The 51,702-nt window shown below is 36.4% G+C and overlaps 3 long non-coding RNA genes across 6 annotated transcripts; all 3 read left to right on the forward strand.

The window, feature by feature from the left end:
* The first annotated feature begins 14 nt into the window (after nt 1-14).
* On the forward strand, nt 15-13,946 carry LOC123528275 (uncharacterized). 2 transcript variants are annotated; one of them, XR_008369322.1, is made up of 6 exons: nt 15-112; nt 3,854-4,026; nt 8,195-8,342; nt 9,702-9,797; nt 11,460-11,571; nt 12,044-13,946. It is a non-coding gene; the product is annotated as an uncharacterized LOC123528275 (long non-coding RNA). The 2 variants fall into 2 exon arrangements; XR_008369323.1 differs by having other exon boundaries at nt 3,854-4,022.
* Nucleotides 13,947-25,308: 11,362 nt separating this feature from the next.
* LOC128553352 (uncharacterized) lies at nt 25,309-36,065 on the forward strand. Of its 3 annotated transcripts, none has more exons than XR_008369325.1 (6): nt 25,309-25,527; nt 28,117-28,255; nt 29,417-29,476; nt 34,273-34,347; nt 34,770-34,883; nt 35,984-36,065. It is a non-coding gene; the product is annotated as an uncharacterized LOC128553352 (long non-coding RNA). The 3 variants fall into 3 exon arrangements; XR_008369327.1 differs by having other exon boundaries at nt 34,777-34,883; XR_008369326.1 differs by lacking the exon at nt 34,770-34,883.
* A 595-nt stretch (nt 36,066-36,660) lies between these two features.
* On the forward strand, nt 36,661-47,237 carry LOC123544799 (uncharacterized). The gene is made up of 4 exons (XR_008369324.1): nt 36,661-36,774; nt 40,646-40,783; nt 45,348-45,533; nt 45,638-47,237. It is a non-coding gene; the product is annotated as an uncharacterized LOC123544799 (long non-coding RNA).
* Nucleotides 47,238-51,702: the final 4,465 nt, after the last annotated feature.

Here is a 51,702-nt window from a genome sequence, read left to right on the forward strand (position 1 = left end):
TTTGTTCATGAGATATTTCTATCCAGGAATCTTCAGAAGCACATAATGGTATGGTCGACATTATGGAAGTTCATGGAGTATGCCCGTATCCAGACAGATCTTCATCTCTTAGGTATATATGAAATTTTGATGTTCTTCAGTGTTAATTAGCAACAGACAAATAAGTATTTCTTTTTTTAGTAGGGCTGGGATGATTTAAAAATTTTGAAACCGGTTAATCATTTGTTTGAAATCGTATTAAACTGGTTAATCAGCCGCTTTATTAAAAGTACTGTTTCCTTTCCTGACAACCGTATCAAGGTACTTCCAGCAGCTGACTTCATAAGAAACTTTATTGCTTGCTAGCAGTCTGACGATAAATGAGTCACATTTTGGTGTATCTTATTTTAAATAATTCACAACATTTAAATCCGAGAGTATTGATTATGTTAAGTTGATGTGTTTAGTGGAAATATACTGTGGATCTATGTGCTGGTCAAAGAAATGTATAAAATACAACTCCTGTTTTCTATTGTTTGTTCATTCACAGTTGGAGTCATTAAACACTCCAGTGACAGCTCTAGTTTTCTCAGATGTGCCCAGTTCATTATCCAGCATCGAAATAGTCGAGCGCGCTGTCTCCTGTGACAGCTCTTGTTCATATATTCTGTTAGAGATTTATTTTAGTAATAAAAAGACCTATTACCTAGACATAGATCCCTATTGGAAATGTATATTTTATTGTACCCCCCCGACAACAAAGTTGTAAGGGGGGTATACTGGTTTCAGGTTGTCTGTCTGTCTGTCTGTCCGTCTGTCTGTCTGTCTGTCCGTCTGTCCGTAGACGCAATCTTGTGCGCACCATCTCTCCTTATCCCCTTGACAGAATTTAATGAAACTTCACACAAGTGATCAGTACCAACAGTAGTTGTGCATGGGGCATGTTAGGTTTTTTTTAGAAAAACAATTTGCAGAGTTATGGGACTTTGTTTTTTTGTTACTATACTATATACATAGACACAATCTTGTTCGCACCATCTCTCCTCATTCCCTGGACACAATTTAATGAAACTTCACACAAGTGATCTGTACCAACAGTAGTTGTGCATGGGGCATGTTAGGTTCTTTTAGAAAAAATTTTTGCAGAGTTATGGGACTTTGTTTTTTGTTACTATACTATATACATAGACACAATCTTGTTCGCACCATCTCTCCTCATTCCCTGGACACAATTTAATGAAACTTCACACAAGTGATCTGTACCAACAGTAGTTGTGCATGGGGCATGTTAGGTTCTTTTAGAAAAATTTTTTGCAGAGTTATGGGACTTTGTTTTTTGTTACTATACTATATACATAGACACAATCTTGTGCGCACCATCTCTCCTCATCCCCTTGACACAATTTAATGAAACTTCACACAAGTGATCAGTAACAACAGTAGTTGTGCATGGGGCATGTTAGGTTCTTTCAGAAATTTTTTTTCCAGAGTTATGGGACTTTGTTTTTTTGTTACTATACTATATACATGTACATAGACACAATCTTGTGCACACCATCTCTCCTCATCCCCTTGACACAATTTAATGAAACTTCACACAAGTGATCAGTAACAACAGTAGTTGTGCATGGGGCATGTTAGGTTCTTTCAGAAAAATAATTTGCAGAGTTATGGGACTTTGTTTTTTTGTTACTATACTATATACATAGACACAATCTTGTGCGCACCATCTCTCCTCATCCCCTTGACACAATTTAATGAAACTTCACACAAGTGATCAGTAACAACAGTAGTTGTGCATGGGGCATGTTAGGTTCTTTCAGCGACAAAAATTACAGAGTTATGGGACTTTGTTTCTTGTTAACATACTATGTACATACAGTCTGCATATGCAATCTTGTGCGTGCCTAATCTACCAAACCCTTACACACAATTTAATGAAACTTCACACAAGTGATCAGTACCAGCCCTAGTTGTGCATGGTGCATGTTACATTCTTTAAGATAAATATTCTGCATAGTTATGGGACTTTGTTTTTTGTTACAATACTGTATACATACAGTCCACATAATTATGCAATCTTGTGTGCGTCAAATTGCAATGTACTGTGTCAGTGCATGCGGGGGGTACATTCATCACCTTTAGTGATAGCTCTAGTTGTACCCCCCGACAACAAAGTTGTAAGGGGGGGTATACTGGTTTCAGGTTGTCTGTCTGTCTGTCTGTCCGTCTGTCTGTCTGTCCGTCTGGTCGTCTGTCCGTCTGTCCGTAGACGCAATCTTGTGCGCACCATCTCTCCTTATCCCCTTGACAGAATTTAATGAAACTTCACACAAGTGATCAGTACCAACAGTAGTTGTGCATGGGGCATGTTAGGTTTTTTTTAGAAAAACAATTTGCAGAGTTATGGGACTTTGTTTTTTTGTTACTATACTATATACATAGACACAATCTTGTTCGCACCATCTCTCCTCATTCCCTGGACACAATTTAATGAAACTTCCCACAAGTGATCTGTACCAACAGTAGTTGTGCATGGGGCATGTTAGGTTCTTTTAGAAAAAATTTTTGCAGAGTTATGGGACTTTGTTTTTTGTTACTATACTATATACATAGACACAATCTTGTTCGCACCATCTCTCCTCATTCCCTGGACACAATTTAATGAAACTTCACACAAGTGATCTGTACCAACAGTAGTTGTGCATGGGGCATGTTAGGTTCTTTTAGAAAAATTTTTTGCAGAGTTATGGGACTTTGTTTTTTGTTACTATACTATATACATAGACACAATCTTGTGCGCACCATCTCTCCTCATCCCCTTGACACAATTTAATGAAACTTCACACAAGTGATCAGTAACAACAGTAGTTGTGCATGGGGCATGTTAGGTTCTTTCAGAAATTTTTTTTCCAGAGTTATGGGACTTTGTTTTTTTGTTACTATACTATAGACATAGACACAATCTTGTGGGCACCATCTCTCCTCATCCCCTTGACACAATTTAATGAAACTTCACACAACTGATCAGTAACAACAGTAGTTGTGCATGGGACATGTTAGGTTCTTTCAGCGACAAAAATTGCAGAGTTATGGGACTTTCTTTCTTGTTAACATACTATGTACATACAGTCTGCATATGCAATCTTGTGCGTGCCTGATCTACCAAACGCTTGCACACAATTTAATGAAACTTCACACAAGTGATCAGTACCAACCCTAGTTGTGCATGGGGCATGTTACATTCTTTTAGATAAATATTCTGCATAGTTATGGGACTTTGTTTTTTTGTTACTATACTGTATACATACAGTCTATATACATACAGTCCACATAATTATGCAGTCTTGTGTGTGTCAAATTGCAATGTACTGTGTCAGTGCATGCGGGGGGTACATTCATCACCTTTTGTGATAGCTCTAGTTACTTTTTGTGAAAATTTGTAATTACCTCCCTTTTATATAAAAGTTTTTAAAAAGTTATTTCTTTTGATTTCAACATAATTTCTAGTCTTGCGCAACCGAGATAGACAAATTGTGGTAGTAATTGTGCTTATATTCATATGATTCCTTAGGAAAAAATGTTTATTTAATTTATACTTACACTAAAATAATGCTGTCTTGGTTTGGCAACCAGGATAAGGAAATCAAATTTTACGAATACTTCCAGTGAAAAGGTGATGTGTATTAAGAACTGGCTGAACAGAAATAAGTATAAATGATCACCTGATAAAGTTTTGAATGAATTCATTAATTGACCAAATTTGATTAACCACCAGTGATCTTTAAGTGTAACAAATGGCCATTGTAGAGCTGAAACACAAATGGAAAAGTTCTACAACACTAATTAACAACAGATTAATTTATGTTTACAGCCAACAAGAAGCAATACCAGGAAATATGTGGCATTCATCAGCCAGGTAGTCATTTACCCCAAGTGGCAAAGTTAGATACAGCCTGACAGCAAAATACCCATTCTTGGAAAAGGAGTGAATTGTTTTGTGCTGCGGACACTGCAGAATTGTGGATTTGACAGTTTAACTTGTAGGTATCATGTTTCAACAATTTGTATTGTTACCTATTAAATTACTATATATGTTAGCAAGTGCACTTATTAGCTTAGCTATTCAAAGAAATGGTAGAGCTTTTGGACACAGCCGTTTGACTGCATTGGCGTCCCAGTTTAGTTGTTTTTGTATGCAAGCTTGTACCTCAGTAACTAATTGTGGGAATAATTGAAACTTTACACACTATTTCACTTTGATAAACTGACTTACATTGCACAGGTTTCATAACACTATCTTACTTTTTACAAAATTATGCTCCTTTTTTGACTTAAGAAAAATTTTGCTGAAGGTTTTGTATGTAAGCTGTTTATCTCAGTACCCACTAATTGATTTAAACATCATACACTTCCCTTCTTTCATGAGTTGATATGCATTGTATGGGTTCTATAACCCTGTTTTGCATTTTGACGAGGCTGTTGAACAGTCAAGCATTGCTGTCCTCTGATACCGGTAGCTCTGGTTTTTTGTATTGAAGATTTTAGATGTGATATGGATTTTATCTTAAAATAAATTGTTTCAGGAACCAAGAGACAGGTCCTTGATGCACTCTGTTATAGTAATTATGTTGCAACAAACAATTTAATATACTTTGTTCTTAAGAAAGTAACTTGAATTCAGAATTACTATGTAGTAGATTATAGCAGTTAAACAGGACTGGATAAGGTGTAAAAAAAAATTGTTTCTGGTATAACAATTGACCCTAAATGTTTGGCCTGACCCTAAATGAATTTATCGCCTTGGAGAATATTTATGTCTCCCCCAGGAGACATATTGTTTTTGCCCTGTCCGTCCGTCCTTCCGTCCGTACGTCACACTTCATTTCCGAGCAATAACTGGAGAACCATTTGACCTAGAACCTTCAAACTTCATAGGGTTGTAGGGCTGCTGGAGTAGACGACCCCTATTGTTTTTGGGGTCACTCCGTCAAAGGTCAAGGTCACAGGGGCCTGAACATTGAAAACCATTTCCGATCAATAACTAGAGAACCACTTGACCCAGAATGTTGAAACTTCATAGGATGATTGGTCATGAAGAGTAGATGACCCCTATTGATTTTGGGGTCACTCCATCAAAGGTCAAGGTCACAGGGGCCTGAACATTGAAAACCATTTCCGATCAATAACTAGAGAACCACTTGACCCAGAATGTTGAAACTTCATAGGATGATTGGTCATGAAGAGTAGGTGACCCCTATTGATTTTGGGGTCACTCCATCAAAGGTCAAGGTCTCAGGGGCCTGAAAATGGAAAACCATTTCCGATCAATAACTAGAGAACCACTTGACCCAGAATGTTGAAACTTCATAGGATGATTGGTCATGAAGAGTAAATGACCCCTATTGATTTTGGGGTCACTCCGTCAAAGGTCAAGGTCACAGGGGCCTGAACATTGAAAACCATTTCCGATCAATAACTAGAGAACCACTTGACCCAGAATGTTGAAACTTCATAGGATGATTGGTCATGAAGAGTAGATGACCCCTATTGATTTTGGGGTCACTCCATCAAAGGTCAAGGTCACAGGGGCCTGAACATGGAAAATCATTTCCGATCAATAACTAGAGAACCTCTTGACCCAGAATGTTGAAACTTCATAGGATGATTGTGCATGCAAAGTAGAATGTTGAAACTAAATAGGATGGTTGGTCATGCAGAGAAGATGACCCCTTACGATTTTGGGGTCACTCTGTGAAAGGTCAAGGTCACAGGGGCCTGAACATGGAAAACCATTTCCGATCAATAACTTGAGACCCTCTCAACCCAGAATGTTGAAACTTCATAGGATGATTGGACATGCAGAGTAGATGACCCCTATTGTTTTTGGGGTCACTCCGTCAAAGGTCAAGGTCACATGGGCCTGAACATTGAAAACCATTTCCGATCAATAACTAGAGAACCACTTGACCCAGAATGTTGAAACTTCATAGGATGATTGGTCATGAAGAGTAGATGACCCCTATTGATTTTGGGGTCACTCCGTCAAAGGTCAAGGTCACAGTGGCCTGTTCATGTAAAATCATTTTTTGGAAATAACTTAAGAACCACTTGACCTACAATGTTGAAACTTAACAGGATGATTGGACATGCAGAGTAGATGACCCCTCTTTATTTTGAGGTCACTTGATCAAAGGTCAAGGTCACAGGAGCCTGAACAGTGACTTGAGAACCACTAGGCCAAGAGTGTTGAAATTTAGCGGGATGACTGGACATGCCAAGTGGATGATCCCGATTGCAGCCAACCATCAGTGTCTCTTCGACTTTCGCTCCTGACCCCTATTGACTTCTTGCCTATAGGACTTTCCATTGGGGGAGACATGCGCTTTTTTACAAAAGCATTTTCTAGTTTTTTCAACTTTTTGACAAAAAGTTGCAAAATGGTACATTTTATGCTTTAAACATGGTCAGTGATGTTAAAAATCACCTTACTGATGCTCTAAAGGCATAACCCTTTTATTAGCTCACCTGAGCACAAAGTGCTCGGGGTGAGCTATTGTGATTGCTCACCGTCCGGCGTCCATCCGTCCACACTTTCCTTTAAACAACATCTCCTCCTAAACAACAGGCCAATTTTGGCCAGGTTTTCTTTAAAAATTGTTCAAAGAATTGAATTCCATGCAGAACTCTGGTTGCCATGGCAACCGAAAGGAAAAACTTTAAAAATCTTCTTCTCAAAAACCAGAATCCCTAGAGCTTAGATATATTTGGTGTGAAGCATTGCCTAGTGGTCCTCTACCAAGTTTGTTCAAGTCATGACCCCGGGGTCAAAATTGACCCCACCCCAGGGTCACTTGATTTTTCATAGGAAAATGTAAAAAAATCTTCTTCTGAGAAACCAGAAGCTCCAGAGCTTAGTTATTTGACATGTAGCATTGTCTAGTGGACCTCTACTAAAGTTGTTCAAATCATAACGCCGGGGTCAAAATTGACCCCGCCCCAGGGGTCACTTGATTTTACATAGATTTCTATAGGAAAATCTTCCAAAAAATTAAAAAATAAACCAGAAGGCCTAGAGCTTAGATATTTGACATGTAGCATTGCCTATTGGACCTCTACAAAATTTGTTCAAATCATGACCCCCGGCTCAAAATTGACCCTGTCCCAGGGGTCACTTGATTTTATATAGGAAAATCTTCAAAAAATTTCTAAAAATAAATCAGAAGGCCTAAATCTTAGTTATTTGACATGTAGCATTGCCTAGTAGACTTCTACAAAATTTCAAATCATGACCCCCGGGGTCAAATTGACCCTGCCCCTTTGGGTTACTTGATTGTACATAGAAAAATCTTCAAAATGTTCTAAAATAAACCAGAAGGCATAGAGCTTAGATATTTGACATGTAGCATTGCCTAAAGGACCTCTACAAAATTTGTTCAAATCTTGACCCCCCCCCCCCCCCCCCCCCCCGGGAAATCTTCATAAATTTGCTAAAAATAAACCAGAAGGGTTAGATCTTAGATATTTGATATGTAACATTGCCTAGTAGACTTCTACAAACTTTGTTCAAATCATGACCCCTGGGGTAAAATTGGCCCAGCCCCAGGGGTTACTTGATTGTACATCTGAAAATCTTCCAAAAAATTTCTAAAAATTATCAGTTTGACATTTGAAACATGTAGCTCATATTACTCAGGTGAGCGATCCAGGGTCATCATGACCCTCTTGTTTGTATTCATTTTTATTTTTTTTTAACACAAAAATGATTTCCGAAAAGTCTCCCTTAATAAAAAATAATTCCCAAAAAAAATTTTATGCCCCCCAAAGGGAGGCATATTAGTTTTCAACTGTCCGTCTGTTCATTCGTTCGTTCGTTAGTTCATTCGTCATAACGTTAACTTTTTGCATGAAGGCACTTTACTCGTGAACCACTGCACCCAGGACCTTCAAACTTCACATGCTGATAGTACTTATTGAGTACACGACCCCTACTGACTTTGGGGTCACCAGGTCATAGGTCAAGGTCACCAGGTCAAAGGTCAAGGTGCTGCGGGGGCATTTGTCACCATTAGTGACAGCTCTTGTTTCAGACCTACATTCCCTAATTTTTTTTTAGCATGTTACCGAAAACAAAGATTTTTTTTACGGCCTAACTATATAATAAGGTGTGGTAAGATTTTCTTATATGGCTATCAAATTTTCAAACTTTTTACAGCTCACACACAGTAGGAAAGTTGTCAAGAGTGTAATTAGCCATTGGACATGTGGTACATACATTTAGTGGTGGAGAAATGGACCTGGTCAGACAATTGGACAATAAATGTGTATGAAACGATCACCATGGTGCTTTTCTAATGGAAAGGGTGAGTGATGTAAAGCTTATTCAGCAGACACAAATATATACCCCTGTAGAATGTATTGTGGGGGATGGGACAACTCAGTGTACCCCTGTAGAATATATTGTTGGGGATGGGACAACTCAGTGTACCCCTGTAGAATGTATTGTGGGGGATGGGACAACTCAGTGTACCCCTGTAGAATATATTGTGGGGGGTGGGGACAACTCTATGTACTCCTGTAGAATATATTGTGGGGGATGGGGACAACACAATGTTCCCCTGTAGAATATATTGTGGGGGATGGGACAACTCAGTGTACCCCTGTAGAATATGTTGTGGGGGATGGGACAACTCCAGGTACTCCTGTAGAATATATTGTGGGGGGATGGGGACAACACAATGTATCCCTGTAGAATATATTGTGGGGGATGGGACAACTTGATGTACTTCTGTAGAATATATATTGTTGGGGATGGGGACAACTCAGTGTACTCCTGTAGAATATATTGTGGGGGATGGGGACAACTCTGTTTACTCCTGTAGAATATATTGTGGGGATGGGGACAACTCAATGTACCCCTGTAAAATATATTGTTGGGGTTGTGGACAACGCAATGTACCTCTGTAGAATATGAAATGTTTTCACATGTTATTGTTAGTCTCAGTTTGGTTACTTTATTTTTGTTGTTGACTTGTTATGTCTCCCACCACACAGTGGTGTGGGAGACATTATATGATTGATTTACTCCAGTCTGTGTGTGTGTGTGTCTGTCACAAAGCCAAATCCGCCCAGGCATTTTGGAGTTACGGCCCTTGAATTATCGAAAAATTGGCCTTTTTACTCATGTCCGCACTCTTAAACATTTCTCATCCGGTCTTCACCAAACTTGAACAAAATGTGTTTGACCATGAGACCTCGGCCAAGTTCGATAAATAGCCAAATCGGTCCAGGCGTCTTGGAGTTACGGCCCTTGAATTATCGAAAAATCGGCCTTTTTACTCTTGTCCGCACTCTTAATCAAACATTTCTCATCCGATCTTCACCAAACTTGAACAAAATGTGTTTGACCTTGAGACCTCGGCCAAGTTTGATAACTAGCCAAATTGGTCCAGGCATTTTAGAGTTCCCGATTCTTCGTAGAAGTAAGTATATCTTTAAAAAGCTAGAACAGAACTATAACTATTGTGTATGGAAGCATTTAGTGGTATAACCATCAAAAGATATTATCATGCAGACTGGATGTTTCTTCAGCATTCATAATAGGAAGAAAGTAAAAACAAGTAATATTAAATTTTATGCATAATAGTTTTATATTTTAATTTAGATAAGTAACAGTATTCAACTTTTAAGGTTTTGTTGACATTTACCCATTTGTCTGTTAGGTTAACTTAAAGCAGGACTTGCACTGTCATGCGAGGGGAAAAACACGAAATGGAGACGATCACTTACCAGTGCACACAGTTGACTATAGAAGTCAGGTGATTTTTTAAACATTACTTTCTTACATCATTGTGCAAATGTTGAGTATAAATCAAGCCTAGAAATTTAGATGGGAATATTCTACATATGAATTTGACTGAAAGAAATATGTCTCAAGTCATTTCTTACCCATATAGCATCATATGAGAAAATTGTTGTCTGTTGACAGAGGATAGGTCAGTAACAGGAGAAATACTGGACAGCTGAATATACAATATACACTAGTTTAACCCTTACCCTGCTAATTTTCTATAATAAACTGTTAAAAAGGGGTGCTAACCAAAAAGTTTCTGACTGAATGGCAAACAGTTCAGATCTTGATCAGACTGCACAGATATACAGGTTGATCATTATCTACACTGGTAGCTAAAGCAGATTTGTGTCCAGCAGGATAAGGGTTAATGGCCAGCTGGTTAATAGTCAAGTATGAAAGACCAAGGGCAACAGTTTTGACTATTTATTGCCTAGCCACTCGTTAAATGTGTTTTATCATATTAATTCAGAAATTAGTTTTTATAATTTTTTCTACAAACTGTTGACCAGTGAATAATATGATGGGAATAATAGTCTGTACTTAATTAATGGCTTACCAGTCAATAATCAGATTCAGCTCAGTCTGAATGTGGCTATGGCATTGAAGATGCTGAGCATTTCTTTTTTAAATGCAATCGTTTCCGAGATCAAAGACACCAATTATTTACATCCACAAGCCCTTATTATCCCCTAAGTACTAACGCATTATTATTTGGTAAAGAAGATTTAACAATGGAGGAAAATTCAGAGATATTCAACTAAGTGCAAAAGTTCATAAAACATGCAGAAAGGTTTAAATAATACATAATATTAACAACAGACCAAACAACATCTTACTAATATCTGACTAAATTAATCCACCATTGTTCAAAATTATATAAACGTTTAACATCTCGTGACAGTCGCAGACAGACAGAGAAACTCATGTCATCACATCGAAAGTGTTTTTTTCTTTCTTTGTATTATTCTTCTGTGTTCATTTTTCTTTTTTTTTCATCATGAATAAGTGCTCTCATCTTCATTACTTTTTACTCTTATAAACATTTGTACATCCGCCATCTGTAGTATATTATTGCTCGAGTGTATATGTTTTTTTTTTTTTGTGTGTTCGTTTTTTCTAACTACAGCTTATGGGAAGGACAGTCTGTCTAATGTTGTCAGAACTTGTTGTCCGACCCTTTTGCCCTTTGATTATGTATGTTTGAATTGTAATTGTAATAATATATCAAAGAGCAATAAAATATGATTAAATCAGTCAAAACTATTGCCAGAAATAAAATTTCACACTTTAATTCCTAATGTTTTGACTTATTTGCCCAGTATGTAGTGAATACAGACTGGTCATACAACATTAATACAGACTGGTCATACAATATTAAACTGATGACCTGCACTTTATATAAGGACTTGTGTTATAGTATTATCAGTGTTAACAACATCCATGTAGAGAAAACTGATCTCTGCAAGGGCAAATTTTTCTGAAGTAGATCTGTATCATCTTTTCTTAGGCCTTTTTTACAAAATAAAGATTGCAACTAACTAAAGATATAGCTGGTAAATTTTCTGAAGTGGAGCATACAGAAATTAATTATTGCAACATAATAGATTTTCTTCAATTTCCTTTACAGGAATTGGCTGAAAAGGATGTTGATTTTGATGCACTTCCTCGTAGCAACTTCAGTCCTACAGAACTAGGGGAGGCAACAATTATCACTGTTGACCTAGAAACCATTGACCTAAGTAAGTTGCTTCTGATGCTTTTTAGCTCACCTGAGCCAAAGGCTCAGGGTGAGCTATTGTGATCGCTAACTGTCCGGCGTCCATCTGTCCACACTTTCCTTCAAACAACATCTCAACCACCAAACCAGTTTTGATGAAACTTCACAGGGATGATCCTTTGAAGGTCTTCTTTAAAAATTATCCAGAGAATTGATTCCATACAGAACTATTTTAGTAGTATTGTGTTTTGGTGAAGATAACATTTAATATTTTGTTTCATAGCTTTATATACATGAAATTGATTTTCAATTAATGGAAATTCATTGGTTTTCAACCAATTAAAGAAATAAAACTTGTTCCTGCTTCTTTAATATCAATTTGATAAAGATTTGTCTGTTTTGAGTTTTATACATTTTGTCTAAGTGCTTGTCGGTTTTACACATAGTTTTTTTTAGAGTGATATACAGTTAATTGAGATATTTCTTTTATATAGTTCAATATGGGAAGATGCCACAGCCGCATACCACAACAAATCGCTGTAGCACAGAATATCTTTGTCACACCTAAAAAGGAAATTTCACCAGAGGCACAAAGGATCACCAGGATTGCATGGAATATTCAGACATGATGATGATAAAAAGCACAATAGTCCAACACATCTGTACCTGGAATTAAGTCGACTTTAGAGAAATTGTGTACTTGGCTTGAAAAGATCCTAAAGTGATTTTGGTTGCCCGTTATGGAAGACAAGTTGATTTTCCAGTTCTTGTCTCGGCTCTACTGTGCACAAAAATAACTAGGACATTATTCAGCTGAGTTTCTTCTAAAAAGTATTCTTTTACCAGTGTTCAAGAAACTGTACCCTAAACAGTCATACTTGCTATGACACTACTTGGAAAAACTGGGAAGGCCTGCCAAGGGTTTTCATATGTTAAAGAAAAATTTCAAGCAGTGACCTATACTCATGATAAATTTGGTACTATAATGTTCATTATCTTAAGTAAAAAATGACAGTTGTAATTGGAAATTCGAATTGTGTTATTTTACTCTATATTTAAGAAAATTAATATATTCAAACTTGTAAATTTTTTCATTTGTTAAAATGTTATATTATAGCTTTAAGCCTTAATGCCCTCTTTTTACAGTCTGCCTAAAGAAACACTTTAGTTGTTCTTGTTTATTATTTAGCCATTTCCTTGATTAAAAATACACAACAGACTTCTAGCTCAAGACTTTCCAAGGTTGACAAGTTTTTACTTTCTTTGATTTTGTTTAAGTTTGTTACTATTTGTTAAATACTTTTGTTCAAAATTTATTAAGGGGTATAATGTTACCTTTTAATAGTAAAGTAAGGAGAAGACAACCTTTACTGTAAGCTAATATAGCTTTCTGTCCAATGCCTGGAACATTTTTTGTAAATATTTCATGACTTTCAGAATAAAAATGTTTAATTTAAAACTATAAGTAATGTATATAAACCCCAAACTTTTAAGGAGCAAGAAGACAAAATTCCATTTCAACTCTTGTATAAAATTAACTTTGTGATATTTTTCTTAGTGATAAGTTTCTCAGTGATAACTAGACATTTAATTTTATATCTGTTTAGATTTTTGTACAGTTAATTCAGGTGTATACAAGATAATATTTATAAAGATTTTTTTTATGTTTTAAGCTACCTAATTATTTATATTAAAGAAAACTGTTAAATTTTAATTACTAAAAATATAATAGTGCATGTAAATTCTACTTCACTATACTTACATATTATTGAAAGCTAAGGGACTCCATTGGAAATAAGTGAAATTGTTACTTTATGGTTAATCCCAGGCAGAAAGATCGTCTTTTTTCCCTGATATTTATATATTAGCTTGATTACAATTGTAAAGTACAAACATATAAGGGTTTACTGCATATTTATTAATTCAAATATTTTTGATTTCTGTACCACTTTGTATTTCTGTTATAACTGGATCTTATATGCCTTAATAAAATTGAATTGAATTGAACTGAATTGGATTTTTAAACTGAAACTGAACTGAGTTGAATTTTAAACTGGAACCAAACTGAACTGAACTGAATTTGAAACAGAAACTGAACTGAATTTGAAACTGGAACCAAACTGAACTGAACTGAATTTTACACTGAAACTGAACTGAATAAACTACAGTACAGCTTGCATAAAGAGACCACCAAATTGAAGGAAAAGACATGTTCTCTTTATTCAAAATAATTTCTTCTTTGATAACATAAAAGGGATCTGAAAAACTGGTCTCTTAATGCAAGAAGCCTCTAAATCAAATGTACTTTATGAAACTTATTATGCCTTTGTGTTGCAAATTTTGTAATGTAGTTTTGTTGTGTCTATGATGATTTCTCTAAATAAACTTTAAACATTATTTCTCTTATTTATTACAATATTTACCATTGACAGATGCATATTAGCTCAAATAAAATGACGAGATTTGTGTGCCATTAACCAGTCCAATTATTTTTGCTAATACTATGTCATCATTTTCATCAAAATTTCCAGTAATCACCTCCTTTTTGAAGAGTATACTCACAATTTGATTAAGGTAGTGTTCTTGCGTGGCTGTAATGGACAAAAAATTATGTCTCCCACATCACTGATTTACTGCTGTCTGTCCGTCTGTCACAAATCTTGTCCGCAATCTTAAATCAAACATTTCTCATGCAGTCTGCACCAGATTTGAACAAAATGTGTCTGCATGACCATAAGTCCATAATGAAGTTTTATTGCTAGCCAAACCACTTTGGAATTACGGCCCTTGAAAATCAGCCTTTTTAGCTCGACTTTTCGAAGAAAAAGTAGAGCTATTGTACTGGCCCCGGCGTCGGCTTAAAGTTTTTGATAAAGTCAAATATTTCTGTTATACTATTAAAGCAATTGACTCGAAACTATCAAAGTCTACACCAGGAGAAACAATCCCCATAACTCTGATTTGAATTTTGACTTTTTAACTTAGAATTTTTGGTTAAAGTTTTTGATAAAGTCAGATATCTCTGTTACTATCAAAGCTATTGACTTGAAACTTAAAATACTTGTTTACCATCAAAGTCTACACCAGGACAAACAATCCCCATAAATCTGATTTCAATTTTGACAGAATTATTTGTTAAAATTTTTGATAAAGTCAAATATCTCTTTCGACTTGAAACTCAAAAGCAGTTATTTACTATGAAAATCTACACCAGGAGACACAATCCCATAACTCTGATTCGAATTTGGACAGAATTATGCCCCTTTTTAACTTAGAATTTTTGGCTAAAGTTTTTGATAAAGTCTATCTGTTACTATCAAAGCTTTTGACTTGAAACTTAAAATACTTGTTTACTGTCAAAGTCTACACCAGGTGAAACAATCCCCATAACTCTGATTCAAATTTTGACAGAATTATGTCCCTTTTTATACTTAAGATTTTTTTTGTTAAAAGTTTTGATAAAGTCAAATATCTCTGTTACTATTAAAGCTTTTGACTTGAAACTTAAAATACTTGTTTACTGTCAACGTCTACACCAGGAGACACAATCCCATAACTCTGATTTGAATTTTGACAGAATTATGCCCCTTTTTAACTTAGAATTTTTGGCTAAAGTTTTTGATAAAGTCAAATATCTCTGTTACTATTAAAGCTTTGGACTTGAAACTCAAAATAGTTATGTACTATCACTAAGTTGAACATTTCTCATCTGATCTTCACCAAACTTGAAAAATTTGTATTTGCGAATAAGTCCTCTGCCAAGTTTGATTACTAGCCGAATCCCCCTAGGCACTTAATAATTATGGCTCTTGAACTACCCAAAACTGGCCTTTTTACTCTTCAAAAGTGTATTTGTAGTGAGTAAACAGTACATTTGTTTATGAAAACTGACTTACTATTCAGATGATTAGGCAGTTGTGGAAGACATGTGCTTTTCTCAAAAGCAGCTCTGGTTTTTGTCGAGCCAGCTTGCAGAAGGGAAGACATAGTTGTCCAAATGGCTGTTTGGTGTATGTGCGTGTGTTCGTCCGGATTTGTTTGTCCGGACCATAACTTTGACATGCATGGAGCAGTCTTGTTTATATTTGGCATGAATGTTAACTTTAGTGAGACGGAGTGTCTTGCGCAAACCTCAGGTTCCTATCTCAAAGGTCAAGGTCACACTTAGAGGTCAAAGGTCAAATTCAATAACGACTGTCCGGAGCATTTCTTTTTCATGCATAGAGGGATTTTGATGTAACTTGGCACAATTGTTCACTATCATGAGACGGAGTGTCATGCGCAAGAACCTAGAATTACTTCCCTTTGTTGTTACTATAAATAGCTTATATTGTAACTTTATTACTGGTCGTAGGGAAAAATCAGGACCACTTTTCTGTAGTACAACATGCAAGTTACATCCAATTTTGAAGTGTATTTTGACCTACTAGTATCTCAACTAGTAAGGATTTTTGTGTGGATTGTTTTTTTTTTTTAATTTACAAATAACTTATATTGTAACTTTTTGCAATTTTTTTTTTATTTGGCATTAATGTTTGCCTCAATGCGACAGAGTGTCGTGTGCAGCTCCCTGTCGTTTTGACAGCTGACGGGCTCGACATGTTGCCCGTGGGCATCTAGTTAATTAATCTAAAAAGTCTCATTTTTAGCTCAACTATACAAAGTATATGGAGGACTATCCTACTCGCCTTTGGGTCGCTTTTTATATACACTATCTCTTTTTTTCTCTATCTCTGTAATTACCTAATGGATTTGCTTTAAACTTAAAATAGTTTTTCCTCATTATCACCCACATCATCTGGCATAAGGGCCATAACACTCACACCAATATTTTATTAATTATCTCCCCTTTTTACTTAGAATTTCAGGTTAAAGTTTTCATGCACTTTCACTCATATCTCAGTTATTACTAAATGGATTTGATTCAAACTTTAAATGGTCATTTAACATCATCACTCACATCATATAACTCAAAAGCCATAACTTTTTCACTAATATTTCAAGAATAATCTCCCCTTTATACTTAGAATTTCAGGTTAAAGTTTAGATGTACTTTCACTCTTATCTCAGTTATTACTAAATTGATTTGATTCAAACTTAAAATAGTTGTTCCACCCACATCATATGACACAAGGTCCATAACTCTGGTACCAGTATTTCACGATTGATGGCTCCTCACTTTTGCCTCGACTTTCAGGATAATTTTGATGCATTATCACTTTATCTGTTATTACTGAATGAATTTGCTTCTAACAAAACCAAAGGGCCTAGGGCTTTGATATTGTGTATGAAACATCATCTAATAGTCCTCTATCAAGATTGTTCAGATTACCCCCTAGGATAAAGTATGGCCTCGTCCTTGGAGTCACATGGTTTATGTAGACTTACATAGGGAAAACTATGAAAATCATCTTGTATAAAACCACATGGCCTAGGACTTCGATATTTGATGTGTATCATCGTGTAGTAGTCCTTTACCAAGATTGTTCAAATTATCTCCTTGGAGTTAAAACTGGCGCCGCCCCTCGGGGCACATGGTTTAAATAGACCTGTATAGGGAAAAAACTTTCAAGGCCAGGAGCTTAGTCTTAATACACGGCTACTAAACGCTAGCGCCACCACCAAATTGTGGTGATAACGAAAAGAGCTATCGACATTTCCGTGGTGCAGCTATCACCTGTTTCTACTTGTAAACACGTGAGTAAAATTTATATTTTATCTTATATTTTTATTGATAGATTTTTTTCGAAAATCGGAGAATGTAGTTCCGTGTAAGAACAGTTTTACTACAGGTTGGCTGTGATTTCATTAAAATAATATGCAAGTTGTGGTGTCAGGAGCTTTTCTCCCGAATCCGACAGTGGCACATTTTCATATCGGCCAGTATTCGAACACCATTCTGATGAATAGACACACTGTAAGAACATACCTGCGCATGCAAATGGTGTAGAAATGATAAATAACTATATACGCACACACCATGAATAATAGAATCTCAGGTTAGAAAAAATATACCAGGATTTTTAAAAGTGGTGGCGCTATAACTCTAGTGATGGCGCTATACAGTAGTGGTGGCGCTGTTACGGTATTCAATAATACGAACTGCTGACGCATCCGGAACAAAACAAACACCAACATTCTTTAACTGATAATTTTCCTGCAAGGAATTATGTTATTAAAGAAAGAAAAACACGATCATAGTTTATTCACCTTGATGAAACATTATCTAAGAAAAAAAAAGAACAAAATACTCACAGACCCTTGGGACTCTTGTAGTCAAAGTAAATATTTTCCTTTGTTTAAAACGTTAGTGTAGAATTATTTCTAACCTTTAAATATTCTACTTAAATACAAACGTAAGTGTACTTTAAATTCAGGTCAAGAAAAATAGTAGCAATACTTTTATTTCAAACAAAGATTTGTGCCCAGGAAATAATTTGAAGATAGTGTAGAATTTATTTGTTATATTAAGATTCTGAACGTTACTTCCCTTTGTTTTTATATGTCGTTTGCATGCCATTGTAAACAAAAGACCTTACTGACACAATTCTTTCTTGAAAGTGAGTACAATGCATTTTCAGTTCCAATCGATTGAATATGATTAATCAATAGAGCTTAGATCTACAATCTGAATCCATATACATGTAGATTATTTTGCGATCATGTAGAGGTTACTACATGTATTTTGTTGAGTAACGTAATTTTGTTATAGTGTGGGATAGATTGATAATATCAATTATTGTAGAAATTTCCGTGGCTTGCAGACAGACATTTTCATATATTAAAATTGAATATATCAGCCACTAACCATATACAACAGCGCCACCACTACTGTATAGCGCCACCACTTGAATGATAGAGCCACCACTTTCAAAAATAATCGTGTTTTAACTTTTTACTGTGTTTTTCGTAATTCTTTGGTGTATGGGAATACGTGTAAGTCATTTCTACACAATTTGCATGCGAGGTATGTTCTTACAGTGTGTCTAATCATCGGAATGGTGTTCGAATACTGGCCGATATGAAAATATGCCACTGTCAAATTCGGGAGAAAAGCTCCTGGCACCACAATTTGCATAATATTTTAATGAAATTACGGCCAACCTGTTGTAAAAGTGTTGTTACACGGAACTACATTCTCCGATTTTCGAAAAAAGTTCTATCAATGAAAATATAAGATAAATTATAAATTTTACTCACTTGTTTACAAGTAGAAACGGGCGATAGCTGCACCACGGAAATGTTGATAGCTCTTTTCCTTATCACCACAATTTGGTGGTGGCGCTAGCGTTTAGTAGCCGTGTAATATGTGGCAAGCTTTAGTGGTTCTCTACCAAGATTGTTCAAATCATGACCTTGGGGTCAATATATGCCACGCCCAGGGTGTCCCTTGTGTCACATTGACTTACATAGAAAAATCTCATCCAGAGCCATAAGACCCAGACCTTTGATATTTGGTATTTAGTATTGCCAAGTGGTCAACTAACTGGGGGTTATAGGAATGGTCTCTATCCGTCCTTCCATCTTCCATCCTTCCCGAACATTTTGTCCGCTCTGTATCTCCTAAACACTTTGAAGGATTTTCATGAAACAACGTGACATTCGTAACAGAATAAGGCTCACCAAATCTGTCCTACTTTGTATCTTTAATCTTTAGCCTGCTGGTCTCGACTGATTCTGCCTTTGTGATCAGTGTAGATCATACGTGCAGTCTGATCATGATCTGCACTGTTCGCCAGTTAGTCAGTATGTTTTTTTTTTTTTGTAAGCACCCCTTTAAACAGTTACTGGTACTGTCCAAACTGAGGGATGGACAAGTTCATTATAGAAATGTAGCAGGGTTATGGTTAAGCGCCAGGCCACGCAGATCTGTCGAACTCTTTTGAAACACTACAACCAGCACCAGAGGCTGGCAATGATAGCAACAACAGTTAAATATAACAGCTGCAGTGTGGTCAGCGAAGAAAAATCCAGTGCCTTGCATTGTTGTCAGCGCCTTTCACTGTTGTATGGACGAATAGATGATTCTCCACCTGCCGAAACAGGGCTACCAAACAGCCTTCCTTGGGGCTATCTACAATACCTACTCAACGTCTCATGGGTTGCGCATTAGAGATCTACTTCAGCTTCTAAATTCTGACTGGCTGTTTGACTCGCACTACATGAAAATAACATTGAAATCCATCAAATTTATGCGTCAAAAATGTTATCTTACAAGGGTTTACCTGGTGATTCTCGGTCCGATTATGAAATTTATTTTGTGAAAATCTTCAAAGGTTTTTTTTCTATTATGTTACAATAACCTATATTGACATTCGCCCTATTCTTTTCAATTGAAAATTATGACGTTCATTTCGTATGAACAGCAAAACGAAAGGTGCGAACGGTTACGTCAATGCTACCTAGTGATAACATACCGCTGTTTTGACGACGTCCGCGTTTAGTCAGGGAGAACGTTCTTGATCCCTAATTTGCTATGAGAATGATCATATAGCAAATAAAAGCTTTCGTCCTACATCTGTTTTCGTAGAATCACAAGCGATCGGATACCTTGAAAGGTGCGCAGTTATAATCAAACTGAAAATGAATACTTCCAAAACTGAATTTATTATGTTTGGTAGCAGACCTCAATGGAACAAATGTTTTACAAATTTCTGATGATGTCAAACGTGAAAGCACACTTATACCGTGTTCAGACTACGTTTTTAATGCTACATTAACTTGGATTTATTTTTTAAACTCGTTTGCGTCCACACTATATGTGGTGCTAAACGTGAATTTTGTAAAGGTCAAGTGGTTTCTGTAATGTAGCATTAAGGTGAAGAAGGTATAATTCAGCGACGTCTGGCGGAACGCCAAACGTTACGCTTCGCAACGTCGCGTCATTACGTTCTATTAAGAAACAAAATGGCGCCGAGCGATGCGGGAGGGCGATACACCGGACGTACATTACAGTAGCCGTGCAAAATTCGTTTGAAGTCAAAACATGTGCAGAAAAATGATTATTTTTTATATATTCTTTGGCTGACATGGGTGGTTTTTGTCCTACTTTCGTGTTTATCGCTTTTCCGTAATCGGGGATCACGTGATTTTAAAATTCATTCAAACGAATATCCCGTTTAAAGACGAACCACTTGCACAAAATAACTGTATTTTTTGTATTTCCTTGATGGTAGTTATACTATATTTGCATGAAAAATATGAGATATACAAGATTTTTAGTTCCAAATTGACAGTGTCATATATAAGGTCTATATTCTTAATACAATGCTGAAAAAAAGATTGACTGAATACATTTGCGTATGAAGTTTTGAAAACATTTATTTCGGCAGGGCCTAAATTGTCCCCCCAAAAACTTGTAGTATAGCTATTTATTACCTGTATTATAAGAATGATTTTCATGAAGTTTTTGTGAGTTAAAAAAAAATGTTGAATTCCCTATGTTTGTAAACATTATCGTTGGTGTTTGCATCTACTAATAAACTTTGATAATGTGGCAGTTGACCTCAATACAATCGACACTGTTTATTTTCCAATACAGGTAAATCCAATATTTGCTTTACAATAGATCTGTGATGGATTATCTTTGAACACCCCTGGACTTATTAGACTCAACTGCCACATTATCAAAGCTTATTAGTATTCATAAATTATAGCCTTGTTTTGGAGCATTCTTCCGGGAAGAAAAAACGAAGATGCGCAACGGGCTCGCAAGCAGTCGGAAAACATACTTAAATGTCTTTTCTATATGATAATGGGTATAGGCTTGAGAATTATGAAAGGCATGTCAAAATTCTTATATATTTTGAAGACTGCTGATGTGTATAAATTTTATTTATCAATCAGACATTTTATATCATTGCTGTATAAGATACATAGCATAGCAGTTATCAAACGCATTGTCATAATAAAAATGAAAAATTATGAAAAACTTTAAAATTTGAGGTTTGTGTTTTGTTTCGTATTGTAGGTAGAAATGATTTACCGACAATTTAACTGTTATTGTTTCCAAACTTCCTAACGGTATCAACTTGCTCAACATTTATTACTGACAACATCTCTGTAGCAGGTTTGTAGATGCAGTAGTTCCAAAAGATAAATTATAGCAAAAGCAAGTAAACTGGCGGTCGCTCAGTCCCGAATATGTTGCAACTTTGCATGCTGCATATTATTCCTACATGGTTTCATGTCTCTATCATTTTTTAAAATAAATGTAACAAAATCTTGAAGCACTTAATGAGATACATGCGACACAATTTTATGTATATTTTCGACTACGTCAAGGGCCATAACACCGGTCTGACTATGTGAGGTCAAGTTAAAACATTATATACTCAAATGGTAATACTGATAACAATCTTGTGAGGTTTGATTACTCTGGGTCAATACTTTCTTAGATACGTCAGACACTATTTCGGACTGACGGACGGACGGGCGGGGGAACACTAATTGCCCCGACCAAACATAACTTGGATAGGACACATAAAAAGATATATTGCAAATTGTTACATTCTCTATGCAAAGAAATTTACCACCAGTTGCACCGTATATTATACTTAAAAAAAAAATCTTGAAATATGTCCTAACATTTCATGCGAAAAAAATGTACGGCTTTCTTTTCACCACGGTATACAATGTAAAATCAGATTATTTCCGACCGAATATTTGTATATGTACGTGTATATACACTGCGGCTTAATTGTGTTTTGTCTCGCAATTGTACAATCTAAGTAGGTAACTTGAAAATTACCACATATGTTTACGTGATAAAGACAACTATGAAATATAATGATTTGGAAATACAAGAATAAAAGTATGTTTTAGAAAATATTAGATTTTTTAAAACGGAATGGCTAAATATCTATTTGCAAACAGCATACACAGTTTTAGTAATAAGACGTTTGCGTAACGTCAGAAAAAAGCGGGAAAATGCGCAACGTTAAACGCCGCCCATAGCGCCATTCGAGATTATCATTTTTGCGACTTCATAGCTCGAAAACGAAGTCGGTAGTCAAGGACTTTTTTTTCGTTATTTTGCTGAGAAATGCCTTTAAAATAATTGTGTAAATTTTAAAAAAATTCTATGGACCAGTAAATGCATGCTCCCAATTTACACAAGAAACGTCATTTCCGTAGAGGTCAGATTTTGGAACAACACATGCTAAGATTTATGGTTACAACTTAATTAATCGGAAAGAGTCAGCCTCAAACTTATCACTTAACAAACTCGCGTGCAGTCAGTGTCGCTGTGGGCTAACATTTATCTGGTAGACGTGTATTTCATTGATTTATCAAATGATTTTCTTATGACATTTTATGTTTGAAAAATGCACAAGAAAATGGGGGTAGGGTAAAATTTATGACAATACTGCGAAAAGGAAGTCGGTGACCCCTGATTTTTATTTGCTCATTTTACAGTAAAATAAATTTATAAGATAATATTAGTTTTTAAAAAAATCCAATGGACCAGTTTTTGCACACTACTTAGTCATTCCGCACGAAAATAATAATCTCATAGAAAGATTTTGGCATGATTTTTGCATAAAATAAACATTCCTTCAGCGAATAGCGGGAGTATGTATTTGAAAATTACATCACCGTGTAGGTTTCGACTGGCATATTATATAAAATGGAACAAAATACTTTTTAAATAAAATGAATGCCCCGAGACTAAATTAACCGCCAGGAAAACGGCAACGTCACCACTATTTCCGACTAGGCTTAAAGGTGAATTTTCGACGTCATTTGCGTAAAATGTGTGCATCTGGTCTTTTCGATAATTGTACATCGGGTGAAGATCAACTTTTGCTGTAATCTATGTATGTTATCTAGGATGTAAATTGTTTTTGAAAATCCGGCTCATTACACCTTCTTCACCTTAAAACTACCTCGGGAGGTGGTTTTAATACTACATTAAAAAGTAATGCTACATTATTTTACAAATGTGAACGCAAATGTGGGTTATAACTGGTTTTACAATCCCAAATCTACAGATCTTACCTTTTGGAGGAAGAATACCATGTGTTTCTTTTTTGTATCAAACAATTGATGCTGTGGCTGGCAAAAGTAATTGGACTGTTGTTGAAACAAAAACATTAAATTGCGATATGGAGTCATGCTGACGCTCAAAAGGACAATAGATGGAATGAACAGAAATTCTTAGATGAAACACAGAAGTTAAATATGATGACCCCTTTTGTTTCTGTTAGCCTCAATTCTTTGTAACCTTTTTTGCTTATTGCAAGATATTTGTTAACTTCCAACATTGCATGTATATATTTAAACCACATTTCTTTGCCTAGTGTGGACGCAAACTAGATTATATTTTGATGGGTTTTGAATGTCAAATACCAATTATAGCCAATTAGTGCCTAATAAAAATAAAACCGTTCTGCTAGTGTGAACACGGTATTAGATATCTCGGTGCATTTCTTGACAAACCTTGAACTTTAAAGATCATATAAATCGCAAATGTCATACAGCCATGTTGAATTACCTACGAATTAAGAACATCCAAAAATACTTAACAAAAACAGCCATGGCATGGCCATAATGTTTCATCACTGAAAGTTTGCCATTATTAGCTTATAAATAGTATATGATAAAAGAAGAAAAAGAACAAACCATCCCTGAGAAGTAATTTTGTTTTCAGAGTGAAACCGGGAGTATATTTCAGTGGTAAGGCACTTGAAAATATTGTCGCTGTTGCCCTCAGATGAACAACAAACAATGATTTATTCAAGAACAAATCACTAAATGAGATATATTATTTCGATTCTAACACGTTACCAAGGATTTTTAAATACATCCTTGACGACATTCATTAAATATTTGCCCGTTTTCAATTGGTTTCTTTTCCAGCGCACCGCTATGCCATTTAACGCCATATTAATGGTGATGTCAGAACAGTGATTTGTTTTATATATTAATTCACTGTTTTCTACCTTCTTTGTTTAGGCCTAATAGGAAAATGAATCTGATCGTGTTAGAATTGAAGATATTTTGCAAGTTTGTATGGAATCAAACCATAAATGAAGTCTCTGTATTCTACAAAACCAATTCAATAGGCCCGATAGAAAATTTTGGTCATTAAGAGGGCATAAGTCTGGAACCCATGGTGGGATCTGGCCAGTTTTCAAAAGTAACCAAGATATTATGTCAATACAACTTGTGATTAAGTTGATTGCAAAGTGTGGTCTCCATCGTGTTCACGTGTGTAATTGAGGGCGGCGACGGACGACGGGCGATCACAAAAGCTCACCATAATATGTTATTATTATTATCCTAAGTTTATGCCAGTCATGTTGTTAGATCTAATGTTATATGTATTTTAAAGACCAATTCAAAATAAAATTTCTTGTATCTTGTCACCATTTTGTAAGCTAAAAATGGGTAGAACGCACCTCCACATGCGAGTTCATATTCTATGGCAACTGTCCGGTACAGTGACTTGAATGTTGGTAAATAAAGCTATTATGTCGGTAACTAATGTTTTCTCCAACTTTAAATGAGTCGCGCCATGGGAAAACAAACATAATGCGTAAACTTGCGACCATGGATCAAGACCAGCCTGTGCATCCGCGCAATTGGTCAGGACCCGTGTTGTTCGCTTTCAAAGCCTATAGGAATTAGAGAAACTAGTGAACAGCATGGATCCTCGCAGGCTGGTCTGGATAATACTCTGTTGGTTTTCACATGGCGCGGCTCAAATAAAATTTGCATGCAGTTTGCCGCACGTGAAAGCAGGTATGACGTCACGTCCGGATAAACAAATGCGTTGAGGTTCCACGCGTATATTTTGTAGCTTGATTTCTATGATAAACATGCTATATTGAAAGTTGAAAGCGATTGAAATGAATAAAATACAATCCATACTTACTAACCACACCGACGTTTCGGGTTGACAACGAGAAGTATGCGTAAAATAGCGATACAACTATAGCTGGAGTCAATCTGGGTCGCAAGACGCACATAAAAGGTATAGCAAGAAAACGTCTCAAAACTGCCAATCTTCAGCCTCAACAATTCGAAGCATATATGGCCCATAAACACAACACTTTCCACACCCTACGGTTTTTTTGTATCCTGGTTACGTAGGGATACAATGTGCAGATTTTTGGTTTTACGATATAGTATGAAGTAGATCAAATACTAGTGACCCATACACATAAAATGATGTTACAATAGTAATATTTTGATGTTATCAGTGTATTATTAGCCAATATAAATTTATAAAATGAATGTACATGTATGTATATAGATACAAGAATATATTCATGTGACCATTGTTCATCACGTGATGATCGGTTTTAAAATAAACTTATATGTCAGGCCTTTTTTTCATCAATTTGGGAATGCCACCGACACCGGTGGAATTGGGGAAAATGCTCTCAGAAATTGTCTTAATTGGGACAATTTGTGCAAATTACCAAAATCTACATAAATGTGTTTTTGTGTGAAATATTGATGAATTGCATTTCAGTAATTGTTCAACAGTATGGTAATTTACTAAATATACATACAAATCAGCAAAACTATCTTAAAACAGCAAAAACCCTAAAAGATATAATCATTTGGGAATTTTAAATTCAACTTTGGGAAAAAAACATACTTTTTTGCATTGGGATTACCTCCTTTTACAGGAGGTAGATTTATAGCAGAAAAAAGCCCTGTATGTTGATATAGTACAGAAATCTACCAAACTTTTGACAATTACATATCTTGGCCAGCAAGAAATAAAAAAGCCTCCATCCATTTCGGCTTGTGGTCAGTGACAGCATAATTATAGTGAATGGCGTGAAAGATTAACGTCGACATACTCGTTTGTTTACTTTCAGTTTCGTTTCAAGATACTTAGCAATCATGTAAATAATTACCCATTTTTATTCAGAATCATTATTCTTTTATCATGGAACATTCACCTGTGCTAAAAGAAGTGTAAACTTCGAAAACATTGGGAAAAATTAACTAAAAAATTACAAAATCAAAAGAAGTCCAGTTAGCTGAATTTTAGATAAAAACAATGTGTTTGCAGTGATCAATGACCGAAGTGGCAAGGGAGATCACTGCATTGGAGTTTGCTTAATTCTACGCACAAAAGAATGTCTAAATGTAACTTTTCTGAAATTTCAATATCTGCTTTAGAGTCAAACTCAGGTCAAATAAAGATAAAAGATCGCAGATTGTTTGTTCAAATTCATGTAGTGATTTTGTCCTATTAAAAACCTGGTGTTGAAGCTATGTTACTTTCAACATATCCACGAAGAAAGGTTAGAGCTATTGAAGTGTCTAGGGCTACGGATCCTAGTCCAGATAATAACACGTTTCGGGACAGCGTGATAACTTTTTACACCATGAGAAAACCAACATAGTGCATTTGCAACCAGCATGGATCCAGACCAGCCTGCTTATCCACGCACTGGTCTGGATTCAAGCTGGTCGCAAATGCAATGTGCTGGTTTTCTCGTGGTGCAGCACAGTTTAACCTAGGTTTATTGAGTACCATTCAATGCATGTGTATGGTCAATGTGGGATAATTAATGCCTATCGTGCTCTGTTACAGATAGCATCCAGACGATTCAGGTTTTGTTTACGCTAGTAAAAAAGTCATAGTGTGTTTCTATATTAATTTCATGTACATTTTTATATGCTTTAAAAATTATCAGACATGCGTATATGCATTATTTAAAAGCGTAATTTACGCTAATACGCATCTTATCTGGAGCCCTGTTTGGGGTCACTCTATTAAAGGTCAAGGTCACAGCAGCTAGAATATGGAAATCCATTCCTGTCAGTAACTAATTGAGAACCATTTGACCTAGAACCTTCAAACTTTATAGGGTGATACGACTTCAGAGTTAAAATGACCTCTATTGTTTTTGGGGTCACTCAGTCAAAGGTCAATATAACAGGGGCTATGTCTCTGTCACTGTTAATTTTGTTTTCAAGAACTGGAGAACTGTTTGACCCAGAATCTTAAAACTTCATAGGGTGATAGGGCCTGTAATATTTTTAGGGTAGTAGATCAAAGGTCAAGTTCACAGGGGCCTGAACATGGAAAACTGTTGCTGATAAAAAACTTGAGAACTACCTTATTGCCTGGGGCAGGTAATAGTAGAATGTGGGCAAGCAAAAATTATACTCGGTTGTCCATCATACAAGTGAAATATTTGAAATGTTTGAAAGATCCCCGAAAATTACCCTATGGGCAAGTGCTCAACAGAGTTAAGCCGATCCCTGAGGTAGAATTTTTTTACTATATAATTTTATGTTTACAAAATAATTTTCTTGAATTATGGAAAAAATACTATACAGAGATCAATATTTTCGAAACAGAGTAAATAATCTGCAGATTGAACTTATAATGAAATGTGACGAGTGCATGTCTTTAAATTCAGACAGGACATATTGTTATTTTGAGAAGGAAACTGTCTGACATTGTACCTAGGAGCAGTCAAGAAGAAAGATTTAAAAAAAAATATATACACACAGTGCGAACAGCTGCTTTGCTCTGCCTTATATACAGAAGAATTTCCATTATAGACTTCTCATTAGCATCCATTTACAGATACGTCAGTATTGATGAACACAGAACATCAGACCTGTACCACTGGCATCCTGTACCTTCACCAGAACAGACCAGATACCTCACAAGACAGAAAGTGTGTGTCCAGCCAAGCATTCAATGGTTGAAGCTCTAATATCAGGTAACTTGTAAAGCATTTTTATTAGATCTCCAGGACCTAATCAGGCAATCTAATATATGACTGCACTGCCAAAAAACTTAGCCACCTCTCCTTTCTGCATTATGCTGAATGGAAACATTCTGCTGCTGAAATGCCAAGCAAGAAGGTGGTTCTGGATCAGACTGCTGTGAAACCTCCAGAGCTTTTGTCAAAGTATGCAAATATACTGCACTGCACTGGTCGTAAATGCAGATTCACTTGCCCCCAGCAGACTAAAGGTTATAACACAAATGGAATTTAAGGGTCAGTAAGTGCTGAAGTGTCAAGTGTCATAATAGTACTTTCAGTAATAGCCAAATAAAACATCAATACTCTAATTAAACACCTGTGAATATTCTAGATATATTCTGAACTTTGAATGTAGGGGTCTCCGTGGCTGAGTGGTTAAGGTTGCTGACTTCAAATCACTTGCGTCACATCAATGTTGGTTCGAACCTCACATTGAATTCATGTGAGGAAGCCATCCAGCTGGATTGTGGGAAGTCAGTGGTTCTACCCAGGTGCCTGCTGTTGAAGAAATAATGCAGAGGGGATTTTCATCCACCATCAAAGCTGGAAAGTCACCATATGATCTGTAATTTTGTCAAAATCTAAACATCTAAATTTGAGTACGAGGTTAGGTCACAGGATAACAGTCTAGCTTTATAGGTGCCTATTTTGGACATACTTACATGTCCAGTCATCTATAAATAAATTGAAACCACCTTGATGGTTTTCTTGAATGAAAGACATTTGACTTCATGGAATGACTGCTGATTTTTATCATATATACTTGTCTGTGTCAGATGGACCATTCTAGGTGACAAAATTAATGTAAAATATATTTTTAATATTATACTAGACTACTCTTGGGAAAATAAAAATAAAATGAAACGAAAGGAAATTTGTTTGTTTCACGTGTTGAATCAAAATATCATTAACTCTTGGACACCAGAACTTAAGTTTTTGCTTGTGACTGCTTGTAAAACTGTTGTATCTGATGTTCTCTTAATGAAAGTTATTTTGAACTTACACTGAAACAACCAAATATCTTGTAAATACTTTTTCAAAACATTTGATAAATTATGTTGCTACTATAACCTAACGTGAAGAAAGTGGGGGTTTTATAAATTGTATTTTCAGGTTGTAGTGGTTTTAGTACAGACACAGAAGAGAGGAGGCGGCTAAAAAACTGCAGTTCAGGTGAGAGTTGTTACAGTTTGAAGGAAATATGATAGAAGAGTGATTGTATTTTGTTCTGTGTGAGTCTGTTACAGTTTTGTTAGTTCCCTACTTAAATTCCTAGACAGATTATCAGGATCACAGGCACTTTTCCATACATCCAGCATTCTGTCAGACTCCATATTTCATCTATATGTAACTTCCTAAGACAAAGGCCAATTCTCAAACAACTTGGAACAAATTTTGACCATATCAAGATGACTTTCATGTTCATAACTCAGAGCTGTGCCATGAAGTTCAAGGTTACAGTAAACTGACATACATCAGTGACTTATAATATATCTTGGCATAAATATAAGACACATTTTGTAAGAGAAGTTAGTTGATAAGCCAGTAGGGTCGGTCTTTACCGTCATGGAGGACTCATAGTTATTGGTGGCTGCTGCCACCAGTGTCAAAAAGAATACTCTGTTTGAGAAATCTTGTCAGTTCTTAAGACCATCCTAACAACACAACCGAAAATAGTTCCAAGCTTTCCAGGTAAACAATTATCTACACAACGTGCAGAATATGCAAAGCTACAATATACAGTCGACATCGTACTTGCGACCACCTCTATTAAGCGATTTTTGTATTAAACGACCAGTCAAAATCCCTCCCGAACGTTTTCAGTATATAAATTCATTCTATTAAACGACTTTTTTATTAAACGCCTAGCGACCACATTAATCATGTCCCGACAGGTAAAATATTCGACAAAAGTATCTATTAAGCGACCGGGTACCAAAATTCTAGCGGGCATTTCTTCATCTGTGTAATTAGCGAGTACGTTTTGCACGTGGCTGAATGCAATTAACCTTTGTATCAGTCAAACTGACAAATAATATTGTCATAATTTTCACAGTTTGTGGACTTGGAAAAGTGTTCAGGATGTTAAAACATATTTTGAAACCATACATGTATGTTCATAATAAATACAGTTACATTTAACTTTTCTTTTCATCTGAGTGAAATTCATTAAGTGACCATTCCATTAAGAGACCACTTCTTAGCAGTCCCTTGGGTGGTCTCTTAATACAATGTCGACTGTATGCCTTAATACCATTTTTAACGTAAATTCGGCGACTAAAATCAATACAAACTGAAGTCAACGTTATAATTAAAACAACCACGTGTATGAATACAAATATGCAAATTTATGGTCACGTGAATAAATGATAACCTCATGTCACCTGAACTGGAGCGATGATATTGATTAGCTATTGCATAGTACTGCCCCAGAGGTCACGTAGCTTATAACGTAGAAAAGGTAGCTTATATATATAGAAACCTAGCCTGGGAATCCAGACTGACAATTCAAAAATGTTTCCTAACCGCAGTGTCACATGTATAACTCCCGAAATTTAAGGCTTTATTTGATAAAGAACAATGACTTCTGCTAGCAGTAATCCGCGGCTAAAAATAGAAACGGAATTTCAACGGAAAAGTTTCCAAACATTTCCGGTCCATAGACAATACTAGTTTGTACCTCTGATAGCTTTTCCAGCAAGTTGTAATACTTTTCGAATATGTCAGAACAAACTTAAATGTTCGTCATATCTATCAAATTGTAAGATTTTATATTAATGCAACCCAGGGTCTTTCAAAAATCATTTTGAGTGACCCTGTGCAACCCTAGTGATCTAAGAATGTTACTGAATTTTCGACTTCGTTTCAAGCACGCAAAAATATGACCACATGTTAATTAGACTATTTATAGAAAATCGATAATCAGCAGTGATATGGATTTCCTCAGGAGTTGATACTGCCAATTAACACATTAGCGCAAATTTAGTGAGATGATTTATGAACAGGACAGTAATTTATGGATATAACTTGAACATGTATAGTTCATCGTTATATCAAGAACAAAATATACTAAAACATGCTTAGCAATACGAGAGTGAACAAAAATAAAAGAACATTCAGTTAAAATTCATTCGATATTGTTTGCAATGTGACCTGCCGTGAGAATCAAAGACATGTATGTTTTCTAAATAATATTCCCTCATGGATAATCTTCCTTCAGCAAATTACAATATAAGATACTATATGTATGCATAGATACACATGTATTTGGTACAGTTTCGTCTGACAAAACACGAATTATCAATGTGGAAACCCACAGGTCACCCAAGCTGACAAATGTTGCAAGCTCGCTTTGACTAAGTGGTGCTACTGTATCACGATTTTATCACCTTGTAAGCCTGTGAAAGTGGGCGCAGCGATGATACTTATACTCGCCTGTTTGAAACGGCAATCTGTCAGACTGTAGCAAGTCGTCGGAAAACAGATTTGACCAACTTAAAAATTGAATTGTTTCAAGACAGATTCTGCTCACTTCAGCTAAATTCATTCGAGTCACACCATGAGAAAAACAACATAGTGCATTTGTGACCAGCATGGACCCAGATCAAACACTCTGGTCAGGGTCCTTGCTGTTCGCTTACGGTTTCTCTAGTTCATAGTTGCAATAGGCTTTGAAAGCTAACAGCATGGATTCTGACCAGACTGCGCAGATGCACAGGCTGGTCTGGATCCATGCTGGTTGCAAAGGAACTATGTTGGTTTTCTGATGGTGCTTCTCAATATATCTGGATTGATACAATATATGTATAAAAATTAAAACGGTTTCGTTTCGCCAGTTACATATTTTTCGACGTTTTTCTCGGTCTGACTAAAGTTGTAAGTTTGTCTGACTTAATGTCCAGCATTTTTGCGAAGCCTGCTGTTATGTCTAGCGAACTTTTGAGTATAACAGATGGAGTGATAAATAATGCACCTCTAAAATACACTGGCTGCAGAACTGACATTCTGAGATGCATTTGTGGTGCATGTTTCTGTTGTTTTCTTTCACAAAAGTCTCATGAGAACCACAGCTATCAGATACGGACAATCAGTGTGTATAATAATTCATGACAGACACTGCCCAAAAGCTTTAAAAAGAATTCTTAAAAGCTGAATGATTTGGCGAAAAAGCTTTTATTGTTTATTCGTAGTAAAACATCTTCGATGTAATTTATGTTGTAGTTTTCGTCACTAATAATCAAAAAGGATCAAAACTATTCGTTAAAGACTGAATCAGTGTAAACAATGACTGGCAGTGAAAAAGGATTAATTTTGAAAGCAAAGCCGAATATTAAAACTCTTATGGTTTATATTAACAATTCCTCAGTTGTCGCTTTCTTTGTAATATTTTAAACATTGATTAGCAGCCACCATCAGCGCTTTGAGCGCTTTGATTTTTGACAAGGTAAACAAACCCAAAAATTGAATGATGGTAGCTTTTTATGTTTTTAGAAAATCCTAATTAAAAGTTTTGCATGCATTATTAAAGTCATATAGATTTGAATTTTCTTTTTCTGGATCAATTATCAACCTCACTGGATCAAGTCCCATAACTCTGTCATGTATTTTGGGCAAATAATGCCCTCTTTCCTTTTGGACTTAGAAAATCCTGGTTAAAGTTTTACATGCAAGTTACTATCTCCAAAACTAATGTAGATATTGAATTGAAACTTCACATGTGTTTTCAGGGTCATAAAACTAGTTGATAGCATCCAGTCCAATAACTCTGACTTGCATTTTGGCCAAATAATGCCCCTTTTGGACTTAGAAAATCCTGGTTAAAGTTTTGCATTCAAGTACATACAGCTAGTAACTTAAAGGCATATATATTTGAAACTTATTTTTTATTTTTCTAGATCAATTACTAACCTCACTGGATTAAGTCCCATAACTCTGACATGTATTTTGGGCAAAAAAAATGCCCACTTTTGGACTTGGAAAATCCTTCATAATGTTTTACATGCAAGTTACCATCTCCGAAACTAATGCAGATATTGAATTTAGACTTCACATATGTCTTCAGGGTAATAGTACTAGCTGATAGCAACAAATCCCATAACTCTGACCTGCATTTTGGCCAAATTGTGCCCCGTTTGGACTTAGAAAATCCTGGTTTAAAGTTTTACATGCAAATACATACTTACTTAAAGGCATATAGATTTGAAACTTATTTTTTATTTTTCTAGATCAATTACCAACCTCACTGGGTCAAGTTCCATAACCTTGACATGTATTTTGGGCAAATTATGCCCTTTTTAGACTTAGAAAATTTTGGTTAAAGTTTTGAGTGCAAGTTACTATCTGCAGAACAAATGCAGATATTTAATTGAAACTTCACATGTGCCTTTGGGGTTATAAAACTAATTGATTGCATCAAGTCCCATAACTCAGACATACATTTTGGCCAGATTATGTCCCCTTTTGAACATAAAACTTCTGGTTAAGTTTTGCATGCAGTTACTATCTCCAAAACTAATGCAGATATTGGACTGAAACTCTATAGATATTTTAACTTTGGGGTAACATTTTCCTGCTTCTGGGACAACAATTCGAATAGTCGAGCATTGGCTGTCTTATGGACAGCTCTTGTTGTCTTTACTTTTAAAGCTACATACAAACACTGGTTGACTTAAAAATGTATTTAACACTATTATTAGTATGTTGCTGAAAGACACACATTTGTAATTATGCAGCTGTATATGTTAATTTTGAAACAGTGTTTACAAAGTGTTTTTGGAAAGTGTAGACTACTGTTACTGTTACAACATGTTGCTGTGAATCCTGAGAATATAATCTGACTGCAAACAATGGTTGTAACTTAGTTCCCCAGCAACAAAATGTATTTTGTTCTTGTCTGTTGCTAAATCTGGATTTAAATATAGATTATTATTATCCAGTTATAGATTTACACCTCTGTTCTTGTATTTTAGAGGGTTAGAAGTTAACAATACATGTTCATATTTCCATGAGGCGAAAGGTTTGAGCTGCGAACACCAAAGCAAAAGGTATTATTCCTTGTCAGTTTTTGTTTTGTCCTAAAGTAATAATAATAATAACGGCTTTATTTTACGTTGATAACATATTTGGTGTTTAACCAATTTTCAATATGGTCCACATTATCAAACAAAAAATACAAGATTAATTACAATATTTACCAATCAGAGAACAGCAATGATTGATAAATATACAGCTGTACAGCTGAGAAACAAACCTGAAAAGAAAGTTTAATAATGAACAAATGTAAAAAACACAAGAAGGTAATAAAAAGAAACAGCAAAGGCATGCATTTATACAAAATTTATTCCCAAAATTTAAAGAAAATTTTGCTTAAACCATGAAATTACATATTAACATTGGTGGTCCCAGCCTGAGAGTACTTCCATTGATGGTATGAGTTTATGAATTTTTCGAATATATGCTGGAATAGATTCCAGATTACACGTCCAGATAGGGATTTGCGAAAGAATTCTGTGCGTGGTTTGGGGACAGCCAGGTTAGCATTATCTCTGGATTTAGGTTCAAGCTCACATGAAATTTGCAGGTACTTAAATTTATGTTCTCCATAATTTCTTTAAAGAACAACTAGGACACCAAGCCAATTTCAAACATAGCTTTCAAGAATGTTCCTTTGATTGTCACATTTCAGATTCCTTCAAATCTAAGTCAGCCTTTGAGAAGTTTTGTTGCCATGGCAACCAAAAGGAAAGTCTTTAAAATCAATTTTGCCCAAAAACTGCTAGTAAGATTTAGAAATTTACGTAAGTCCCGGAAATGTTCCTTGGGGAACCCACCACTAAATCCTTCAAGCTCCCACCCACTTTACCCCCCAGGTCTCCCAAACACCCCAACCCATACAGAGCTTAAGATAAAAAATGCATTTAAAAGACTTCTTCCATGTACTGCTTGACAAAATCTTTACCATCATGATAGGGTCCTCTCCCACATTTGTTCAAATGGGGGATGAGGTGCTAGGCTCTTTGGGGGACCACTAAAGCTGAAAATAGAAATATCTTTTCATTAACGGCTTGATGGGTCTTCGTCAAAACTTGATCTGTAGCATCTTTATAAGGTCCTCTCTCAAGTTTGTTCAGATAGGGTCCATATCCCCTTTAGGGTCGCTAGAGCTAAAAATAGAAAAGTGTTTAAATGATTTCTTCTCCTGAACTGTTTGGTGCATCTTCATGAAACTTGGTCTATAGCATCATTATAGATCTGCTTCCAACTTTATCTAAATAGTGGCACTTGGCCCCTTTTAGGGGCTACTGGTTTTTACAAAACACATTTATTACCATTTATGATTCAGTAAGTCATACATGTATTCAAGGTCAGCAACTGAGGTCAACTGTGGCTCTCTTATTGTTTTACTTTTAGTTTATTATGTTTTAAATAATAATAACAATAATAACTTTATTTTATGAGGCTACACATTTGGATTATCTAATATTTAATTTTGGCCTCAAGATATTGGTACTTGATATGTTACAGTATTTACAAAGGATTTATAATGTACAATGTGGTAACACAGAACCTTGACATTGTCTATAATTACCACATTATCATTCCCTGTACCCACATTATCCCTGTACATCTAGAAATTTTTAGGCCTTAATAAACACTGAAAAAATGTCTCTTCTTTTGAAGTGAAATGTATGAAGTTCAGTTGTAATGGTAATGAGCTACAGGTCTTTGTCCTACATGGTGAGGGAAACAGTGTATGGCATTTGGAAAAAAAAACATGTAATAGGTAAGTAGATCATTAAATTTGTATTTAGAATCTTTTTTCACTAACCCAGCTGCACTAAGAAAAAAGTAACTAAAAAAAATCAATTTAAAATTTTATATAAAACCAATTTTACAATTGAAGGGAGGAAAACTCAATTTTGAAAAAGAACACTAAAATTCCCTTGCTAATTTGATATGTTAGTAAACTAGTTTTTAGCTTGGCAATAGAGCTGTTTCACTGACCTGTCCATCAATTTACGTGACAGCTTCTGTGTACATACATGTATCTTCGATTTAGTTAAGATCTTATATGTAAGCTGATGTCACTTTTGGGAATTGATAATACTTTGCACACTTGTTCACTTTGATAATCTGACATGCGGTACTCTGGTAACATAATTCCCTTTTGGGTTTTTAATAAGTTATGGCTGCCCGCTTAGCTCAATAGGAAGAGTGCAGATCTATGTATAGTGAGGTTATAAGTTAGATCCCCTGCTTTTTGTATGTTCTCCATGACAATTTGATAAAAGACATTTTGTCTGAAGTCATTCCTACTTCACCTCTTATTCATGCGGGGAAGTTGGCAATTTTCTTTCAGAGAACAGGTTTGTACTGGTACGGAATCCAGTTAGGTTAATTGCCCGCCATCACAACTGAAAAACTGTTGAAGAACTGCGTTAAACTAAAAACAAACACACAAACACATACATGTAAGTAACTTATGCTTAAGTTTTTAGCTCAGCTGTACGAAGTATAAAGAGAGTTATCCGACTTGACCTGGTGTCGGCGTCTTTCAGCGTCCCCACCATGGTTAAAGCTCTTTTACACTTTCTCTTTTTATGCCCCCCTTCGAAGAAGGAGGGGTATATTGTTTTGCAGATGTCGGTCGATCGGTCTGTATGTAGACCAATCCGTTTCCGGATGATAACTCAAGAACGCTTGGGCCTAGGATCATGAAAGTTGATAGGAAGGTTGGTCATCACCTGCAGATGACCCCTATTGATTTTGAGATCTATATGTCAAAGGTCAAGGTCACAGTGACCCTGAACAGTTAACCGGTTTCCGATTGATAACTCAAGAACACTTGGGCCTAGGATCATGAAAGTTGATAGGGAGGTTTTTCATGACCAGCAGATGACCCCTATTGATTTTGAGGTCAGTATGTCAAAGTTCAAGGTCACAGTGACCCAGAACAGTTAAACGGTTTCCGGATGATAACTCAAGATTGCTTGAGCCTAGGGTCATGAAAGTTGATAGGGAGGTTGTTCATGACCAGCAGATGACCCCTATTGATTTTGAGGTCAGTATGTCAAAGTTCAAGGTCACAGTGACCCAGAACAGTTAAATGGTTTCCGGATGATAACTCAAGATTGCTTGGGCCTAGGATCATGAAAGTTGATAAAGAGGTTGGTCATGACAAGCAGATGACCCCTATTGATTTTGAGTTCAGTAGGTCAAAGGTCTAGGTAACAGTGACCAGGAACAGTAAAACGATTTCCATGCGATACCTCAAGAACGCTTGGGCATAGGATAAGGAAAATTGATAGGGAGAGTGATCATGACCAGCAGATGACCCCTATTGATTTGGGGTCTTTTGGTCAAAGTTAAAAGGTCAGTTTGGGCCCAGGAACAGTAAAACGGTTTCTGGACGCTAACTTGAGACGCTTGGGCCGAGGGTCATGAAAGATGATAGAGAGGTTCATCATGACCAGCAGATGACCCCTACTAATTTTAAGGTCAGTAGGTTAAAGGTAAAGGTTACAGTGACCCTGAACAGTTAAACGGTTTCCGGATGATAACTCAAGAACGCTTGGGCCTAGGATCATGAAAGTTGATAGGGAGGTTGGTCATAACCAGCAGATGACCCCTATAGATTTGGGGTCTGTAGGCTAAAGGTCAAGGTTACATTGACCCGGAACAGTTAAAAAACCCTTCTGGACGATACCTGAAAGCTTGGGCCTAAGATCATAAACTTAATAGGAGGTTGATGATGACCAGCAGATGACCCCTGTTGATTTTGAGGTCAATAGGTCAAAGGTCAATGTCACATTGAACCAGAACAGTAGAACTTTTGTTTACAGTGAGCAAATAATTTCTGTTCCTTGTGCAATTAATGAATACATCAAGGGGGGCATTTCGTGTTCGAGGAGCTCTTGTTTCATTGTATCTTTGTAATTACTTGATGGATTTGATTCAAACTTTAAATAGTTATTCCTCATCATCACCCAAATCATCTGACTTAGGGCCATAACTCTTGCATCAATATTTCATGATTTTCACTCAGATTTTCAGGTTAAAGGTTTGATGCACTTTCACTTTGTCTCTGTTATTACTGAATGGATTTGATTCAGACTTGAAATAATTGTTCAGCATCATCACCCACATTATATGACACAGGTGCATAACTCAGGCACAAATATTTCATGGATTATTCCCCCTTTTTACTTAGAATAGCAGGTTAAAGTTTTGATGCATTTTCACTCTATCTTTGTCACTGAATGGATTTGATTAAAACTTAAAATACAGTCGAATACCGTTACCTCGATATTCAAGGGACTGAAAAAATTGCATCGACGTATCCGAAATTCGACGTAACGATATCGACTTTCAGGGACTACTTTGTACTTGTGTCTTTATTGTCATTATATCTAATGCTTTTTTCCAGAGGGCTTGAAAGGGGAAAGAAATAATATAAAATGTAAATATGATTTTAATTTTATTGACAAATAAAATACGTTAATTAAATACATACATACAACTTTTTAATTTTTGAAAATATACAATTAAATACTAGCATTTTTATTCCTTCCCTAAACAAGTCTGAATGCAGCGGTAATGTTACTAGTTGAGTGGTCATTTGACTGTGCTTCGATAACGAAAATTTGCCAGTTAAATATGCATATTGTTACTCAATCCTAGATTGTAGATTTTTACTCAGTCAAACTGAAAATATTTCATCCAAATTAGTTATTATATTGGAAAATAGCTTTCTTGCTTGCATGGTGTTTTATAAGACTAATTATTGGGAATTAAATGCAAAACTTCCTGACATTTAAATTGGATTAAAGATTAAATAACAAACAAAACAAACACACAAACTAACTTGAATATGATTAATACATCGCCGGAATACAATAGGTTGATTTTCAAACCTTACAAATAACATGGATATTTTTGACAAGCTGTGATATCGACGAAACCAGGTGTAAAAACAGTACAGGTAATTTGACGGAACTGAAAAATCTCTTTGAGCTAAACGAAATATCGAGCTAATCATATCGAGGTAATGATATATAATTACATTAAGATAAATAGGGAAAAATCAGGACCGAATCAAACACATCGTGCTAACCGGAGTACCGAGCTGACCGATATCGAGGTAACGATATTCGACTGTAATTGTTTAATTTTATCACCCACATCATATGACACAAGGTGCATAACTCTGGCATGAATTTTTCATGAATTATGCCCCCTTTTCCTAAGAATTTCAGGTTAAAGTTGTGCTGCACTTTCACTCCATCTCTATTATTACTAAATGGATTTCAATTCATACCTAAAGTAATTGTTCAGCATTATCACCCACATCATATGACACAAGGTTCATAACTCTGGAACAAATTTTCATGAATTATTCCCCTTTTTTACTTAGAATTTCAGATTAAAGTTTGGAACCGCCTCGGTAGCCTAGTGGTAGAGCGTCCGCTTCGAGTGCGGGAGGTCGTGGGTTCGATCCCCGGCCGCGTCATACCAAGACATAAAAAATGGTACTAGCAGCTTCCATGCTTGGCGCTCAGCATTAAGGGGATAGTGCTAGGACTGGTCAGCCCGGTGTCATATAATGTGACTGGGTGGGTATCATGCCACGTGTCTAAGGCGTGATATTCCAGTGAGGCAGCACTATAAAGTTGGGCATTGTGCTCACTGCTACAAGTAGACACCATCATTTATATGACTGAAAAATTGTTGAAAAAGATGTTAAACCCAAACAAACACACACACACACAGATTAAAGTTTGATACACTTACACTCTATCTCTGTTATTGCTGAATGGATTTGATTCATACTTTAAATAGTTGTTCAACATCATCAACCACATCATATGACACAAGGTGCATAACTCAGGCACTAATTATTATGAAATTGGTGCCAGAGTAATGCACCTTGTGTCATACGATGTGGGTGATGCATTTTCACTATATTTCAGTTATTACCAAATTGATTTGATTCAAACTTGAAGTAGTTGTTCTGCATCATCACCCTCATCATATGACACAAGGTGCATAACTCCTGCACCCAATTCCCGCTTTGACAGTGGTCTTCATCTGTTCAAAGGAAGCTATTTCACCAGTTTTAAGAACTGGCCAAGTAGTCTTGATGAAGAATTAGGTAGTTCTGTCACAAAAAAAAGTTGTTTTTTTTACAAACATTTACTAATAACTTCCTGTATTTTTATATCAGAGTATTGTCTTAATTATCAAATACTTTAATCTTAATTCAAATTAAAAGAGAAAAAGTGTTGTTGTCAGTGCAAACACATGCTAATGAAATGCAAACATAGGCCTACTGTATTTTTTTAGAATTTTAGAAGATTTTGCTGACATGGAGCTGGTGGACATAGCTCAGAGTTGTGAGCCTGCTCTCAAGGCATATAATAGTGATTTGGTGGTTGAATCCATACAATTAGAGTGGATCAGATTTAAGAGGGAAATTTAGAGGTAATATCACTTATGTACACACATGTATTTATGATATAAAATGAGAATCAAGTAAGTCTTCAGCTGTATTATAATAATTGTATTTAATGTATTTTTGTTAGCTCCCCTGTCACATAGTGACATGGTGAGCTTTCATGATCACCCTGCGTCTGTTGTCCGTCGCCAGTCCGTCCGTGCATCAACATTTTCTTGTCTGCACGATACTGGTTTCATTTATGATTTTATTTTAACCAAACTTGCACACAATTTGTATCACCATAAGATCTTGGGTTTCCCTTTCTTGAACTGGCCAGATCCCATTATGGGTTCCAAAATCAGCTACTTTGACCTTGTCTGCACAATAGCAGCTTTATTTATGATATGATTTTTACCAAACTTGCACACAGCTTGTATAACCATAAGATCTTGGCTCCTTTTTTTAAATGGCCAGCTTCCGTTATGGGTTCTAGACTTAAGGTCCTGAAAAGGGCCAGAATTAGCTATTTTGACCTTTTCTGCACAATTGCAGCTTCATTTAAGATTTCATTTTAACCAAACTTGCACAAAACTTGTATCACTATAAGATCTTGGTTCCTTTCTTGACCTGGCCAGATTCCATTTCGGGTTCCAGAGTTATGGCCCCTGAAAGGGCAAGAATTAGCTATTTTGCCCTTGTCTGCACAATAGCAGCTTCATTTATGATTTTAATTTAATCAAACTTGCACAAAACTTGTGTCACCATAAGCTCTTGTTTCCTTTCTTGAACCGGCCAGATCCCATAACGGGTTCCAGAGTTATGGCCCCTGAAAGGGCCAGAATTAGCTATTTTGGCTTTGTCTGCGCAATAGCGGCTTCATTTATGATTTGAATAAACCAAACTTGCACACAACGTGTATCACCATAAGATCTTGATTTCTTTTTATACGCTCGAAGGGACGTATTATGTTATCACCTAAGTGTCCGTCTGTCTGTCTGTCTGTCTGTTGTTTAGCATTTTCCCTTCCGCTCTGTAACTCTTAAACCCCTTAAAGGATTTCAAAGAAACCTGACACAAATGTTCATCTCATCGAAACGATGTACAGAGCACATGTTTCGGATGGCTCCCTTCAAGGTCAAGGTCACACTTAGGGGTCAGTCATAATTCTTTTGATTGATCTTGACTATGATTTTTAACTCGACTATTCAAAGAATAATAGAGCTATTGGACTCACACATGCGTCTGCGTCCCGGTTTGGTGAAGGTTTTGTATGTAAGCTGGTATCTCAGTAACCACTTGTAAGAATGGATTGAAACTTCACACACTTATTCACTGTGATAAACTGACCTACATGGCACAGGTTCCATAACTTTATTTTGCTTTTTTACAAAATTATGCCCCGTTTTCGACTTAGAAATTCTTGGTTAAGGTTTTGTATGTAAGCTGGTATCTCAGTAACCGCTTGTGGGAATGGATTGAAACTAAACACACTTACTCACTGTGATAAACTGACCTACATTGCACAGGTTCCATAACTCTATTTTGCTTTTTTACAAAATTATGTCCCCTTTTCGACTAAGAAATTCTTAGTTTAAGGGTTTTTTATGTAAGCTGGTATCTCAGTACCCACTAATGGGAATGGATTGAAATCACACACTTTTTCACTATATGATCTGACATGCACTGTGTAGGTCCCAATCTAATTGCAATTTTTTTTTAAAATTATGCCCCTTTTTGGACTTAGCTGTTTTTGTATGTAAGCTGGTATTTCATTCCACTTATGGGAAAAGGGTTGAAACTTTACACACTTGTTCACTTTATGAGCTTTTATGCACTGTGAAGGTTCCATAACCCTTTTCCATTTTTTACAAAATTTGCCCCTTTTTTTAACTTTTGTATTCATTCAATTGACAAGGCTGTTGAATAGTCGAGGTTGCTGTCCTCAGACAGCTCTTGTTTTACCTTCTTCTCCTTAAGTGCAGTGATAATAGGTGAGCGATATAGGGCTATTATGGCCCTCTTGTATTTTTTTTTTTCCAACAGCAAAGTTGATGCCATTGCAAAACTGACCTGGCAATACCTGTAGGACTGTACATGTATGCAGCCCAAATATCCAAACCGTTTCACCTGAATTGAATGCTATTAACTCTCCCTTCTAGCTCTGTGGATGTAGAGCTAGGATTCTCAAGGTATTTCAGTGTTTAAAGTTCTTTCTTTTTAGCTCACCTGTCACAAAGTGACAAGGTGAGCTTTTGTGATCGCGCGGTGTCCGTCGTCCGTGCGTGCGTAAACTTTTGCTTGTGACTACTCTAGAGGTCACATTTTTCATGGGATCTTTATGAAAGTTGGTCAGAATGTTCATCTTGATAATATCTAGGTCAAGTTCGAAACTGGGTCACGTGCCTTCAAAAACTAGGTCAGTAGGTCTAAAAATAGAAAAACCTTGTGACCTCTCTAGAGGCCATATATTTCATGAGATCTTCATGAAAATTGGTCAGGATGTTCACCTTGATGATATCTATGTCAAGCTCGAAACTGGGTCACGTGCCATCAAAAACTAGGTCAGTAGGTCTAAAAATAGAAAAACCTTGCGACCTCTCTAGAGGCCATATATTTCACAAGATCTTCATGAAAATTGGTCAGAACGTTCATCTTGATGATATCTAGGTCAAGTTTGAAACCGGGTCATGTGCCTTCAAAAACTAGGTCAGTAGGTCAAATAATAGAAAAACCTTGTGACCTCTCTAAAGGCCACATTTTTCATGGGATCTGTTTGAAAGTTGGTCTGAATGTTCATCTTGATGATATCTAGGTTAAGTTCGAAACTGGATCACGTGCTGTCAAAAACTAGATCAGTAGGTCTAAAAATAGAAAAACCTTGTGACCTCTCTAAAGGCCATATATTTCATGAGATCTTCATGAAAATTAGTCAGATTGTTCACCTTGATGATATCTAGGTCAAGTTTGAAACTGGGTCACGTGCCTTAAAAAACTAGGTCAGTAGGTCAAATAATAGAAAAACCTTGTGACCTCTCTAGAGGCCATATTTTTCATGGGATCTGTATGAAAGTTGGTCTGAATGTTCATCTTGATGATATCTAGGTCATTTTCGAAAGTGGGTCATGTGCCTTCAAAAACTAGGTCAGTAGGTCAAATAAAAGAAAAACCTTGTGACCTCTTTTAATTAAAGGCCATATTTTTCATGGGATCTGTATGAAAGTTGGTCTGAGTTTTCATCTTGATGATATCTAGGTCAAGTTCGAAACAGGGTCATGTGCGGTCAAAAACTAGGTCAGTAGGTCTAAAAATAGAAAAACCTTGTGACCTCTCTAGAGGCCATATTTGTGAATGGATCTCCATAAAAATTGGTCAGAATGTTCACCTTGATGATATCTAGGTCAAGTTTGAAACTGGGTCACGTGCCTTAAAAAACTAGGTCAGTAGGTCAAATAATAGAAAAACCTTGTGACCTCTCTAGAGGCCATATTTTTCATGGGATCTGTATGAAAGTTGGTCTGAATGTTCATCTTGATGATATCTAGGTCAATTTCGAAAGTGGGTCATGTGCCATCAAAAACTAGGTCAGTAGGTCAAATAAAAGAAAAACCTTGTGACCTCTCTAAAGGCCATATTTTTCATGGGATCTGTATGAAAGTTGGTCTGAGTGTTCATCTTGATGATATCTAGGTCAAGTTCGAAACAGGGTCATGTGCGGTCAAAAACTAGGTCAGTAGGTCTAAAAATAGAAAAACCTGTGTGCCTCTCTAGAGGCCAACTTGTGAATGGATCTCCATAAAAATTGGTCAGAATGTTCACCTTGATGATATCTAGGTCAATTTGAAACTGGGTCACGTGCTTAAAAAACTAGGTCAGTAGGTCAAATAATAAAAAAAACCTTGTGACCTCTCTAGAGGCCATACTTTTCATGGGATCTGTATGAAAGTTGGTCTGAATGTTCATCTTGATGATATCTAGGTCAAGTTTGAAACTGGGTCAACTGCGGTCAAAAACTAGGTCAGTAGGTCTAAAATTTTTAAAATCTTTTGACCTCTCTAGAGGCCATATTTTTCAATGGATCTTCATGAAAATTGATCTGAATGTTCACCTTGATGATATCTAGGTCAGTTTCGAAACGGTGCGGTCAAAAACTAGGCCAGTAGGTATAAAAATAGAAAAACCTTGTGACCTCTTTAGAGGCCATATTTTTCATGAGATCTTCATGAAAATTAGTGAGAATGTTCACCTTGATGATATTCTAGGTAAAATTCAAAACAGGGTCATGTACCTTCGAAAACTAGGTCAATAGGTCAAATAATAGAAAAACCTTGTGACCTCTCTAGAGACCATATTTTTCAATGGATCTTCTTGAAAATTGGTCAGAATTTTTATCTTGATAATATCTAGGTCAAGTTCAGAATTGGGTCACATGAGCTCAAAAACTAGGTCACTATGTCAAATAATAGAAAAAACGACGTCATACTCAAAACTGGGTCATGTGGGAAGAGGTGAGCGATTCAGGACCATCATGGTCCTCTTGTTTAGTTGAAATTCTCCTAGTCTTCTGTTATTGCACTTGGATAAAATTGTTTTATTTTCTCTATTTTTTAGGATGAAAATGACAGAAAATGACAGGAGGTCTTTGCTAAGTTCTAGCTCTCTGAGTGATCTGATGTTAATCCACACAGAGACTATCTGAGTCTGTTGAGAAGTTTGATCCATTGGATTCAATATTATTATGGAATTCCTGTGGTAGTAGGGCTAGGAGACCATTCTACAATGATAAAAAAAGTAAAGGTAAACAAATTTACACTATCTTCATGCAGCCACTGAATATTGTGTGTAATTTTTTGTCACAATGGAATGACCATCTAATAATTAATACCGTCTTTTTATTACAGCCAGCCAAATTCACCAATTGCTGTCTCAGTATAGACACAGATGATGTGCGGAAGAACTTGACATGGCTAGGGAAGGTGTATGTGATAATGATGGTGACAATGATGACAATGCCGCTGATGATGAGACTAATGCACAGACAAGACCTCATTGCTGTCAAAACAGAGCTTATAGACTTATGATGGACCTTGTTGAGTAATGATTACTAAAAATATGTAGTAACACTTGAGTTGAATAATATGACTGAAGTTTATTTAAATTGCTCAACAGGCAGAAGGACCACCGGAAATCGTGTTGGACCAGCGGTTTGCAAAAGTTGCTGGTCCTTTAGGCCACCACATAAAAAAAAGTTAGTGTCTAGCCCTCAACGTGTCTATGACTGAGCTTAACCGGCTAAACAGACAAGACCTCATTGCTGTCAAAACAGAGCTTATAGACTTATGATGGACCTTGTTGAATAATAATAACTGAAAATATGTAATAATAATTGAGTTAAGTTGAATAATATGACTGAAGTTTACTTAAATTGCTCAACCGGCAGTAGAACCACCTGAAATCTTGTTGGACCAGCAGTTTGCAAAAGTTGCTGGTCCTTTGGGACGTCTAGCCCTGAACGTGTCGACGACTGAGCTTAACCGGCTGAACAGTTTATGGCACCATTACCTAGTATTTGTTGTAGTGTGCCAATGAGAGCATTTGTCCATTCAGCATTGGATTATGTGGGACCTTTCATTACTGTCCAAGGTCGAGGAAAACAGCCTGAAATAAGATATTTATGTCTGTTTACTTGTCTGAAATCTCATTTGGAATAGATACTGATGCATTTCTAAATTCGTTTTATCAATTTGCTGGTTGTAGAGATCTCCCAGGAACAGTTCTGTCGGATAATGAAACAAACTGTCGATAGTGAAAAGGAACTCAGATAATTAATAAACGCGCTGAATAATGATCAAATAAAAGAAAAGACAGTAAATAAAGGAGTTCAGTTGCATTTCATTCCTACATTAGCACCACATTGGAGAGGTGTACATGAAATCATGGTGAAAAGTGATAAACAAGCCATTCATTCCATGTTACAGAATGCTTCAGTGTCAGATGAGGAACTTATGACTGCATTTGTAGCAGCAGAAGCTCTTATCAATATGAGACCTCTTATTTATCTTACTCCAAATCATTTCCAACATGGACAAATAGGAGGGGAGTTCGCACCTGAGAGCCTTGATACAAATGATTTCAACCCTACAAATGGTACGAGTTCAAGAGTTAGTCTGAAACTTTTGGGGTTGTTGGATTCGTGAGTGGTTGCCAAACCTATGTACCTCCAAGAAATGGAACAGAGTTTGACCAGATCTGAAAGTTTGAGATGTCGTTATCATGGTATAGCCTTGGCCTTTAGGTGGTGTTACATCCATTCATACAAGTGGCGATGGTCATGTGAGAGCAGTAAACATTTTAGTAAGTGGTAAAGAATTCACACAGCCCATTACAAAGTTAAGCCCGTTAGAAATTAACAGCAGTGATTAATAGTTATGTGTTGTGCAGAAATATTGCATTTTATGTGACAAAAAGTGTAAATATTCTTGCATGTGGAGGGCATAATAATACCTCAAAAATAATTCCGCGTGTGGAGGGCATAATCCCTAAAAAATAATTTCGCATGTGGAGGACATAATAATCCCTCAAAAATAATTCCGCGTGTGGAGGGCATAATCCCTAAAAAATAATTTCGCATGTGGAGGGCATAATAATCCCTCAAAAATAATTCCGCGTGTGGAGGGCATAATCCCGCAAAAATAATGCCACATGTGGAGGGCATAATAATCCCTCAAAAATAATGCCGTGTGTGGAGGGCATAATAACCCCTCAAAAATAATGCCATGTTTGGAGGGCATAATAATCCCTCAAAAATAATGCCACGTGTGGAGGGCATAATAACCCCTCAAAAATAATGCCATGTTTGGAGGGCATAATAATCCCTCAAAAATAATGCCACGTGTGGAGGGCATAATAATCCCTCAGAAATAATGTCGCATGTGGAGGGCATAATAATCCCTCAATATATTTTAAGATAAAGAAATATCTGAAACATTATATTATTATCTTGGGCAAAGAGAAAGGCATTTTTCTCTTTCAGGAAAAAGGAAGATGCACTGTATAAAAAGATGAAGAAGATTGTATTATCATTACTATTTATTGTAATTTTTAACATGTATATATTTTCAGACATATAATTGAATTATTGTATCACATAAAGCAATTTTTCAGAATGTTTGAAATCATTGATACAAAATTAAAAACATGGATACTTTTATTATTTGAACGCATTGTATTGATTGTAAGATTAAACGAGACTTACCTTGGTAAGTTGAAGTTTGATTGATATTTTATCAACCACTAACTCCTTAAGGGATCAAACAGAGATGACGTAGCTCATTGGTAATATGAAATCAATCTTCAGAGTCTTCAGTCAGGCATGAATATCATATTTATGCCTAGCAGGGAGCATTAAATAATCAAGCCCCGGGGAGTGGAGGGTGGGTGTTTGATCCCTTAAGGAGTTAGTGGTTGAAAAAATATCAATCAAACTTCAACTTACCAAGGTAAGTCTCGTTTAATCTTACAATTTTATCTCCCACTTAACTCCTTATAGGGCTCCAACAGAGACTTTTAGAGTTGATTATTTAATGATAAGTAATGCTAATGATATCAGTTATGCGTTAAGATTTGTTTATTCAAAAAACTAATAATAATGTAAATATCATCAAAGTTACTAAATGTATTTCATTTCTTAATGATAGTTCATCATTCAACGAGCATTCCTCTCACTGCAAATAGTCACATAGTTCATAACACAACAAAAAGTTCATTTATTTTGTACTGCATACTGTACATACTTTTCATGAATAGGTTTGTCATAAAACCTACTAAATGTTTTTACATTGGATCATTCTGCTGTCCTTGTGATTTTTTCAAGCGAAATTCCTTTTTGTTTGGCTGTACTTGTAGCGACAGCCCTTGTACTGTGAGTGGTGAAACTGACATCAATTCCAGCTTTAACCATGATAGTTTTTACCCATCTAGCAACTGTTGCCCGAGACACTCCTCTGTGTGGGACTTGAGTACTTATCAGAAGCTGTGTTTCCTTTGGATCTTGCAGTGCTTTTGTGCGATTGATATAAAGTCGAAATGTTTCTACAATACATAGGTTCTTATTCTTCACATATTTTTTCAGTATAATCGGTTCCAAATGGTATTTAGGTCTCGATTTGTTTAAGTAGACGATTTGGTAATATTATAACTTGTTCATCATTCAGCTGTAAGTCACTTAATTTAATCAGATGCAGTGTTTGGCACCTCTGTGCACTCAATAAAAGGAAAAGAATGCATAATTTACTCGACAGGAAAATAAAGGAATCATCTTTTACATTGCATAAGTAATTGAACACAATATCAACATCCCATACTGACGTATGTCTTGGTATGTTTGGTCTTTTATGAAATACTCCTTTCATGAATTTTTTTAATAAACTGTTAGAGCTGTAATCAACACCGCCGCATGTGGTGGTATAGGCATTTATAGCTGTAATCAACACCGCCGCATGTGGTGGTATAGGCATTTATAGCTGTAATCAACACCGCCGCATGTGGTGGTATAGGCATTTAGAGCTGTAATCAACACCGCCGCATGTGGTGGTATAGGCATTTATAGCTGTAATCAACACCGCCGCATGTGGTGGTATAGGCATTTATAACTGTAATCAACACCGCGGCATGTGGTGGTATAGGCATTTATAGCTGTAATCAACACCGCCGCATGTGGTGGTATAGGCATTTATAACTGTAATCAACACCGCCGCATGTGGTGGTATAGGCATTTATAACTGTAATCAACACCGCCGCATGTGGTGGTATAGGCATTTATAGCTGTAATCAACACCGCCGCATGTGGTGGTATATAGAGCTGTAATCAACACCGCCGCATGTGGTGGTATATAGAGCTGTAATCAACACCGCCGCATGTGGTGGTATAGGCATTTATAGCTGTAATCAACACCGCCGCATGTGGTGGTATAGGCATTTATAGCTGTAATCAACAACGCCGCATGTGGTGGTATAGGCATTTATAGCTGTAATCAACACCGCCGCATGTGGTGGTATAGGCATTTATAACTGTAATCAACACCGCCGCATGTGGTGGTATAGGCATTTATAGCTGTAATCAACACCGCCGCATGTGGTGGTATATAGAGCTGTAATCAACACCGCCGCATGTGGTGGTATAGGCATTTAGAGCTGTAATCAACACCGCCGCATGTGGTGGTATAGGCATTTAGAGCTGTAATCAACACCGCCGCATGTGGTGGTATAGGCATTTAGAGCTGTAATCAACACCGCCGCATGTGGTGGTATAGGCATTTAGAGCTGTAATCAACACCGCCGCATGTGGTGGTATAGGCATTTAGAGCTGTAATCAACACCGCCGCATGTGGTGGTATAGGCATTTATAGCTGTAATCAACACCGCCGCATGTGGTGGTATAGGCATTTATAGCTGTAATCAACACCGCCGCATGTGGTGGTATAGGCATTTATAGCTGTAATCAACACCGCGGCATGTGGTGGTATAGGCATTTATAACTGTAATCAACACCGCCGCATGTGGTGGTATAGGCATTTATAGCTGTAATCAACACCGCCGCATGTGGTGGTATAGGCATTTATAGCTGTAATCAACACCGCCGCATGTGGTGGTATAGGCATTTATAACTGTAATCAACACCGCCGCATGTGGTGGTATAGGCATTTATAGCTGTAATCAACACCGCCGCATGTGGTGGTATAGGCATTTATAGCTGTAATCAACACCGCCGCATGTGGTGGTATAGGCATTTATAGCTGTAATCAACACCGCCGCATGTGGTGGTATAGGCCCTTTATAACTGTAATCAACACCGCCGCATGTGGTGGTATAGGCATTTATAGCTGTAATCAACACCGCCGCATGTGGTGGTATAGGCATTTATAGCTGTAATCAACACCGCCGCATGTGGTGGTATAGGCATTTATAGTTGCCCTTGCAGTCCCTAATGCACTGTAACTAAGTCCTAGTTTGTACATTTGTGACAGAAACTTTATGACATTCTTCAAAGCTGGGTTAATTGAATCAACTGATTTCTTAGTGCTAAATGATAACCATCTTTTAATGAAAGATGAGTATTGTGCCCGTGTGGATTTTCTCCATCTGTCGATAATAAGGGCGGCAGCATGTCCTGAAATGCCTTGTTTACATAATGCTTCCCTGACAACCTGAAAACTCCCAACACCATTTTCTTTAGTGAGTGTTGATATGACGGCTTATGTGGAAGTTGATTGATGTTTTGCGTTGACGGAAGGAAGTACCTGGGCTGACTCATCAATGCAGCAATTGAAGCCACCAGCTTTAAAAATTGTCCAATCGGTAGTAACAAGAACCACTTTTGCTTCGTCCAGAACATTTTCTGTAGAACTCTCGCCACCAGACTGAAAGGGGGGAAACATATAGAGAAAATCAGAATTCCAGTCTAATGAGAATGCATCTATTGCCCATGCATGTGTATCAGGCAGTCTTGAAACATACTTGTCTAACTTAGAATTCAGTTTAGATGCAAACATATCAATTTGAGGCATTCCATATTTATTGCAAATTTTTTTGAATACACTTGTCCAACGACCATTCTAGGTCATCGTTAAAATTTCTCGACAATCTGTCTGCCTCAACATTTGAAACACCTGGTATGTGTGCAGCACTTAAATGTATATTTCTTTTTATACACCAAAACCATATTTTGCGGGCGTGAGTATTCAACTCTGAACATTTCCCTCCAAATTTATTTAGATATGCACAACACGTGGTATTATCTGTCGCATAATGCAATCAATCTTAGTTCACATGCTTTTAATTCAAGGATATTTATGTGTAGGTTTTGTTCTTCTGGTGACCATATTCCACTGATTTTAAGATTTTCATCTTTAATGCATGCCCCATAGCCAAGAAGGCTAGCGTCCGTATGTAACAAAAGAGCAGGATT

This window comes from Mercenaria mercenaria, unplaced genomic scaffold (genome assembly GCF_021730395.1).
Source record: "Mercenaria mercenaria strain notata unplaced genomic scaffold, MADL_Memer_1 contig_3729, whole genome shotgun sequence".
In the NCBI taxonomy this organism is placed as follows: Eukaryota; Metazoa; Mollusca; class Bivalvia; order Venerida; family Veneridae; genus Mercenaria; species Mercenaria mercenaria.